The sequence below is a fragment of the Lolium perenne genome, chromosome 2 (assembly GCF_019359855.2).
Source record: "Lolium perenne isolate Kyuss_39 chromosome 2, Kyuss_2.0, whole genome shotgun sequence".
Lineage (NCBI taxonomy): Eukaryota > Viridiplantae > Streptophyta > Magnoliopsida > Poales > Poaceae > Lolium > Lolium perenne.
In genome coordinates, this window is record NC_067245.2 from 3,992,927 (window position 1) to 4,063,283 (window position 70,357).

General features: G+C 44.5%; 5 protein-coding genes, 1 long non-coding RNA gene and 1 pseudogene across 10 annotated transcripts; 3 read left to right on the plus strand and 4 right to left on the minus strand.

Annotated features, from left to right (window-relative positions):
• The first annotated feature begins 22,619 nt into the window (after window positions 1-22,619).
• On the plus strand, window positions 22,620-27,505 carry LOC127330949 (transcription factor E2FC). The gene is made up of 13 exons (XM_051357030.2): window positions 22,620-23,148; window positions 24,554-24,713; window positions 24,862-24,918; window positions 24,994-25,079; window positions 25,191-25,279; window positions 25,356-25,410; window positions 25,855-25,907; window positions 26,023-26,073; window positions 26,159-26,207; window positions 26,289-26,354; window positions 26,465-26,559; window positions 26,629-26,848; window positions 26,924-27,505. Exons 1-13 carry the CDS (start codon window positions 22,780-22,782, stop codon window positions 26,987-26,989), a joined length of 1,416 nt encoding a protein of 471 aa, XP_051212990.1. The 5' UTR covers window positions 22,620-22,779; the 3' UTR covers window positions 26,990-27,505.
• A 365-nt stretch (window positions 27,506-27,870) lies between these two features.
• On the minus strand, window positions 27,871-28,807 carry LOC139835108 (putative serpin-Z12; annotated as a pseudogene).
• A 2,707-nt stretch (window positions 28,808-31,514) lies between these two features.
• LOC139835109 (uncharacterized) lies at window positions 31,515-36,776 on the minus strand. The gene is made up of 4 exons (XM_071825086.1): window positions 35,291-36,776; window positions 33,227-34,023; window positions 31,985-32,956; window positions 31,515-31,556 (listed from the first exon to the last, which is right to left on the minus strand). The coding sequence occupies exons 1-4, from the start codon at window positions 36,774-36,776 to the stop codon at window positions 31,515-31,517; spliced, it is 3,297 nt and encodes a 1,098-aa protein (XP_071681187.1).
• Window positions 36,777-37,359: 583 nt separating this feature from the next.
• Window positions 37,360-39,391, minus strand: LOC127330950 (zealexin A1 synthase). The gene is made up of 2 exons (XM_051357032.1): window positions 38,450-39,391; window positions 37,360-38,181 (listed from the first exon to the last, which is right to left on the minus strand). The coding sequence occupies exons 1-2, from the start codon at window positions 39,332-39,334 to the stop codon at window positions 37,549-37,551; spliced, it is 1,518 nt and encodes a 505-aa protein (XP_051212992.1). The 5' UTR covers window positions 39,335-39,391; the 3' UTR covers window positions 37,360-37,548.
• A 7,578-nt stretch (window positions 39,392-46,969) lies between these two features.
• Window positions 46,970-50,181, minus strand: LOC127330951 (uncharacterized). 4 transcript variants are annotated; one of them, XR_007869474.2, is made up of 9 exons: window positions 49,788-50,179; window positions 49,617-49,710; window positions 49,485-49,542; window positions 48,996-49,084; window positions 48,102-48,181; window positions 47,873-47,942; window positions 47,672-47,753; window positions 47,358-47,421; window positions 46,972-47,260 (listed from the first exon to the last, which is right to left on the minus strand). It is a non-coding gene; the product is annotated as an uncharacterized lncRNA (long non-coding RNA). The 4 variants fall into 4 exon arrangements; XR_007869472.2 differs by having other exon boundaries at window positions 46,970-47,260; window positions 47,873-48,181; window positions 49,788-50,181; XR_007869473.2 differs by having other exon boundaries at window positions 46,970-47,260; window positions 47,873-48,181; window positions 49,638-49,710; window positions 49,788-50,180.
• A 6,753-nt stretch (window positions 50,182-56,934) lies between these two features.
• Window positions 56,935-61,126, plus strand: LOC127330952 (ATP sulfurylase 2). Its single transcript, XM_051357033.2, has 5 exons — window positions 56,935-57,514; window positions 59,514-59,919; window positions 59,995-60,255; window positions 60,488-60,574; window positions 60,678-61,126. Exons 1-5 carry the CDS (start codon window positions 56,973-56,975, stop codon window positions 60,816-60,818), a joined length of 1,437 nt encoding a protein of 478 aa, XP_051212993.1. The 5' UTR covers window positions 56,935-56,972; the 3' UTR covers window positions 60,819-61,126.
• Window positions 61,127-64,798: 3,672 nt separating this feature from the next.
• Window positions 64,799-69,520, plus strand: LOC127330953 (uncharacterized). 2 transcript variants are annotated; one of them, XM_051357034.2, is made up of 7 exons: window positions 64,799-65,150; window positions 66,036-66,406; window positions 66,837-66,915; window positions 67,436-67,527; window positions 67,611-67,720; window positions 68,453-68,530; window positions 69,149-69,520. In XM_051357034.2, the coding sequence occupies exons 1-7, from the start codon at window positions 64,946-64,948 to the stop codon at window positions 69,192-69,194; spliced, it is 981 nt and encodes a 326-aa protein (XP_051212994.1). In that variant the 5' UTR covers window positions 64,799-64,945; the 3' UTR covers window positions 69,195-69,520. The 2 variants fall into 2 exon arrangements, with proteins under 2 accessions (XP_051212994.1, XP_051212995.1); XM_051357035.2 differs by having other exon boundaries at window positions 65,017-65,150; window positions 66,064-66,406.
• The last annotated feature ends 837 nt before the right edge of the window (window positions 69,521-70,357 follow it).

Below are 70,357 nucleotides of genomic sequence, written 5' to 3' on the forward strand. Positions count from 1 at the left end.
CGCCACCGCGAATCCTATCTCGGGGGATGATGCGTGTGGTTGACACGTCCGTTGGGAACCTGATAACCCACAAGTATAGGGGATCGCGATAGTCTTCGAGGGTAGTATAACCCAATTTATTGATTCGACACAAGGGGAGGTAAAGAATACTTATAAGCCTTAACAACTGAGTTGTCAATTCAGCTGCACCTGGAAAAGCACTAGCAACAGGGGTGATGTGAAAGTAGCTTGATAATATGAGAGCAGTAGTAACAAAGAACACAAAGACGAAGAATAGCAATATGAGAGCAATGGCACGAGAAGATAGTTGATACTACTTCCAATGACATGTAGAACAAGTATATGATGATGAGAGATGGACCGGGGTTCCCAGCGATCTACACTAGTGGTAACTCTCCAATAAGTGACAAGTGTTGGGTGAACAAATTACAGTTGGGCAATTGACAGGAATCAAAGCATTAAGATAGAACATCAGGCTTATTAATTATGTAGGCATGTTTTCCGTATATAGTCGTACGTGCTCGCAATGAGAAACTTGCACAACATCTTTTGTCCTACCAGCCGGTGGCAGCCGGGCCTCAAGGGAAACTACTGGATATTAAGGTACTCCTTTTAATAGAGCACCGGAGCAAAGCATTAACACACCGTGAAAACATGTGATCCTCACATCACTACCATCCCCTCCGGTTGTCCCGATTTCTGTCACTTCGGGGCCATTGGTTCCGGACAGTGACATGTGCATACAACTTGTAGATACAATCTAAGCAACAATATAGAGCTCAAATCTAAGATCATGCCACTCGGGCCCTAGTGACAAGCATTAAGCATAACAAGATTGCAGCAACAATAACTTCACAAACTTTATAGATAGACTAATCATAATGTATCATCCATCGGATCCCAACAAACACAACACCGATTACATCAGATGAATCTCAATCATGTAAGGCAGCTCATGAGACCATTGTATTGAAGTACATGGGGGAGAGTATACCGACATAGCTACTGCTAGAACCCGTAGTCCATGGGGGAACTACTCACGGAGCATGGCGGAGGTGGTGGCGTTGATGGAGATGGCTTCCGGGGGCACTTCCCCGTTCCGGCAGGGTGCCGGAATGCAGTTCTGTCCCCGAATTGGAGTTTCGCGATGGCGGCGGCGCCCTGGAGTCTTTCGGAGTTTCGTCAATTGGTGATGCGTTTTTAGGTCGAAAGGGATTTTATAGGCGAAGAGGCGGCGCAGGGGGCACTGGGGGCGCCACACCTAGGCCGGCGCGGCCTAGGCCTGGCCCGCGCCGCCATGTGGTGTGGTGGCCCCCTGGCCCCTCTCCGACTCTTCTTCGGTGTTCTGGAGCCTTCCGGAGAAAATAGGAGGTTTGGCGTTGATTTCGTCCAATTCCGAGAATATTGCCCGAACAGCCTTTCTGGAACCAAAAACAGCAGAAAACAGGAACTGGCACTGTGGCATCTCGTTAATAGGTTAGTTCCGGAAAACGCATGAAATCATCATAAAGTGCAAGCAAAACATGTAAGTATTGTCATAAAACAAGCATGGAACGACAGAAATTATGGATACGTCGGGGACGTATCAGCATCCCCAAGCTTAGTTCCTGCTCGTCCCGAGCAGGTAAACGATAAAAATAATAATTTCTGTAGTGACATGCTACTTACATAACCTTGATCATACTATTACAAAGCATATGAAATGAATGAAGTGACTCAAGGCAATGATCTATAGTTGCTAACAAATAGATAACATATAGCAAAACTTTTCATGAACAGTACTTTCAAGACAAGCATCAAAATTCTTGCACAAGAGTTAACTCATAAAGCAATAAGTTCATAGTAAAGGCATCGAAGCAACACAAAGGAGGATATAAGCTTCAGCGGTTGCTTTCAACTTTCAACATGTATATCTCATGGATATTGTCAACACAAAGTAATATGATGAATGCAAATATGCAAGTATGTAAGAATCAATGCACAGTTAACACAAGTGTTTGCTTCTAAGGTGGGAGGAAGTAGGTAACTGACTCAACATAAAAGTAAAAGAATGGTCCTTCAAAGAGGAAAGCATCGATTGCTATATTTGTGCTAGAGCTTTGGTTTTGAAAACATATAGAGAGCATAAAAGTAAAGTTTTGAGAGGTGTTTGTTGTTGTCAACGAATGGTAATGGGTACACTAACTACCTCGCCAACCGGACTTTCAAGAGCGGCTCCCATGAATTTTTATTTTTGGGTGGCACTCCTTCCAACCTTTCTTTCACAAACCATGGCTAACCGAATCCTCGGGTGCCTGCCAACAATCTCATACCATGAAGGAGTGCCTTTTTATTTTAGTTTTATTATGATGATGACACTCCCCCCAACCTTTGCTTACACAAGCCATGGCTAACCGAATCCTTCGGGTGCCGTCCAACAATCACAAACCATGGAGGAGTGTCTATTTTTGTTAATTAATTTGGGACTGGGAATCCCATTGCCAGCTCTTTTTGCAAAATTATTGGATAAGCGGATGTGCCACTAGTCCATATGAGAGTCCGTCAAAAGTAAATGACAAGGTTGAAAGCTAAACACCACATACTTCCTCATGAGCTATAAAACATTAACACAAATTGAGAAGCATTTTGAATTATTTAAAGGTAGCACTCAAGCAATTTACTTTGGAATGGCAGGAAATACCACATAGTAGGTAGGTATGGTGGACACAATTGGCATAGTGGTTGGCTCAAGGATTTGGATGCATGAGAAGTATTCCCTCTCGATACAAGGCTTAGGCTAGCAATGTTGTTTGAAGCAAACACAAGTATGAACCGGTACAGCAAAACTTACATAAAAACATATCGCAAGCATTATAATACTCTACACTGTCTTCCTTGTTGCTCAAACACTTTTACCAGAAAATATCTAGACCTTAAGAGAGATCAATTATGCAAACCAATTTTAACAAGCTTTACGGTAGTTCTCCACTAATAGGTTTAAACTACATGCAAAAACTTATGATCTACTTGAGAGCTCAAAACAATTGCCAAGTGTCAAATTATCCACAACATATGAGGCATTTTCTTTTCCCAACCAAATAAAGATAAGTATTGTAGCTTCCAACTTTTATCTTTGAACATTAAAGGTAAAACGAAGAACAAGTGTTCATATGAAAAAGCGGAGCGTGTCTCTCTCCCAAACAAGGATTGCTAGGATCCGATCTTATTCAAACAAAAACAAAACGAAAATAAACACACAGACGCTCCAAGTAAAGCACATATGATGTGACTGAATAAAAATATAGTTTCAGGGGAGGAACCTGATAAGTTGATGAAGAAGGGGATGCCTTGGGCATCCCCAAGCTTAGACGCTTGAGTCTTCTTGAAATATGCAGGGATGAACCACGGGGGCATCCCCAAGCTTAGACTTTTCACTCTTCTTGATCATATATCATCCTCCTCTCTTGACCCTTGAAAACTTCCTTCACAACAAACTTCTCATAAACTTCATTAGAGGGGTTAGTACTCAAAAAAATTTTGAATCCACCTTGGTCCTGTAGTGGCACATTGCAAGAACTCAATAAAACATTAGCTACAGCTCTCTACGTCTAGAAAACCTCGCTTAAAGTCCACAAGAGACAATGCAAAAAACAGAGACAGAATCTGCCAAAACAGAACAGCCAGTAAAGACGAATTTTAATAAAATACTTCCGTTGCTCAAATCAGAAAACTCAAAACTAATGAAAGTTGCGTACATATCTGAGGAACACGCACGTAAATTGGCATATTTTTCTGATTTTTCTACAGGGAAAACAGCCCAGATTCGTGACAGATAGAAATCTGTTTCTGCGCAGAAATCCAAATCTAGTATCAACCTTCGATTAGAGGCTTCACTTGGCACAACCAAACACAAAACTAAGATAAGGAGAGGTTTCTACAGTAGTAAACAATTTCCAAGACACAAATATAAAACCAAGTACTGTAGCAAAATAACACATGGGTTATCTCCCAAGAAGTTGCTTTCTTTATAGCCATTAAGATGGGCTCAGCAGTTTTAATGATGCACTCGCAAGAAATAGTATTTGAAGCAAAAGAGAGCATCAAAAGGCAAATCCAAAACACATTTAAGTCTCACATGCTTCCTATGCAAAGGAATCTTATACACAAATAAATTCATGAAAAACAAAGTGACAAGCATAAGAACATAGAACAAGTGTAACTTCAACAATTTCAGCATATAGAGAGGTGTATTAGTACCATGAAAATTTCTACTACCATATTTTCCTCTCTCATAATAATTTTCAGTAGCTTCATGAACAAACTCAACAATATAACTATCACATGCAGCATACTTTTCATGATTTCCAAACACATAATTTTCATCAAGTTCAAGAATAGTGGAATCAAAACTTTCAAACTCACTTTTATTAATAATATAACAAGGTAGTTGATCATTCTCGAGAGATATGGGACTCATAGAATAAGTCAAGAACTCTCCAATCCCATTTTCATTTGTAGCACAATTAATATTATCAAGTAACATAGGACCATCATCTAGAGCTTTATCATAGACATTTGCTAAGCAAAATTCTTTAGTACCATGCATTTCGACATCAGGCACAAACAAAGCATTATCATAAGATTTATCAAAGTAGCATGGATTATCATATATAACAGTAGCGTAATTATTCTCACAAGTTTTACTCATAGGGAAAATTTCAAGAGAATCCACAGGAACATAACATTCAACCTCTTTCGGTAAGCATGGAGGACAATGAAATAATGTAAGAGATAAAGAGTTACTCTCATTAGAAGGTTGGCATGGGTAGCTAATCCATTCTTCCTCCTTTTGTTCGTCGCTCTCCTCTTCTTTTTCATCCAATGAGCTTTTTGGTTCATCAATTTCCTCCTCTTTTTCATCCAATGCGCTTTCAGGTTCATCAGTTTCTTCTTCCACCGGTTCCTGCAAATTGTGAGTGCATTCTTGTGCATTAATGTGTCTCTCTTTATAATCAATGATATAAGGATTATTACCGAAGCATTCTATGCAACAATTAAGGATAGAAGAGACATAATCTTTAAGGTCCTTACAAACAACACAAGTTTCATAATTCTCAACCATGAAGGATTCGATCTCAGAGGCTCCCATAAACACGACAAATTGTTCTACCTCTTCGAACCCATAATGAATATAGCAATTCCGATTATAGTTCTTAATTAAAAATTCCTCACTAAAGCCACATTGAAATTTAAGATGTTTAGTATCCTGTTGAGAGCAACAGTTTATATCATGGCGTTTAAGCAAGATTTTAGCAATTGTATCCACTTTTTCTATCATAGCACTCATTATTTCACCAGCTCTTGATTTCCTATAATTATTATAACATTCTATGAGCTCCAAGTAGGTTGTTGGTTCTCCCATAACAGTAGTTTTTAATTTTTTGGTTTTTCAAATTTTTATGGATTTTTGGGTATATGAGACAAATAAAACAAGACAAAAATAAACTAAGCAAAAGTAAACTACGCAAACTAATACTAGACAGAAATAAACTAAGCAAAAATAAACTAGACAAAAGTAAACTAAGCAAAACAATATAAAATAAAATAGAGAGAGAGGTAGAGTGTACTCCCCAGGTGAACTTATGAGTAGAGCTATGCCTCCCCGGCAACGGCGCCAGAAAACAGTATTGATAAACCACAAGTATAGGGGATCGCGATAGTCTTCGAGGGTAGTATAACCCAATTTATTGATTCGACACAAGGGGAGGTAAAGAATACTTATAAGCCTTAACAATCGAGTTGTCAATTCATTGCACTGGAAAAGCACTAGCAACAGGGGTGATGTGAAAGTAGCGATAATATGAGAGCAGTAGTAACAAGAATACACAGCAGCAGTAATAGCAATATGAGAGCAATGGCACGAGAAGATAGTTGATACTACTTCCAATGACATGTAGAACAAGTATATGATGATGAGAGATGGACCGGGGTTCCCAGCGATCTACACTAGTGGTAACTCTCCAATAAGTGACAAGTGTTGGGTGAACAAATTACAGTTGGGCAATTGACAGGAATCAAAGCATTAAGATAGAACATCAGGCTTATTAATTATGTAGGCATGTTTTCCGTATATAGTCGTACGTGCTCACAATGAGAAACTTGCACAACATCTTTTGTCCTACCAGCCGGTGGCAGCCGGGCCTCAAGGGAAACTACTGGATATTAAGGTACTCCTTTTAATAGAGCACCGGAGCAAAGCATTAACACACCGTGAAAACATGTGATCCTCACATCACTACCATCCCCTCCGGTTGTCCCGATTTCTGTCACTTCGGGGCCATTGGTTCCGGACAGTGACATGTGCATACAACTTGTAGATACAATCTAAGCAACAATATAGAGCTCAAATCTAAGATCATGCCACTCGGGCCCTAGTGACAAGCATTAAGCATAACAAGATTGCAGCAACAATAACTTCACAAACTTTATAGATAGACTAATCATAATGTATCATCCATCGTATCCCAACAAACACAACACCGATTACATCAGATGAATCTCAATCATGTAAGGCAGCTCATGAGACCATTGTATTGAAGTACATGGGGGAGAGTATACCGACATAGCTACTGCTAGAACCCGTAGTCCATGGGGGAACTACTCACGGAGCATGGCGGAGGTGGTGGCGTTGATGGAGATGGCTTCCGGGGGCACTTCCCCGTTCGGCAGGGTGCCGGAACAGAGTTCTGTCCCCCGAATTGGAGTTTCGCGATGGCGGCGGCGCCCCTGGAGTCTTTCTGGAGTTTCGTCAATTGGTGATGCGTTTTTAGGTCGAAAGGGATTTTATAGGCGAAGAGGCGGCGCAGGGGGGCACCTGGGGGCGCCACACCCTAGGCCGGCGCGGCCTAGGCCTGGCCCGCGCCGCCATGTGGTGTGGTGGCCCCCTAGCCCCTCTCCGACTCTTCTTCGGTGTTCTGGAGCCTTCCGGAGAAAATAGGAGGTTTGGCGTTGATTTCGTCCAATTCCGAGAATATTGCCCGAACAGCCTTTCTGGAACCAAAAACAGCAGAAAACAGGAACTGGCACTGTGGCATCTCGTTAATAGGTTAGTTCCAGAAAACGCATGAAATCATCATAAAGTGCAAGCAAAACATGTAAGTATTGTCATAAAACAAGCATGGAACGACAGAAATTATGGATACGTCGGGGACGTATCAGAACCCCAAGAGGAAAGTGTGATGCGCACAGCGGCAAGTTTCCCTCAGTAAGAAACCAAGGTTTAATCGAACCAGTAGGAGTCAAGAAGCACGTTGAAGGTTGATGACGGCGGGTTGTAGTGCGGCGCAACACCAGAGATTCCGGCGCCAACGTGGAACCTGCACAACACAACCAAAGTACTTTGCCCCAACGAAACAGTGAGGTTGTCAATCTCACCGGCTTGCTGTAACAAAGGATTAACCGTATTGTGTGGAAGATGATTGTTTGCAGAAAACAGTAGAACAAGTATTGCAGTAGATTGTATTTCAGTATAGAGAATTGGACCGGGGTCCACAGTTCACTAGAGGTGTCTCTCCCATAAAACAAGCAGCATGTTGGGTGAACAAATTACAGTTGGGCAATTGACAAATAAAGAGGGCATGACCATGCACATACATATCATGATGAGTATAGTGAGATTTAATTGGGCATTACGACAAAGTACATAGACCGCCATCCAACTGCATCTATGCCTAAAAAGTCCACCTTCAGGTTATCATCCGAACCCCCTCCAGTATTAAGTTGCAAAGCAACAGACAATTGCATTAAGTATGGTGCGTAATGTAATCAACAACTACATCCTTAGACATAGCATCAATGTTTTATCCCTAGTGGCAACAGCACAACACAACCTTAGAACTTTCACACTGTCCTGTGTGTCAATGCAGGCATGAACCCACTATCGAGCATAAATACTCCCTCTTGGAGTTACAAGCATCTACTTGGCCAGAGCATCTACTAGTAATGGAGAGCATGCAAGATCATAAACAACACATAGATATAACTTTGATAATCAACATAACAAGTATTCTCTATTCATCGGATCCCAACAAACGCAACATATAGAATTACAGATAGATGACCTTGATCATGTTAGGCAGCTCACAAGATCCGACAATGATAGCACAATGGGGAGAAGACAACCATCTAGCTACTGCTATGGACCCATAGTCCAGGGGTAGACTACTCACACATCACACCGGAGGCGACCATGGCGGCGTAGAGTCCTCCGGGAGATGATTCCCCTCTCCGGCAGGGTGCCGGAGGCGATCTCCTAGATCCCCCGAGATGGGATCGGCGGCGGTGGCGTCTCTGGAAGGTTTTCCGTATCGTGGCTCTCGATGCGGGGTTTCGCAACGGAGGCTTTAAGTAGGCGGAAGGGCAGGTCAGGAGGCGGCACGAGGGCCCCACACCACAGGGCCGCGCGGCCAAGGGGGGGCCGCGCCGCCCTATGGTTTGGGCGCCTCGTGGCCCAACTTCGTCTCCTCTTCGGACTTCTGGAAGCTTCGTGGCAAAATAGGCCCCTGGGCGTTGATTTCGTCCAATTCCGAGAATATTTCGTTACTAGGATTTCTGAAACCAAAAATAGCAGAAAACAAAGAATCGGCACTTCGGCATCTTGTTAATAGGTTAGTTCCAGAAAATGCACGAATATGACATAAAGTGTGCATAAAACATGTAGATAACATCAATAATGTGGCATGGAACATAAGAAATTATCAATACGTCGGAGACGTATCAGCATCCCCAAGCTTAGTTCTGCTCGTCCCGAGCAGTAAAACGATAACACGTATAATTTCTGGAGTGACATGCCATCGTAACCTTGATCATACTATTTGTAAAGCATATGTAGTGAATGCAGCGATCAAAACAATGTATATGACATGAGTAAACAAGTGAATCATAAAGCAAAGACTTTTCATGAATAGCACTTCAAGACAAGCACCAATAAGTCTTGCATAAGAGTTAACTCATAAAGCAATAATTCATAGTAAAAGCATTGAAGCAACACAAAGGAAGATTAAGTTTCAGCGGTTGCTTTCAACTTGTAACATGTATATCTCATGGATATTGTCAACATAGAGTAATATAATAAGTGCAATAAGCAAATATGTAGGAATCAATGCACAGTTCACACAAGTGTTTGCTTCTTGAGGTGGAGAGAAATAGGTGAACTGACTCAACAATAAAAGTAAAAGAATGGTCCTCCATAGAGGAAAAGCATCGATTGCTATATTTGTGCTAGAGCTTTGATTTTGAAAACATGAAACAATTTTGTCAACGGTAGTAATAAAGCATATGTATCATGTAAATTATATCTTACAAGTTGCAAGCCTCGTGCATAGTGTACTAATAGTGCCCGCACCTTGTCCTAATTAGCTTGGACTACCGGATCATCACAATGCACATGTTCTAACCAAGTGTCACAAAGGGGTACCTCTATGCCGCCTGTACAAAGGTCTAAGGAGAAAGCTCGCATTGTATTTCTCGCTATTGATTATTCTCAACTTAGACATCCATACCGGGACAACATAGACAACAGATAATGGACTCCTCTTTTATGCATAAGCATGTAACAACAATTAATAATTTTCTCATTTGAGATTGAGGATATATGTCCAAAACTGAAACTTCCACCATGGATCATGGCTTTAGTTAGCGGCCCAATGCTCTTCTCTAACAATATGCATGCTTAACCATAAGGTGGTAGATCTCTCTTACTTCAGACAAGACGGACATGCATAGCAACTCACATGAAATTCAACAAAGAGTAGTTGATGGCGTCCCCAGTAAACATGGTTATCGCACAACAAGCAACTTAATAAGAGATAAAGTGCATAATTACATATTCAATACCACAATAGTTTTTAAGCTATTTGTCCCATGAGCTATATATTGCAAAGGTGAATGATGGAATTTTAAAGGTAGCACTCAAGCAATTTACTTTGGAATGGCGGAAAATACCATGTAGTAGGTAGGTATGGTGGACACAAATGGCATAGTGGTTGGCTCAAGTATTTTGGATGCATGAGAAGTATTCCCTCTTGATACAAGGTTAGGCTAGCAAGGCTTATTTGAAACAAACACAAGGATGAACCGGTGCAGCAAAACTCACATAAAAGACATATTGAAAACATTATAAGACTCTACACCGTCTTCCTTGTTGTTCAAACTCAATACTAGAAATTATCTAGACCTTAGAGAAACCAAATATGCAAACCAAATTTTAGCATGCTCTATGTATTTCTTCATTAATGGGTGCAAAGCATATGATGCAAGAGCTTAATCATGAGCACAACAATTGCCAAGTATCACATTACCCAAGACATTAATAGCAATTACTACATGTATCATTTTCCAATTCCAACCATATAATAATTTAACGAAGGAGAAACTTCGCCATGAATACTATGAGTAGAAACTAAGGACATACTTGTCCATATGCTACAGCGGAGCGTGTCTCTCTCCCATAAAGTGAATGCTAGGATCCATTTTATTCAAACAAAACAAAAAACAAAAACAAACCGACGCTCCAAGCAAAGCACATAAGATGTGATGGAATAAAAATATAGTTTCAGGGGAGGAACCTGATAATGTTGTCGATGAAGAAGGGGATGCCTTGGGCATCCCCAAGCTTAGACGCTTGAGTCTTCTTAATATATGCAGGGGTGAACCACCGGGGCATCCCCAAGCTTAGAGCTTTCACTCTCCTTGATCATGTTGCATCATACTCCTCTCTTGATCCTTGAAAACTTCCTCCACACCAAACTTAGAACAACTCATTAGAGGGTTAGTGACAATAAAAATTAACATATTCAGAGGTGACACAATCATTCTTAACACTTCTGGACATTGCATAAAGCTACTGGATATTAATGGATCAAAGAAATTCATCCAACATAGCAAAAGAGGCAATGCGAAATAAAAGGCAGAATCTGTCAAAACAGAACAGTTCGTATTGACGAATTTTATCGAGGCACCAGACTTGCTCAAATAAAAATGCTCAAATTGAATGAAAGTTGCGTACATATCTGTGGATCACTCACGTAAATTGGCATAATTTTCTGAGTTACCTACAGGGGAAAACAGCCCAGATTCGTGACAGCAAAGAAATCTGTTTCTGCGCAGTAATCCAAATCTAGTATGAACTTTTCTATCAACGGCTTTACTTGGCACAACAAAACACTAAACTAAGATAAGGAGAGGTTGCTACAGTAGTAAACAACTTCCAAGACACAAAATAAAAACAAAGTACTGTAGGTAAAAACATGGGTTGTCTCCCATAAGCGCTTTTCTTTAACGCCTTTCAGCTAGGCGTAGAAAGTGTGTATCAAGTATTATCAAGAGACGAAGTGTCAACATCATAATTTGTTCTCATAATAGAACCAAAAGGTAACTTCATTCTCTTTCTAGGGAAGTGTTTCATACCTTTCTTGAGAGGAAATTGATATTTTATATTACCTTCCTTCATATCAATGATAGCACCAACAGTTCGAAGAAAAGGTCTTCCCAATATAATGGGACAAGATGCATTGCATTCAATATCCAAGACAACAAAATCAACGGGGACAAGGTTATTGTTAACGGTAATGCGAACATTATCAACTTTCCCCAAAGGTTTCTTTGTAGAATGATCAGCAAGATTAACATCCAAATAACAATTTTTCAGCGGTGGCAAGTCAAGCATATCATAAATTTTCTTAGGGATAACAGAAATACTTGCACCAAGATCACATAAAGCATTACAATCAAAATCTTTAACCTTCATCTTAATGATGGGCTCCCAACCATCCTCTAGCTTTCTAGGAATAGAGGCTTCGCGCTCTAGTTTCTCTTCTCTAGCTTTTATGAGAGCATTTGTAATATGTTGCGTGAAAGCCAAATTTATAGCACTAGCATTAGGACTTTTAGCAAGTTTTTGCAAGAACTTTATAACTTCAGAGATGTGGCAATCATCAAAATTCAAACCATTATAATCAAAAGCAATGGGATCATCATCCCCAATGTTGGAAAAAATTTCAGCAGTTTTATCACGTGCTTTCAAATAGCTTTAGCAATTTCAGGCAGTTTCTCGCGCTTTGCATCAGAAGTGGAAACATTGCTAACACCAATTCTTTTATTATTAATAGTAGGAGGTGCAGCAACATGTGTAGCATTAGCATTACAAGCGGTGGTAATGGTCCAAACTTTAGCTACATTCTTCTCTTTAGCTAGTTTTTCATTTTCTTCTCTATCCCACCTAGCACGCAGTTCAGCCATTAATCTTATATTCTCATTAATTCTAACTTGGATGGCATTTGCTGTAGTAACAATTTTGTTATGATGATTTTCATTAGGCGAAACTTTCGATTTCAAAAGATCAACATCAGCAGCAAGACTATCGACTTTAGAAGCAAGTATATCAATTTTCCCAAGCTTTTCCTCAACAGATTTGTTAAAAGCAGTTTGTGTACTAATAAATTCTTTAAGCATGGCTTCAAGTCCAGGGGGTGAACTCCTATTATTGTTGTAAGAATTCCCATAAGAATTACCATAGCCGTTGCCATTATTATAAGGATATGGCCTATAGTTATTACTAGAATTGTTCCGATAAGCACTGTTGTTGAAATTATTATTTTTAATGAAGTTTACATCAACATGTTCTTCTTGTGCAACCAATGAAGCTAACGGAACATTATTAGGATCAATATTAGTCCTATCATTCACAAGCATAGACATAATAGCATCAATCTTATCACTCAAGGAAGAGGTTTCTTCGACAGAATTTACCTTCTTACCTTGTGGAGCTCTTTCCGTGTGCCATTCAGAGTAGTTGATCATCATATTATCAAGAAGCTTTGTTGCTTCACCAAGAGTGATGGACATAAAGGTACCTCCAGCAGCTGAATCCAATAAATTCTGCGAAGAAAAATTTAGTCCTGCATAGAAGGTTTGGATGATCATCCAAGTAGTCAGTCCATGGGTTGGGCAATTTTTAACCAGAGATTTCATTCTTTCCCAAGCTTGAGCAACATGTTCAGTATCTAATTGTTTAAAATTCATTATGCTACTCCTCAAAGATATAATTTTAGCAGGGGGATAATATCTACCAATAAAAGCATCCTTGCATTTAGTCCATGAATCAATACTATTCTTAGGCAGAGATAGCAACCAATCTTTAGCTCTTCCTCTTAATGAGAAAGGGAACAATTTTAATTTTATAATGTCACCATCTACATCTTTATATTTTTGCATTTCACATAGTTCAATAAAATTATTGAGATGGGCAGCAGCATCATCAGAACTAACACCAGAAAATTGCTCTCGCATAACAAGATTCAAAGAAAGCGTGTTTAATTTCAAAGAATTCTGCTGTAGTAGCAGGTGGAGCAATAGGTGTGCATAAGAAATCATTATTATTTGTGGTTGTGAAGTCACACACCTTAGTATTTTCAGGGTTGGCCATTTTAGCAACAGTAAATAAAGCAAACTAGATAAAGTAAATGCAAGTAACTAATTTTTTTGTGTTTTTGATATAGCAAACAAGATAGCAAATAAAGTAAAACTAGCAACTAATTTTTTTGTATTTTGATTTAGTGCAGCAAACAAAGTAGTAAATAAAACTAAGCAAGACAAAAACAAAGTAAAGAGATTGAGAAGTGGAGACTCCCCTTGCAGCGTGTCTTGATCTCCCGCAACGGCGCCAGAAATTTGCTTGATGCGTGTGGTTGACACGTCCGTTGGGAACCCCAAGAGGAAGGTGTGATGCGCACAGCGGCAAGTTTCCCTCAGTAAGAAACCAAGGTTTAATCGAACCAGTAGGAGTCAAGAAGCACGTTGAAGGTTGATGGCGGCGGGTTGTAGTGCGGCGCAACACCAGAGATTCCGGCGCCAACGTGGAACCTGCACAACACAACCAAAGTACTTTGCCCCAATGAAACAGTGAGGTTGTCAATCTCACCGGCTTGCTGTAACAAAGGATTAACCGTATTGTGTGGAAGATGATTGTTTGCAGAAAACAGTAGAACAAGTATTGCAGTAGATTGTATTTCAAAGATAGAGAATTGGACCGGGGTCCACAGTTCACTAGAGGTGTCTCTCCCATAAAACAAGCAGCATGTTGGGTGAACAAATTACAGTTGGGCAATTGACAAATAAAGAGGGCATGACCATGCACATACATATCATGATGAGTATAGTGAGATTTAATTGGGCATTACGACAAAGTACATAGACCGCCATCCAACTGCATCTATGCCTAAAAAGTCCACCTTCAGGTTATCATCCGAACCCCCTCCAGTATTAAGTTGCAAAGCAACAGACAATTGCATTAAGTATGGTGCGTAATGTAATCAACAACTACATCCTTAGACATAGCATCAATGTTTTATCCCTAGTGGCAACAGCACAACACAACCTTAGAACTTTCACATCTGTCCTGTGTCAATGCAGGCATGAACCCACTATCGAGCATAAATACTCCCTCTTGGAGTTACAAGCATCTACTTGGCCAGAGCATCTACTAGTAACGGAGAGCATGCAAGATCATAAACAACACATAGATATAACTTTGATAATCAACATAACAAGTATTCTCTATTCATCGGATCCCAACAAACGCAACATATAGAATTACAGATAGATGATCTTGATCATGTTAGGCAGCTCACAAGATCCGACAATGATAGCACAATGGGGAGAAGACAACCATCTAGCTACTGCTATGGACCCATAGTCCAGGGGTAGACTACTCACACATCACACCGGAGGTGACCATGGCGGCGTAGAGTCCTCCGGAGATGATTCCCCTCTCCGGCAGGGTGCCGAAGGCGATCTCCCGGATCCCCGAGATGGGATCGGCGGCGGCGGCGTCTCTGGAAGGTTTTCCGTATCGTGGCTCTCGGTACTGGGGGTTTCGCAACGGAGGCTTTAAGTAGGCGGAAGGGCAGGTCAGGAGGCGGCACGAGGGCCCCACACCACAGGGCCGCGCGGCCAAGGGGGGGGGGCCGCGCCGCCCTATGGTTTGGGCGCCTCGTGGCCCAACTTCGTCTCCTCTTCGGACTTCTGGAAGCTTCGTGGCAAAATAGGCCCCTGGGCGTTGATTTCGTCCAATTCCGAGAATATTTCGTTACTAGGATTTCTGAAACCAAAAACAGCAGAAACAAAGAATCGACACTTCGGCATCTTGTTAATAGGTTAGTTCCAGAAAATGCACGAATATGACATAAAGTGTGCATAAAACATGTAGATAACATCAATAATGTGGCATGGAACATAAGAAATTATCGATACGTCGGAGACGTATCAGGGGATTCAGGAGATCGCCTCCGGCACCCTGCCGGAGAGGGGAATCACCTCCCGGAGGACTCTTCATCGCCATGATCGCCTCTGGATCGATGTGTGAGTAGTTCACCCCTGGACTATGGGTCCATAGCAGTAGCTAGATGGTTGTCTTCTCCTCATTGTGCTATCATTGTAGATCTTGTGAGCTGCCTATCATGATCAAGATCATCTATTTGTAATGCTACATGTTGTGTTTGTTGGGATCCGATGAATATGGAATACTATGTCAAGTTGATTATCAATCTATCATATATGTGTTGTTTATGATCTTGCATGCTCTCCGTTGCTAGTAGAGGCTCTGGCCAAGTTGATACTTGTAACTCCAAGAGGGAGTATTTATGCTCGATAGTGGGTTCATGCCTCCATTAAATCTGGGACAGTGACAGAAAGTTCTAAGGTTGTGGATGTGCTGTTGCCACTAGGGATAAAACATCGATTCTTTGTATAAGGATATTTGTGTTGATTACATTACGCACCATACTTAATGCAATTGTCTGTTGTTTGCAACTTAATACTGGAAGGGGTGCGGATGCTAACCCGAAGGTGGACTTTTTAGGCATAGATGCATGCTGGATAGCGGTCTATGTACTTTGTCGTAATGCCAGATTGAATCTCACTTTACTCATCATGATATGTATGTGCATTGTTATACCCTCTTTATTTGTCAATTGTCCAACTGTAATTTATTCACCCAACATGCTATTTCTTATTGGAGAGACACGACTAGTGAACTGTGGACCCCGGTCCAATTCTTTACATCGGAATACAATCTACTGCAAACATTGTTCTTTACTGTTCTTCGCATACAAACATCATTTTCCACACCATACGTTTAATCCTTTGTTTACAGCAAGCCGGTGAGATTGACAACCTCACTGTTAAGTTGGGGCAAAGTATTTGGATTGTGTTGTGCAGGTTCCACGTTGGCGCCGGAATCCCTGGTGTTGCGCCGCACTACACTCCGTCACCAACAACCTTCACGTGCTCCTTGACTCCTACTGGTTCGATAACCTTGGTTTCTTACTGAGGGAAAACATGCTGCTGTACGCATCACACCTTCCTCTTGGGGTTCCCAACGGGCGTGTGCTTTACGCATCATCAGGACTCTTTTGAGTTTACAAAACACACAAGTATTATTGTTTCCGGTTAATACTATTATAGCATGGGATGTAAACATTTATCATAAACACAAAGATATAAATAATAACTATTTTATTATTGCCTCTTGGGCATATCTCCAACAACTTTGTCATCGATGAGAATACCAACATCATATATAGTCTCTTTTTGACCTCCAAACCTCACCAGCTTGAGAACACCATAGCCTGATATGGCAGCTGTCGCAAGGACCGACGAAACGATAAAGGCGGCCTTGCCCATTTGCCAAGTTACCTCGGTTTTGTTGGCCTTCGTACTTGCCGACAAAGTCAGGACCAACTTCTTGACGACAAGAATGGTCCCTTGAAGTTTCTTGTGCCTCTTCAGACCATATGTGTCAATTCTATCCAGCTCACACAGAACCTAGGGTGGAATTCTCTTAGAACTGTCATGGGTGCATCGCCGCTGAATATTGAACTGGTAAGGAATGACCCTGGTGAGGGTCTTGGTCTTGGTCACGACATTTTGTCATTGTTCTTTCCTAGCGACACTTCGTCTCTGTTTTTTCGGTCATATTTCTATTGAATGACCACTTGTATTTCACGATGTCAATTTATATTGAACTTTTTTATTTGGCCATGACTAATATTGCAATAATATGATTTTCCTATTGATATACATTCATTATATTGTGTATTAAGACACATACTTTCATGTAGTTCTACTATATCATTTTTATCACATAAGTATTCTAAACGAACAATTAGTTTATCACATAAATGTTTTGCACTGAAAATTTATTGCAATGTTTAATATTCTTTTCTTGCAAGAAATTTCACAACATATTTGATCAATAAATATTGTACTACTGACAAACAATTAAATTCATAGTCCTTAATGCATTAGGTATTTATCTGAGCTTGCTCATTGTATCATTACTATTTATTTGTCTAGATAATTTGGCAGATTAAGTTACGGGGTATAATCTAGCAAAGAACTTTCTGCAACCTCATACAGAATGAGATTATTAAGTTTAGGTATATTCATAGAGAATTCTAGAGTTTGTGACTTATCTCAAGTTGTCGTTCTTGTCAAAGTAGATGAATTCCTAATTTATGTTGGTGTAGAGGTTCATGGACGTAGGACATAGACTTGGAGTAGTACAAGATGGTCTCAAATCTTAGTCTACCTCTAGCACCTACATGTACATGCATTCGAATATTTTCCCTCCATCGGACCCGGAGTTAAGCAGACGAATGCGACTGCATTTAAAGACTCGTGTTTCCGTTATCTTCTCCATTTTGTAATCATAAACTTCTCCTTATGTTCTTACTAGTATTGATTGTTCCTTTTAAGCCCCCCATGGCACACCGAAGGTCTTTTCTGTGTGTTATATGGCCGAACGTTGACTCCTCAAAAAAAGCAATCGTTTGCCTAGCCTCCGCCAGTTCAGGCCAAGCCGGAAGGGTAACCTTGCTAGCATAGATCTGAAGAAATCCACCAAGATTTGAGAGGGATTTGGGTGGGGGGGGAGGTGGGGCGTCTGGTCGGGGAGAGGAGAAGGAAGAAACAGAGAAGAAGAAATATGGCTGGTCGGGTTGGGGTGGCTCTGTCGACACACATAAGTGGGTGTGTGGCGCTTATGGGATGTGCCACACATTGATGTGTGGCGCCCGCTCCCACAAGCGCCACACAAAAGGGTTAGGCATGTGAAATATTTTGGCGGGAGAGTTGTTCCATGCATAGTTTCGTCAAAAGGTTATTTTTGTAAAAATCGCCAATGCGGCTACTCATACCCGCTCCGCCCTGTGCTCCTGACAAATCACGCCTGGGCCGGGTACACGTGAACCATGGCCTTGTGAAGAACATGGCCCGCACTCCAGCGAGCCACAATGCTCTAGCCGTCGGTTGGGGTGTACCGTGAACCGCCGCCACAAACCGTGTGAGGGAAGTCCAATACCAAGGATCCGATGCTTACACAAAGTGGCATCTTCTCTCGCGGTTTCGCCAATGTCTCTGAGCGATTCGATCGAAACATGTGTGATAGATTATTAAGTTTCAATTTTTACCCCCCATGTACAAAGTACTCAACTACATTTACTATATTTTACTCGGTCACGTGCTATTAGCTAGCGACGCAATACATCATTGCATTAGACTGCTTCGATCACCTTTTTACGCTGGCTCGGCAATTCAACCCTTCTAACCCTACATTACTAGAAACTCTTTTGTGTACATACATTTAAATTCTAACAAATAGACTGCGTGCAAGGGTTCTCCAAAGCAACACCTCCAAGAAAGTAACAATGCATAAGCGCTGTCATCACCAGGTCTAACCACAAAAGTCAGAGCATGAGTTCTCACCCATGGAGAGGTCTGATCCAGGGGCGGGCCCACTTCAATTCAAGGGTATTCAAGCCAATAAGCATCGGAAAGTTTAATCTCTACTAATTTTTAAGCTCTCTAGTATATTCTATGAAGCTGTGATACTATGCTCAGGCTGGGCTATAACTTTTACATTTCTTTATAATAATCATTGATGCTCATATAACAAAAAATGCACTAAAAACTAGATTTTGGACTGTCGTTTTTTTTGTAAACTTCAAAATTTTGAATACACACTCTTCAAATCTTGGGCGTCCGATCTCCATACAATGCCTCTATCAAGAAACTGACTAGAAAACCTGCATCGTCAGGTAAAGTCAATGAAGGCGAGACCTAGGGTTTTCACATTGAAAACCGAGGCGCGAAGCTCAAAGGGCACCACCAAAATCTAAGCACACACGCATGCCCCTAGATTACGTACTCTGAATAGGTTCACATCTCGTTCTCTGTCGCGATGATGCACGTGGAGGGTTCACCTCACCGAGATCGGCACGCCTACATCCAGCTCTTGCCATCTCATGGCACGTCACACATTGCTCAATGTGTGTGACTACATCTGTCGTCGTCTCGAAGATTATTAGACCAGTCTGTCAAAGCGGCTATTTGGATCGCCTTAATATGCTGCACTCAATGCTTTCCTTACTCGGAGGGAACCCTTAGTCGTCCTCATCGGTATTCCGGCAAGTGAATCCTTAGGATTTCCAACGGTAAAATCATGTGAACGTACACGCGCGAGAAAACACATATCTCCCATTTTCTAGTTTTCGGACATGAGCGATAGTGGAACAAACCTTGGTTCATCTCCGACGCCGTGGTAACCTTTCGTCGACGACGGGACTTCCGCCGCTCCATACCTTCCGCTCGCCGGCGTCCTGGCAGCTGGATGGTCTGATGTATTCGGGCCTCGTTTTGTGTGTTGCAGAGACAACGGAAGTGTGGGCTGGGCCACATAGATGATTGCTTATTGGGCCTCGGTGTCAAATAATTGAGTGGTTGTATTAGATGGGTCGTGGGCTGCATCATGATCAATGTACGGTCCAGTGGCTCCTCACCTGGCGCGGCCTCGCGCGCATGCCGCTGCTCCCGCTCCGCCCTGTGGGGGCTGCTTTACACCGAGCTGGTCGGTGGAAAGCGAGGTGCCGCACACCCCGTTGGCGTTTTGGGCCTGGCCCATAATCTTGGTCCCGCCTGGGCTGTTTCTGCTCCCTCTAACTGTTTCTGAACAATTTTGTTTAAAATTTTCTGTCTATAGATTTTAAAAATCGTTCGAAATTTATTTGTTCAAAATTCAAAATTATTTCGAAATTTGGAAATTCGTTCAAGATTAAAACTTGTTCAAATTTCGAAATTCTTTCAAATTTCAAAATTCGTTCGGGATTTATTTGTTCAAAATTCAAAATTCTTCCGAAATTTGGAAATTCGTTCAAGATTAAAATTTTGTTCAAATTTCAAAATTCGTTCAAATTTGAAAAATCGCTCAAAACTTAAAATTTGTTCACATTTCAAAATTCGTTCAAGATTAAAAATTTGTTCAAATTTTGAAATTCGTTCAAATTTTGTCAAAACTTAAACATTTTTCAAATTTGAAAACTTTCGAAAAATATTTTTAAACATAAATAAAACGTGAGAAAAAAGAAAAAATGAAAAAGAAAACAGAAAAGAAAAAGAAAACAGAAAACAGAAAAGAGAAAAGAAAAAAAACAGAAAACAGAAAAGAAAAAGAAAAGGAGAAAAAACAGGAAAAATCACCTAACCGGGCCGGCCCACACCGCGCGCGGGGGCGTGCGGCGCGGTGCAGGTGCCGACCTGGTCGGCGTATAGGAATTCCCCGCCCTGTGCTCCTGGCACATCTCGCCTGGACCGGGTCCAAGTGAACCAGGGCTGCGTGGATACCATGGCCCGCACGCCAGCGAGCCACAGAGCGCTGACCGTCCATTCGGGTCTACCGTACACCGCTACCACAAACCGCGTGACGAAAGTCCCATAACCGTAAGGCAAACTTAGCTGCTCATGTAACAGCAAAGCAGGCCTCGCCCTCTCAGCCTTTGTGCTCCTGGTTTGTTCAGGCACCGGCTTTTGTAAACCCCTGTATCCAGCATGACTCTGCTGTAATCTGTGAAATATAAGCTCTGGCTTCGCAAAAAAAAAAAAGGATCCGATGCTATGCTATGCAGCACGCAGCGAGACAATCGAAACCGTGTACGTGATGGATGCAGTTTTGGTTCCGTGCAGAAATACTCCTTACCCTGTGTATTTTATTCAGTCTCACGTGCCAGTGCTCATAATACATGATGTACTATGCTTCTTCCCCGTTCTATTCTATTTTACGTATCTTGACGCATTTACATGCAAACTCACACAAATCTACGGCACATAATATGAAATACAAGTAATACATCGTTACACCAAAAACTGCTTCCATCATCTTTTAGGGTGTGGCTTGACTAATCAACCCTTCATCGTAAGAATTGCTCTACTCAACTGCTCAAGTATGAACCGGGGCACTTCAAAAGAGAAAGAGAAAGAGAAAAAGAAATAGACCCCACCAGAGTGACGAGGGGCTCACGATAAAATGAACAAACCACCACCATTGACGACACATAGATTGCATGTGGATTCTCCAAAGTGACGCTTCCAAGAAGGTAATAGTGCACAAGCGCTGTCATCGTCATGTCTAACCACAAAATTCAAAGCATGAGTTTTCACCCACGGGGAGGTCCGATCCAGGGGAGGGTCCACTTTAATTCAGGGGTATTCAAGCCAATAAGCATCGGAAAGTTTTGTAAACTCTCCGGTCTCCTATCATTTTGTTATTTTGTGTCCTCTAAATATTCTAGATGTTGCCCTATGATATGTTGAACAATTGACACTTATATATGTTGAAACATTTTGATATGTTCTATGAGGATGTGATATTATGCTCAAGCTAGGTTATAACTTCTACATTTCTTTGTAGTGATCACTGATGCTCCTATAACAAAAAAATGCAGTCAAAAATAGATTTCCAGCTGCCATTTTTTTTTGTAAACTTCAAAATTTTGAATAGACACTCTCCAAATCCTGGGCCCACCCTTGGTCTAGTCTCCATACAATGCCTTCAAGAAAGAATCGACTAGAAAATCGTCATTGGCAGGCCAAACCAAAGAAGATTAGTCCTAGGGTTTTCACCTTGAAAACTGAGACGTGGAGCTTAGAAGGCTTCACCAAAATCTAAGAACACATACCCCTAGATTATGTATCCTGCTCGTTCTTTGTCGCAATGACGTGGAGGGATCACCTCGCCGAGATTGGCACGCCTGCAGACAGCTCTTGCCATCTCATGGCTTGTCACACATCGCTCGATGTGTGTGACTACATATGTCGTCGTGGCTGTCTATATCTCGAAGATTATTCGATCAGTCTGTCAGAACGGCTATTTGGATCGCCTTAATGCGCTATACTCAATGCTTTCCTTACTCGGAGAGATCTATTAGCCGTCCTCAGTTAACCTCGTCGCTATTCCGGCAAGTGAATCCTTAAGATTTCCAACGGTAATATCGCGGGCGGCTCTCAACGGTAAAATCATCTGAACACGCGCGAGAAAACACGTATCTCCAGCTCACTTGCCATCTTTGCCAATGTACCACAGAGGCACGCCGCCAACGGTCTTAATTTCAGATTATATCGACTCGCAAATATATATATATATGTATAATTGTGTTTATTTCTAAAACAAAGAAATAACCCTAGATATAATCCAAAAGTCCCTATATAAAGCCCCCCAAAAAGAAAACACGCAAGGGAGAGAGAGGGGGAAAGGAAGGTGGTAGCGGGCGGCACGAGTTGTTTGTTGAGTTGGTTTTCCCTCTCTTCTTCTTTCTCTCCCCAAACCCAAAGGCCAAAGCTTTCCCTCCTCCCGCCCAATCCCGGCCGGCCGCCGGCCAAGAAACCCTACTCCCGCGCCGCCTCGCCGCCGCCATGGACAGCTCCCCCAGCCTGCCCCTCCCGCGCCCTCCCGCCACCCACCCGCCACCGCCCCCGCCGCAGGTCTTCCTCCGCTGCCCCTCGCCGCTCCCGCGGCCGCCGGGCGCCGTCCCCGCGCCAGCTCGCGTCCACTACTTCCGCGCGCCGTCGCCCATCCCCGTCTACTCCCCGCGGATCCCCGGGCCCCGCTACGTCGCCGCCAGGCCCCCGACGCCGCCCCCACCTGCTGCCGCCGTCGCCGCCCCGCCCCTTCCAGCTCACCCCGCGCAGCTGCCCCCTCGGCCGCCGCAGCCTCCATGCGAGGCTGCGACGGGGCCGCCGAGGAGGGGCAGGCCGCCCAAGTCCAAGCCGCCGCCGCCGCCGGTAAGTCAGTGCAAATTTCCCATTGCTCATTGATGCCTGACTCAATCTGTAGCTAATCGACGCGATTGCGTGATGTGCGGTTCGGAACTGTGGCCGATTCTACTGGTCATCTACCACGCCACATTCGATCACCCTGTTCGGGACGTACGCCCTGAATTGGTAGGCCGGCGAGCTGGGTTGGGATGTTCAGACGTTAGCTTTGCTGAGGAAGAGCTTGCGGCAAACAGTAGCTGAATCGATCGAGCTCATCGGCTCAAGTGGGCTCGAGCAGTCGTAGTTGTGATGTATTTCGTCAGCTCTTCCATGACTAAGGGCAACAGTATCGTGTTCCAAGTTCCAACCGATAGCTATATGATCAGTACTCCCTCCAATCCATAATAAGTGTCAGAAATTTAGTACCAAGTTAGTACAACTTTTGTACTAAGTTTCTGACACTTACTATGGATCGGAGGGAGTATTTGTTTTGGTCTCGGGAATCTTTGGTAGATTAAGTTCACACCAAGATTAAAATAAACCTGCAATGTCAACAACAGTTAGCATCGAATTGCTATGCAATTGAGTTGTTGTATTTTGGAGTGGGCATATTGATCTTGGGTAAAAGGAAATTTAGTAAAGTAACCGTTTGTAGGTTAACTTTTGTTTCCGTATGCATCCTCATTTACTACTCTTTTCAGCCTATCTATCTCTTCAGCTTCGAATTTGTCTTGATAAAGTTCAATATAAGTATTTGTATGTGTAACAAATGGACTGTTTGGAGGGGTTGCTCAGGTTGCCTAAGTGTAGTTATAATGATAGGTTCAGTCTAACCTGGAATGTCTGATGTGAGTTGTAGTAGCGTATAATGTCTGCCGAGTCCACACCACACATAGCGTTCCTGGTTTAACTCCCGCACACGAAGCAAGGGGGAAAAATGTAACTGGGATGCTATGCATTTTTTAGCACGCTCAGTGTGTTGGGTATTGAGTGAACTTTGGGCCCTGGGGTGGCACACGTATGGTTAAACAAAAAAAATTATACTGTGATAGATTTTGGATCACCTCTAGTACTTAGCCCTTATGAGGCACAAATTTTCCTGTTATTAGGAACTTACAGTGCAATGCTATGCACACCTAGTTTTTCAAAAGTTTGTCAAATCTTGTTTGCAACATTTATTTTGTCCTAATTCTATGGCCATCTCCTGGAATGAGGGGTCTATACTTGTTGTAGAATGATTATTCCCTCATTCTAATTTTTTTATTATTTAAGTGGCCAGTAAGCATATCATTTCAAGGCTCATGGATTCAAAGTTGATCTTTAGACATGACATAGTATTCTGATATGGTTACGTATTTAGTTGATCGACGTTAGCTACTTAGTGTACTATTATGGTATGAGTGTTGCCAACAGCTTCTTGTAACTGTTTTAGGAGAATGATCAGAAAAATCGAAGGGAAAATGCCCATTTCGAAGTCATCAAGGGAGAGACTGAACAAAAACCTCATAAGGAGAGTACCACTGGACCAACAAAAGGTATCAAGCGACTAAAAACATTAAAGGGTTCATCACATAGTCATGGAGCAACTAAAGGTGTGCCTCTTGCTTACCTTTAATTTTAATTTACATAAGGTTTGATGTGCATCACTGTGATCATTTGGATGATAAAATTCCCAGCTTATTGTTTAAACCAATTGGGCTAATATAATGTTCATGTACTGATGGCTTCACTTTCTTCCAGGATATGCCGGGACTTCTTTGCATTCGGCAAGCACCTGCCGCTATGACAATTCGCTAGGTAAAGTATGCAATGATTCTCTCAAAGTAGGAACAATTAACGTTTGTTTCTTACCTATTATTTTCTTGCTGCTAGGTCTGTTGACGAAGAAATTCATCCACCTGCTTAGAATAGCAGAAGATGGAAACCTTGATTTAAATAAAGCAGCCGAGATATTGGAGGTCTGGTTTAGTATACAGCAAAAGAAAATGCTTTGTACTGTCTTAGTTGTCCAGTATTTTGACCTGTCTGTAGTTTGGTGCCTTAATGTCTTGTAGTTTTATTCTTTTTAGGTGCAAAAGAGGAGGATATATGATATAACAAATGTCCTAGAAGGCATAGATTTAATTGAAAAGGGCCCGAGGAATATGATTCGTTGGAAGTAAGTGTCACATGTTTCTGCTTTTACTGCATTCGTTGGTTATAGCTTTTCACTGATGAAATAAACACATCAAAAGGGGATTTGACATGTTACTGCCTAAGGAGATGGAGCGCCGAACTTCAGCATTGAAGGTACACTATCTTTGGTGCTATTTCCATGCTATCTAAACAAACGCATTAAAATATAGTATGACACAGACCAAACCATGAGCGTAACAGCAAGGTGTTTCTGTACTAGATGGTGTGTGTCAACGATTTAGTGGATGCAGCATGCTCAGCTTCTGTGAATATATTAGCCTTAAGAAATGTCAAGTCAATGTGAACATATCATACATCTAAGTTTACCAGAAGGCATAAAGCCCAATATCAAATTTTCAGTAATCTTATCCCGAGCACAGTTTCTGACTGGGGGCTATCCAGTTCATTTTTTCCGCGTGTAAACAAAATGCAATTAAGCATGGCCATCTTCTCACAGCCTATCAGTCGACCAGAACATAGCATTATTATCCTGCACTTCTCAAAGTTTCATGTGATTATATATTTTATAACTTCTTGCTGGATTGTGATAATCTACAGAAAGAAATTGAGTCATCATACGAGGAAGATTGCAGGTTGGATGAGGAAATACTGTAAGTTCTTTCCACATAAACAATAAAAATACCTAATCTTTCCTCTCTCTCTCTCTCCCTCTCTCTCTCTCTCTCTCTCTCTCTCTCCTTTGATGAATAGTTACTGGTTCTGCAGGGAAGTGCAAGAGAAAATGCATGCCCTCAAAGTAGATAAGGACAAAAAAAAGTAAGATCCTCGCCTCTTATGTTCAGAAATAATGTTTTGTGTTTCTATAATAATCATTTCAACTGAGTCTCTGAATTCTATTTAGGTTGTTGCATCTTTCGAAGAAAGATATTTGTAATATCCCTCACTTTCAGGTAAGAAAGTTTCTGGCTTCACGTTTATTCCTTCTTCCTGTAATTGTTAAGGCCTGTCAACAACTTCCCTACTATTTACAGGGATCCACTCTTATTGCAATAAATGCTCCTCATGGAACATGTGTTGAAGTTCCAGATCCTAATGCGGTACGCAGTCTGTAGTTACTTTTTTTTTGCGAATAAGTCTGTAGTTACCTTTCAACTATGTGGTTGTAGTGATGGAGCTGTGTGGTTGTTGACACTACTTGATGTACCAGGATATGGACATCTGCAAGGACCTGGAATCTCAAGAAAAGCATTACCAGGTTCTCTTGAGAAGTTTGATGGGTCCCATCGACTGCTATTTAATAAGGTAAACTGTCATCTGTAGCTTACTGTAGAATTCACTCAATCATTAACTAAACTGCTATATTCGTACCAGTGACCATCTGGAGGTATCCAACCCAGAGCAGATGGCACCGGATGGTTCAGATTCCACGTTCGCTACTGGAAGTTCTCAAGCTCTGCAGCAGGTGGATTCTCATCCAAGTCAAGCTCCTGAAAAGGGAGAGAGCAACATTGACCGCGAACATTCATCGGAACCATCCAGAACACATGAATTAATGTCCGGCATTCTAAAAATCGTACCACCAGAGACTGATGTAAGGAATGCTACTAGAACCTCAACACAGGCGAACCAACCAGATTGATGCTGATTAATGTTCTTCCTTTTGCAGATTGATGCAGACTACTGGCTCGCTTCTGATGCCGATGCTACTATAACTGATACATGGTGCGGTTAGTTGACAGACCATCGACACTTGGTCCGCCTCTTACATAGAGAAGTAGCAATGACTCTGCAATGCACATTGGCATTGATGGAGGAACTGGAGCTTGGATCAGCAGGCCACCTTGGACGGTGCAAGCTCTGTTCCAGACTCCCGGTTGATTGGTGAAAGCAAAGAGAATACAGTGTAGGAAGTAGGTCTTGTACATTAGCAGGATTATTTCATTTTAGCTGGTACCTCTCCTGGTACCTCCATACCTTTCTCTTTAGGCTCAGAAACCCCGCAGTAGGTAGGTTCGAGCCTTTCTTTATACTGGCCTTCGTTTAGAGGGGCTGTGTCTGTATACCAAGTTAGAAAATGCAGCACAGTCCAGAAGAAGGCCTACTACACCGGTCAGTGTATGTTACTATCTTAGCTGGTCATCTCCCCTAGACCCCCACCGAGCATCGACATTGATGTATATCCTGTGACCAGCAACCTTGATTACTGATGGCAGCATATCAATAAACGCTGATCAATATTATGGTTTTATCACCAGGTAACTAGCATGAGTAATGTTTTATTTCTGTTAGAATCTTCTTTTATGCGGCGTTTGCTCAATCTCAGCCTACTTGACATTTTGTGAATCTCGGTCCAATTTATTGTGTGTAGGCATCTTTTGGTACGTAATAAACTTTGGGGTTTGTTTGTGTTATTATTTTGAACAGAGGCTGGATTGGAAGAATTTCAGTCTTTGAAAAATACACTAGCTTGCTTGGGGTTTGTGTGTCAAACTTCACGGTGCTAAGTTCCCTACGACAACTCTGGAATTCTAGTTATCTACAGAGGGTCAGTGGCTGTGATCACCTTGAGCTTGGCATCATATTTTTTCTGAAAAGTATGGGTTAGAGGCGCAGTGGTGTATGCTGAAATTGTTAGTTTCATACCAGTATAGCATATTCCCATATTGCCTCTTGATCTGACTTGTGAGTCCTGACATCGAGATATATATTTTTTTTTCAAATACTTAGTCAAGATCCACTTTTCAGGAGAAGTGCTCATTCAGCGAGAGGCCACATGGCCGAGGAACAGCACTGCACTAGTTTTCTCCTCGACAATGGCGAAGAAGAAGGGCCGATCCGCCAATCCACCGGAGGCCGCGCGCTTCCACTCTGAAGCATGACCACGGCCGTTGCTGCGCCGCGCGGCGACGGTGCCCATCTCGTCCACCTCGATGGTGGCCTTGTGGTACACGTACCCCGGAGATGAAGAGCCCATCCCCGCCGCGCGCGCTCACCGTGGCCGCGCGAGAAGTCGCGCGCCGCCTCCGAAAGCCCTGGCAACTCCAAGCTTCTGCATGTCGTCCGACGCCTCGAACTCGAAGGTGAACTTGAACTTCGGGACCACGAACCGCGCGCCCGGCAGGGACCTCATCTGCGGGCGCGCGTGTGGCTCCTGACAAACTCCGGCGTCGCGACCGCGCGCCTGGTCGTACGTACAGTACAGATCGGCGAGGCTCCCGGGAGTGGCGCTGTTCCTGTCCGGGAGAAGGATGAGCATGTAGAATGCATCTTGCGGGGGCGCCCGGTGGTCGTCGCCGTCGTTCTTGTAGGGCAGCTTGAGGGCCCGGAAGCCCGGGTAGACGCCAAGGTGCCGCTTGAAGTCGAACCGTCCCGTGGTCATGAACGGCACGCGCGCGCACGACGGCGCGCGCGGTGAAGGTCGCCGACTGGTCGAGCGGCTGAGCGAGCCCACGTCCGCCACGAGGCCGTTCACGCGCCGCCTCGCGTTCTCGGCTTCCGAAGAAAAATCAACGGACTCCGCAGGCGGTGGCGGCGCGCGGTGGCCATGCATGAACCCCGGCTGCAGCTAACTCGTGCCCCCGGTCGACCGGCCCGCACGCGCGCCGCAGGCGAAGGACGTCCGCGTCAGGCCGCTGAGCTTGCCCACGAGCGAGCCCCGACCACGCCGCGCCGTGCAGCCCGTCGAGGGACGCTGACCCGAGGAAGCCCAGTAGCTCCTGGCGCGTTTCGCCGCGCGGATGGACAGGCCGACCTCCCTGGCGAGACGCAGCTGGCTCGACGCCTTGCCGTCGCCACCTACCACTGACACTGAGTCACCACCTGGAGGCACCTCGGCAAAGCGCCTCGCCGTGGCAAGCATGGCCTTTGGTGCTTGCGCGTGGCTGTAAGTGTAAGGGTGGTGGTGGTCGACGTAGCTCTCGCCGCTGCAAGGGCAACGTTGGGCGCAGTCAAGCGGGCGCCGCGCGCGTGGTCATGGACCTGAACTCGACCTGCGACCGCCATGCCGCAAACAGCGCCAAGCATAGGACGGTCTCCCACAAGGGCGATATCCAGATCGCTCCTATAAACTGCGTTGCTGCACGTCGCGGACAGGAACGTGATGAGTTCTGTACGTGTGTGCTCACCGAGATCTACCACTATCAAACGAGAGCTAAGTTGACATTGGAGTCGAGTATGGAGTAGTAGATGTAGAAGAAGCACTTAGTTTTGGTGAATGACATGGTGATCTCAACTCTCAAGTCAACGGAGGCAGCTGAGTCTAGTAAATCAAGTGAACCAATAAAACCACTAAGCTAAGCTCGTTCGAACTCAGAACTGTTGCTTGCTGGTTAGCATGCCTGCATGAGTTGTCGGAATCTCTTCCCATATCCTCTCTGACTTTGATTGGTTGCCTGCAGAATTCTCCAACCGCACCAACCGACCTCTCACCTAAGGGCATGTATATTGGTTTAGACGAATGGTGTCTGTAATGCTATTCCATGTCATCTACAGATAATGGTATAGATAATGATATAGATAATGTATATCTTTACTACTACCTGTGTCCATAAATAGATGCTAAAAGTTTATCTAAATTTGAATGTATCTAGACATGATTTAGTGTATAGATACATCAGAATTTGAATAAATTTTTTGCATCTAGTTATGGACGGAGGGAGTATTAAAGTCGAATCAGCCGTACGTCGTACGTCGCTGCCTGTTTTGCACTTTAGCCCCTTGGTAACTGAAAAATCAACCCACGCTGCAGACTTTTCCCTTCCCTAGCGACTTTTCCTCGATCCTAATCCAATCCCTCGAGACCATCGGAACGCCGCCGCCCCGGGCCTCCTCTACCGAGAAGATTAGCTGCCGCTGGCCTCCTCCACCGTGAGCGGGCCCCTTAATCCACCTCGCGCACGTCACATCCGCCGGGGCTGTCGCCGCCTCGAGCTGAGCGAGGCTAGGCCGCGTGCTCGCTCTATCTGAGCTCGGTAGCCACTAGCCACCATGGAGCTGCACCCATGCGACGGAAACTCCGGGGGCACGGAGCTGCAGCCATGCCAAGGATGCTCGCCGGCAACACGACAGTGGCTCGGCGGTGGAGGGCGACGAGCGGCATCTGGTCTGGCACTACGATTGGTTGATCGGCTGATGGGCGCTGGACTGTTCGTCCGTTCGTGTAGGTCCAGACGGCGGGGCCGTGGTGTCACGGGAGCTACTACCGACGGCGGCGCGGGAGCTCCTTCCAGGGGCAGGCGAGGTGCTATTTCCAGGGGCAGGCGAGGTGCGCGGGAGCTCCTTCCAGGGGCAGGCGAGGTGCTATTTCCAGGGGCAGGCGAGGTGCGCGGGAGCTAGCGGCCTCAGAACTCAGAAGCGCATCTCAGTCCTCTTTCTCCAATGATTCTTTCGGTGTAGCAGTGGCAACGCATTCATCTCCTATATATGAGCTTTGATGCAATCCTTCCTTCACAAGAGCAGCCATGTATCCCCGATTCCCCGTAATGAGAACAGGTTGATGGATCATCAGATTACTCTGCTACCCTTGCCCTTTTCGTGGAAGAGCGGTGATAATCTGAACTCTGAAGTGCCTCTCCCATGCACTTCTGAAGCAGAACAAATCATATTCTGCAAGGTAATGATGTGCTGAAAATTTATAAGAATACTAGCTACTGAAAAGACGGACGTGTCACTACGCTCTAACATTATTCTAATCTATTATGCAAATAATAAATTTATCTAGATTAAATCAATCAATACATTTACATCATTAAGTTGATATCCTGTCATTTTCAATATTAATCGATGATATGATTTCCACTGTTACCCGTCTATAACTATACATGCAAATCGACGATAAGTATTTTCAAACGGAGGGAGTACTAAAAAAAATCAATCAATACATTACATCATTAATTTGATGTCGTGTGATTTTCAGTATTAATCGATGATATCATACCCGTCTATAACTAATGTTCTATTAATTTCGCAACTGATGGTACAAAAAACACTTTAATTAAAGATTGCATATTATTTCAGATCGATTGATCATAGAGGTTTAGATATATTGAAGATTTTATATAATTTTATGCGGCACTGTAGTAACGCACGGGCTCTGTGCTAGTAATAGTATGTCTGTAAATTATCTATTTTTTATTATAGCTATATGTGAGTATAAGTTATAGACATCCTTCACACAACAACAAAAATGGTGTCTGCAAGCTGTCTGTAAAAAGCCTATAGACTGTCTGTAACTTTACAGATAACCTACTTCTCTCTTCTCATTCTCTTTCCTCCACATCACTAAAATCACCTATAACTACCTGTTACAGACAGCTGAGTAATCACCATTGTACATGCCCTAAAACCATGCATGCACGTGCAATGGTGGTAGAAGAACACCATTCTCTTAGAGTATGTTTACTTGACAAAAAAAATGGAACTGTAACACACATCTTCTGTATCGTCAGCCAAATTTTTGAATAATACATTTTTTTTCATTATTACCACGAATAATACTTGATTTTGAACTTTGTTAGAAATAATAATGTATCGGGCTGGGCTAGCCCCTGTAAAACAATGTTTATGGGGAACTTGCTCAACCCTCTAGGGGTGGCATATCTCATATATATATAGGGGTACAACGTACATATACACGTATAATACAAGTGCAGCTATACAAAGTCTAACACCCCCCTCAATCTCAACTCACTCCCGATGTAGCATGAAGGTTGAGATTGCGCCTACAGACCTCAAACATGGGCAAAGGTAGAGGCTTGGTGAAGATGTCCGCAAGTTGATCTTTTGAAGAGATGAACTTGATTTGTAGTAGCTTCTTCGAAACACGTTCCCTCACAAAATGAAAATCAATTTCTATGTGCTTGGTCCGTGCATGAAACACCGGATTAGATGAAAGAAACATGGCACCGATGTTGTCACACCAAAGGACCGGTGGACGGGGTTGAGAGACGCCCAATTCCTGAATAAGGGACTCAACCCATATGAGCTCAGCAGTTGCATCGGCAACAACCTTATATTCGGCTTCGGTACTGCTGCGAGAAACGGTGGCTTGCTTGCGTGCTCTCCAGGCGATCAAATTAGGACCTAGGAACACAACATAACCCCCCGTGGATCGCCCGTCGTCTGGACACCCAGCCCAATCAGCATCAGAGAACGCAGACAGAACACCTGATGAACTGGCCCGGAGATGAAGACCAAACGAAGACGTGTGACTGACATAACGCAAGATGCGTTTAACAGCAGACCAATGGACATCAGTAGGAGCATGCAAATACTGACACACCCTGTTGACAGCATAGGACAAGTCCGGACGTGTGATCGTCAGGTACTGCAAGCCACCAACAATACTGCGATACTCTGTTGCATCCTCAGAAGATAAGAGAACACCATCAGTTGTTGAGAGCGTGTCAGTAGAGGACATGGGTGTGGGCGACATCTTGCACTTGAGCATACCAGCACGGCGCAAGAGATCCAGAGAATACTTCTTCTGAGTGAGAGCCAGTCCAGTAGACTGATGAGCAACCTCAATACCCAAGAAGAAGTGCAACTGACCCAAATCTTTGACAACAAAATCAGCACCAAGAGCAGAAATGAGAGCAGTAGCAGCTGTCGGTGAAGAACTGACCAAGATAATATCATCGACATAGACCAGTAGGTACATAGTCACACAGGGTCGCTGAAACAGAAACAACGATGTGTCGGCCTTCGAAGGGATGAAGCCATGAGTATGAAGAGCAGAAGCCAGGCGAGCATGCCAAGCACGCAATGCTTGCTTCAATCCATACAGAGCCTTAGTCAGTCGACACAGATGATGTGGCTGATCAGGACTAACAAATCCTGGGGGCTGCCGCATGTAGACCTCTTCCTCTAGAAGACCATGAAGGAATGCATTCTGTACATCCAGCTGTCGAAGACAACAACCTCGTGAGACCGCCAAAGACAGAAGGAGTCGAATGGTGGTAGGCTTGATAACAGGACTGAAGGTGTCCTCATAGTCAAGACCATGACGCTGTTTGAACCCCTTGGTGACAAGACGAGCTTTGTAGCGCTCGATAGAACCGTCAGCATGTTTCTTCACCTTGAATACCCACTTCGAATCAATGATGTTGACACGTGGGGGAGGAGGAACAAGCGTCCAGGTCTCATTCTGTAGAAGAGCCTGATACTCCTGCTCCATAGCAGCCCGCCAATGTGGGATGGTCATGGCGGCTTGATAACTGCGGGGTTCAGCAGTGGGATCATCCACAACATGGGCCATGCAAGCTGCCAACCAAGCAACGGTGCCGTCGGTGCGCTCCTTAGGGCAGACAATGCCCCTGCGAATGCGTGTATGAGGACGCGAAGCAGCAGGTACGGGCGGAGGCGGAGCAGCCGGTGGTGAAGGCGCCGACGGAGCAGACGGTGAGCCAGGCGCAGTGGGAGGCGGCGAGGTGGACTGCCCAGGCGTCGCAGACCTTGGCGATGCAGGCGGTGTGGACGCCGGAGGCGACGTCGAAGGCGACGAGCGCCCAGACCCAGGCGAGCGTAACTCGGGCGACGAAGAGGCCGGGGACGACCCAGGCGGTGGAGAGGCGACGCGGGCCGGAGGCGATACGGACCGGGCCATGCGTGCCGAGGCCGTAGGCGTGACCGGCGGGGAGTCGCCAGGGGGCGAGCGCGCCACGTCAGGCACAGAACCCGGGGCATGCACATGCATGGCCGGATCGACGTGAGACACCGGCGTGGGGGCGCTGTCCGGGAGAAGCTCAAGGCGGGCACCACGACCAATACCTGCACCATGATTAGGCAACAACACAGGCGCATATGCAACATCTTCAAATTGGCCAGGCAGAATGGAAGATGAATGCATTGGTGGATCACTGGTAGATGGTTGTGGCATGGTAGAGAATGGGAAGACGTTCTCATCAAAAACAACATCACGCGATATGTAGACACGATTTGTTGGTACATGAAGGCACTTATAACCTTTGTGAAGAGAACTATACCCAAGGAATACATATTTTTTAGACCCAAACTCAAGTTTGCGACTATTGTAGGGACGAAGATGAGGCCAACAAGCACACCCAAACACTTTGAGAAAAGTGTAGTCAGGGATTTCATGCAAGAGAAGCTCAATAGGAGTTTTCATATGAAGCACTCTTGTAGGTAGACGGTTAATAAGAAAGCATGCAGTAGCAAATGCATCACTCCAAAACCGAAAAGGTACAGAGGCATGAGCAAGAAGAGTGAGTCCAGTCTCAACTATGTGCCGGTGTTTACGCTCAACGGCACCGTTCTGCTGATGTGTATGTGGGCAGGACAAACGATGAGATACTCCAAGCTTATTAAAGAAGGTATTGAGGTTGCGGTATTCGCCCCCCCCCCCAATCGGACTGAACATGAATGATCTTATGCTGGAGAAGGCGTTCGACATGTTTTTGAAACTGAACAAATATATCAAACACATCAGACTTACGCTTAATGAGATAAAGCCAAGTAAATCGACTATATGCATCAATGAAACCCACATAATAGTTGTGACCACTAACAGAGGTTTGGGCAGGGCCCCATACATCTGAAAAAACAATCTCAAGAGGACGCTTTACTTCTCTAGTAGAGGAAACAAATGGGAGCTGATGACTCTTGCCTTGCTGACAGGCATCACAAACACTTAACTCTTTATTGTTAGAATCTAGTGGCAGCTCATGACGGTGGAGAAGATGGCGGACTATGGGAGTGGCAGGGTGACCAAGGCGAGAGTGCCACTGTGAAGACGACACCCGAATCCCGCTGAAGACACGAGAGAGTGTAGGATCCTCTAGGCGGTACAGACCTTGGCTGAGGCGACCACTAAGCAGAACGTCCCGGGTGGCTCGGTCCTTAATAAGAAGATCAAACGGGTGAAATTCACATAGGACATTATTATCAAGTGTAAGTTTTGGAACAGATAACAAATTACGAGTGACCGAGGGAACACGTAAAATATTGCGAAGATGAAGCTGCCTACTAGGATGACTAGTCAAGAGAGATACTTGGCCAATATGAGAGATGGGCATACCTGCGCCATTGGCGGTGTGAACCTTATCGTGCCCATAGTAGGGCTGGTGGGTGGTAAGCTTGTGAAGCTCACTTGTCAGATGATCCGTGGCGCCAGTATCCATGTACCATGCAGGATCGATGGGGTAAGACGGAGTAGACCCCTGAACAGTCTCCTTGCCCTTGGCCGCAGCGAAGGCAGCGGGGGCGGCTGGAGGCGGACCAAAGTCGGCGAGCTGGGCTTGGCGTTCATTGCCCTGCCTGTTGTTGCCGATGCCCAAGAAGCTGCGCTGAAAGCGGCGGTGACACTTCGAGGCGAGGTGCCCCGGGCGGCCGCACAGCTGGCAGACACGGGTGTCGCCAGCACGCCCGCCACCCGTGGTCGGTGTAGAGGGTGAGGCGGGTTTGGCCGCCGGTGGCGCCGAGCCAGCGCCTGGAGGTGCGGGCGGACGCTGGCCACGGTTGGCCCAATGCGCCGTAGCCTGGTCGGTGATGACACCGGTGGCGCGGCGGGCCTCGACACGCTGCTCCGTGAACTGGAGGCGCGAGTAAAGCTTGTGGGGAGGCATTGGCGTCTTGGCGCCATTGACAGCCTCAGCCAGGTTGTCGTAGTCGGAGTCCAGCCCCTGGAGGACGAAGCCGGCGAACTCCTCATCGCGAAGCGGCTGACCAAGGGAGGCCAGCGTGTCCGCCACCACCTTTATCTTGTTGAAGTAGGTGGAGGCGGAGGAGTCGAGCTTCTTGATCTCGCCAAGTTGCCGACGGAGGGCCATGGTGCGAGAGGTGGAGACGGTGGCAAATGCATGCTCCAGGGTTGTCCACGCGTCCATGGAGGTGGCGGCGAAGAGGACGAGGCCAGCGACACCCTCACCTAGGGAGCCCTGGATGGCCGAGAGGATCGCCTGATCCTGCTGCACCCACACGCGGTGTTCCGGATTGATGGCCGGTCCTTGCATTGTCATGATCACCTGAGGAGGACATGGAAGAGAACCATCAACATACCCAAGAAGCTCATGGCTACGTAGCAACGGCAACACCTTAGCGCGCCAGAATAGATAGTTGTCCGGGGTGAGGTGGATCGTGATCTGATTGGCGAAGTGGAACGGTGCCGCCGCCACCACCGCATCGGATGAAGGGACCGCGGGCAGGGCAGGGGCCGTTGCAGCCGGCGCCAAGGCCACGGGCGTGGGCGGGGGAGGCTGCACCACGGGCGTGACCGAGGCAGCGGTGTCCCCCGAGACCGTCGGCACGACGGAGAGAGCAGGGGCGGGTGAACCCGCCGCGGTGACGTCGAGGGACGCCGTGGTAGCCGCAGGTAGCGCGGCGAGGAGAGTGGCCGTGGCAGTGCTCGGCGGTGGAGGCGGAGCTGAGTACATGGAACCGACGGCGGTGGTGCCGAAAAACTGCGGCATCTGGGGAGCAAGCGGGGATGGTGGTGCGTTGAGGAGGGCAGCAAGCGACGCGGGAAGGAGCCCGGAGCTGGTGGTGCCCGAGGCGGAAGCAGTCATGGTGGGAGAGGCGGCGGCGCGGCGCTAGGGTTAGGGCTGGCGGCGCGGCGCGGCTAGGGTTAGGGTAGGCGGATCGAGGGTTAGGCTGATACCATGTAAAACAATGTTTATGGGGAACTTGCTCAACCCTCTAGGGGTGGCATATCTCATATATATATAGGGGTACAACATACATATACACGTATAATACAAGTGCAGCTATACAAAGTCTAACAGCCCCAAAGGGCTTTGCGGATGCCCGTCAACAAGGTTTACATCCAAATATCTATAGTTTGCCGTTGGGTAAGAATCAGAGATGGAGGTTCACGTGAACATGGTGATGAGTCCATTTCCGTGACTGCTCGGGTATACTTAAAACTTGCAAAGTTGATGATATCTGTTCTAAGCTATGAAGCATTACTGAGAAGGATGCATCATATTCTGGTGCGGATCATAAGTGAAAATTGAAATTATCCATCAAGAGATTATGCCAGTATTAAGGCAAAAAAATTCCATCATGTGTTTAGCATCTACCAGTGAGAAAGTAACCTTTTTGTAAACAGACATAGAACTTGTGAAGACAATCTTCATACATATTATGATGTACTAGTAGCTATGCAATGTTTGTTGTCTTGAGAAGTATCGTGAGCAACAGTACAATATCATAACTTTCAAAGTAAGCATCTCTTATTCTAATACATAGAAGTGATAAAAAAAGCAAGATAGACATAAAGCTGATCGAGGTGCACATATGTCTTCATACATTGCCACGCATGACGATGGATCTTTTGTATCACTTGGATGGAATACCGTTTGACCACACATGTGGGATTGCTTTCAGTTCCAGGTCATACTTTCTGCTTACCGTCAACCGAAATTTCTCAGACTTGTCAAGAGTAGCGATGGTAACTCCATCGGGGAGCATCCAGTCATAGTGATACAGAAGGTTTGCCAGTACGATGTCCACGGTCGACGTTGCGAACACCATACCAGGGCACTGCCGCCGTCCAGCTCCAAAGGGAATGTATTGAGCATATGACCCATGGTAATCAATGCTATTGTTCTCAAATCGCTCAGGTTTGAACTCTTCGGGATTTTCCCAGTATCTCTCTTCTCTGGAAATAGCAAAGAGACTAACAAAGACGTCGGTCCCTTTAAGAATGTCATAGCCCATAATGTTGCAATCCTCTCTAGCCGAACGGGCAAAGAGGGGAACCGGTGGGTGCAACCTGAGAACCTCCTTGATGACATTTTGCATGTAGTGGAGTTCAGGAAGGTCGCTGTTAGTTATGACAGTGCGGTGCTCGCCAAGAACCTGGCGGATTTCTTGTTGTGCCTTAGCCATGACTCGAGGGTTGGTGACAAGCTCCGTCATAGTCCACTCCAAAGCGCTCGCTGATGTGTCGGTGCCGCCTGCAAATATGTCCTGAAAACCACCACGAGATGATGCATTATATGTAGGAAATGAGGAAGAATATAACATTCCGAATGATATGCTTTCATTTATAATCTAAAGAAGCACAATATTTGTTCCAGGTGAGTAAAAAAGGAAATGAGATGTCATATATGGTGTGATGAAACCATGCATTATTGAGAGGATCAAGTTGAGTAACGTAACTTAGGTGCATTACTTATGTAGAAGAAGTTTTTAATTATGTAGAAGAAGTAAGCAATAAATTAAGGAAATCACTCACAAATAAGACGGCGCCCATAACATCCGTGGTAAGAGGGAATTGTAGGGTGTCTTCCCGCTGCAGCCTGAGCAGAGCACCAAGCAGGTCCTCCTCGTCGGTGCTGGAGACTCCATGGCTAGTAGCCTTGCGCTCGTCGACAATCTCGGCGATGATGCGCTGGATGCCATCGTAGACTTTCCTGACCTCGCGCTCGCCGTTGCTGAACCAGCGCACGAGCTGCGAGGAGGGGAAGAGGTCGACGAGGCTAGAGCCGGACACAAGCGTGAAGGCCTTGTCCAACTCACAAATGTATTCATCCTGCTGTCTGAACTTGCCGCCGAAAACAGCCCGGGACACCACGTCGTTGCTGAGGGCCGACACCTTCTTGCTGAAGTTGACCATGGCGCCATCCAGGGCGCCGGCAGTGATGGAACGGAGGAGGTTGCCTACCTCATCAGCCCTGATGTCCTCCATGCGCCTCACCTGCTTGGCGCTGAGGAGCTCCACCACGCACACCTTGCGCATCTGACGCCAGTGGTCGCCGTAAGGGGCAAAGGCGATGTCCTTGCCGTCACAGCCGAATATGTCGAATGTCACGCTGCGTGTCCGGTCTGAGAAGGCCAGGTCGTTGGTCTTTAGCATCAGCGACGCCGCCTCGGCGCTGGAGACGACCACCGTGGGGGTCTCGCCTAGCTTCAGGAACATCACCGGACCATAACGGCGAGACAGCTCAAACATCTTGCGGTACGGCATCTTGCTGATCACGTGGTGGAGACTGCCGATCATCGGGAGGGTCCATGGCCCAGGAGGCAGCTTCGCCTTGCTCCTGCCCCCGGAAAACTTGACAAAACAAAGGGCCACTAACGTGGATAGGGCTGTGAGACACAGGATGTACACCCCTTCCATTGCACCCGCCCCTAGCTAGCTTCTCAAGTGCAGTGATCGATCGATAACCTATTTGGTTTCTTGGCTGCCACCTTCAACAGATCATCAGTACGTATATATACATGCACACTTGTGTATGTTTGCAGAGTCCAAAGTCTCGGCACGTTTCGTTGGAATTCAAGGTACCTACATCACGCTGACGGCACGTGTGGTTGAAGTCATGTATTCTACCAACAACCTACGCATGGGCAAAAAAAAAAGATTACTTAGGGCAAGATGAATTTCGTTGGAGCTTACAATCCAATGAAAAATTCTATGTAAGTTCATTATACAATGCTATTATCCAACCGGAAATACCAGTTGCTATAAACAAGAAGATTTGGAAGATGAAGATACACCTCAAAATTAAGATTTTCTTCTGCTATTTGCGTCGAGGAGTAATCCGAACCAAAGATAATCTTGTGAAACGTAATTGGCATGGGAATACGCAGTGTGTTTTTGTCAACACAGTGAGACGATTAAACACTTATTCTTCCAATGCCGCTTTGCCAGATCTATATAGTCATGCATCCAAATGGCTTCTGATCTGTATCCCCCGACTAGTGTGGCCAACATCTTTGGTAATTGGCTTCATGAAATCGATCACAGATTTAGAACGTTTATTAGGGTGGGAGCGCTTGCCATTATATTTTCGAGGATACACCATGGAAAGGTGTATCAATCGCATAGAAGAAAGCTAAAGAAGGCAAAGTCGATGCTGCCCACAAGGGGGGGCAGCTCCATACACACGCCTATTCTCCTAGCTGCCACGGGAGAAGGCTAGGATCAAAAAAATGAAAAGGGGGCCACGGAAGAGTTTGGCGAGCCGCCACCTATCAAACTCCACACTAATCCTATCTCTAATGGTGAGGTGCGAAGCCGCCACGCCGTTGAAGACCACATCGTTGCGGTGCCTCCAAATACACCAGAACACTAGGATGACCGCGGTCCACATGTCCCGCTTATGGGCCGCCGGGCAGGTACGTGAAGACCACCAATCCAGAAGGTCAGTGTCCGCCGCTGGAAGCCAGTCCTCCTTGCCCCAACAGCGAAGGGCCCAAAACCAGACCTCCCGCGACACCACACAACCAAGGAGAAGATGCTGCAGGGACTCCGGCTCCTGGTCGCACAGTGGACAGGCCGGTGGGCGGGGCTGGCCACGTCTCTGAAGTCTATCAGCCGTCCAACACCGGTTCTTCGCGGCGAGCCACACAAAGAACTTGCAACTGTAGGGGGCCTGGGAAAGCCAAATCTCATCGGAGATAGGCTCCCTCACCTGTCCCGCAAAGAAGGCTTCATAGGCCGACTTGGCGGTGTAGCAACCGTCAGGCGACCACCTCCACCGGGGCAGATCCTCTCGCTCGGGGTCCAAATGGAAGTTGGCCAGCCTTTGCCAGAGTAAGAAAAACTCTGGGAGAGCCTCGACGCTCATATCGGGGCCACAGTCGCGAAGCCACTGGCCCGAGAGGCCCTCCCTCGCCGAGCATGCCACTGCTCTCCTCCTCAAGACCATACTAGCCACGTTCGGAGCGATCTCCGCCACTTTGGCGCCGTCAAGACAGCGATCCGTCCAGAATCTAGCCCGGACACCATTGCCCACGGTGTAACAGATAGCAGCGTCCGAGATTGCCATGCAGAGGCTGGGGAGTTGAATGTTGAACTCCGCCCAAGCCTTAGACGGGTCCACCTTTTGCAGCCACGCCCAACGACATCAAAGAGCAAGGTTGAGGAGGCGGAGGTTTGGAATACCTAGGCCCCCAAGCTGCTTCGGGGAAGCCACCCTGTCCCACGCGACCAAGCAGTGACCACCCGAGATCTCCCGACGCCCTTTCCAAAGGAAGGCGCGACACATCTTCAACAACGCCTCAACGACCTTCGGAGGGATGTCCAGCGACATCATGGCGTGAACCGGGATCGCCGAGAGAGTAGTCTGGACCACAATGGTCCTCCCTCCCCGGGTGTGAAGGTTGGCGCACCACGGTTGCAGCCTATTGGCCGCACTATCCACCACGGGCTGCAGCTGTGCCGCTGTCACCTTTCTGAGTCCAAGGGGGAGTCCCAAGTACTTGAAAGGGAACGAGGCCAGCTCGCAGCCAAGGATAGATGTGGTCAGGTCCACTTGCTCCTGAGAGCAGCGAATGGGGTGAAGCGAGCACTTGGCCAGGTTCGTGCGTAGGCCCGATGCCACCCCAAAGTCCTCCACGATCTGAGCGCGGGCTTGGATATCCAACCTTGTGGGTCTGACGAAGGTGACCACATCATCGGCATACATCGAGGTGCGATGCCGGAAACCACTAGAGGAAAGCTCCGTGAGCAAGCCCACGTCCGCCGCCCTCTCAAACATGAGATGGAGAACATCCATCACCGTGTCAAAGAGCAAAGGGGAGAGAGGGTCACCCTGGCGGAGTCCACGGCGGTTGAAGATGAGCGCCCCGGCCTGACCGTTGACCAACACGAGAGGTAGAAGCCGAGCTAAGCAGCCCGCCCACCATGGAGGTCCACTTACGGCCAAAGCCTAACCGGGACATCACCTCGAAGAGGAATGCCCAATCCACAGTGTCGAAAGCTTTGGTGATGTCGAGCTTCAAAAGGATGGCATCGCGCTTAAGCGCATGCAGCTTCCGGGCAGTATGATGCACCAACAGGAAGTTGTCATGAAGACATCTCCCACGTTATCTTGCCATTATATGGTCGTTATGGCTGTGTAGAAATGACAAAGTTTTTAATGACAAGAATTGTTCTCTCTTGCAGGTTATCTACAGATGTACCGCTACTCTCCGTTCGTGATCTGCGCTACAGAAGGTGGAAAACTGCGATTTATTTACACAGGTATGTACAGTGTTGGAAAACACGGCGAGGGATACTTTTTTCCTACATGGACGGCAGCATAATCTACGGATTGGGTCTCCGCCTTCACCTTAGACGTTTTACATTTACTCTGTTTGTTATGTAATTCGTCTTTTTTACCCCCAGACTTTTGAGATTTTTTGAACGGATATGTGCATCTTAGCTATGCAGAGATCAGATATAATTGCTTCTTATGAGTAATAAAGTGCTCATTATCTAAAAAATCAAGATTAATTAGGGCTAAAATCACTGCGAATTGTTATCAATTCGACTGGCTAAAGACCAAGCATAAAAATTGTATGTTCTCCATCTCCAATTGTTTAACTTATCTGCGAAGTCGTGTTTTTGGGTCTAATTTTTCCTGACTAGTGAATCTCCACTGCTACTCTTCTATATCTTTAAGCGGTGCTAAATAACTAAACATACACCGTTCTGTTTTCGGGTCAAACTTTTCATGACGTGCGCAGTCAAACATGTGTTTGAGGACTAATAAAATTCAGGACAACCATGCATGTTTTGACTACAAGCTGTGATAGAGACGAAGTCCATGGAGTTGCTTGTCCACTAGAGACAGAACTATCATGTACTGCTGCATGGCCACATTTTTTCGTAGAGAGTCACTCTCGCGAAGACCTAAACCGCATGTGTGCTAATGTTTTCAACTTACAGGACCACACGATTTTGCTATTCGGAATACTAGCACCTTTGGCAGCCAATATTTTGGCTCGTCGGATGGAGTAAATTATATAAAGCTATCACAATTGGGATTCAAATATCCATTTTTCTAATTTTTGCCAAAAACTACATATTCTCGTGCTTGGTAAACAAAATGTACTAATACCCGTCTAACAACATTTTGACAACATTTCTGGTCAGTGGGGTCACTTGTCAATGCTGACATAACTGCACATGTGGAAATCGAGCCGAGGTGGACCATGGGGTCCACATGTCATCTCCCCCTCCTGAAAAAGATATGCAGGGCAGGTACAACATGTCCAGGATGTGCCGCTCACCACCCCACACGTGGTGCCCGTGCGGCACGGTCGCACCATCGTTGTCCAAGCGTGGTCGATGCTGCTCGACATGTTACACGAGGGTGGAAGACAACACTTGCCGAGGAGCAGAGCTTGACGCGTTGTGGCCCTCGTGCCGATGCAAGGCGGCGCGGCTAGCGCGGGAGGCAAGAGTAGCTAGGTCTCCACAGAGAGAGGGAGGTGTGGAAGGAGCGCACAATCTTGGCGGCAGTGTGGCTTGCGCTAGGGTGGAGCAAGGGCGCATGCGAGAATATGGGAGCGGGAGGATCGGAAGAGAAATGGGAGGAGGGAGAAGAAGATAGGGGAAAGAAGTTGGGGATGGCATGTGGCAGTTCCACCTGAGCTCATCCTTCACATGTGCAGCCATGTCAGCCATTAAAGGTGTTGCATATGGATCAGAATTATTATTAGAAGGATATCGGTGCGATTTGTAACTCCGCAAACTAGAACTGGTAATTTTTTTAATAAAATTATGTGAAATAATTAGCCTAGCTCTAATTATGATAGTTTTATGTAATTAACCTTGTCGAAAAAAGACTTCATCAATCTGCAGGGTAGGGTATGCTAGAAACAAGAATGATTTGTAGACTTCTGACTGGAAAGTGTTTTTTTGACTCTCGAGCTCCGGTGCTCTCGTTATTTAAAAAAATACTTTTACAAGTTATCAAAAATCTAAATATAATTCTAGAGATTGTGAGTGATACCTCTCACACTCATGGAAAACCTCAAGCCGAAGTTCTTTTCACTTTGTGCTATATAAAAATGACAATATCTGATATGTCTTGAAGATTTGAAAATGTACTACCCAGATCTACCCTTTTTGTGTAGTTTAGAATATAAAGTATTTGAAATTAATATTTTACACGGTTTTGCGATACACCGTTGACTATATGCGGATTTTTTGAGATTTTATTGAAACTCAAAAATATGATTTTTGATTTTTTCTAAAATAGGAGATCACTGGTGTTTATGTGCACTAAATCTCTGTGCATTTCACACGGTCGACTTTCTGCCACAAGATGTCTGACATGGAAATTAAACGGAGACCCGTGGAGAGGCTTGGCCCCAGCAAGGCACCCTCTGGTGGTCTGGTTAGACATTTAGATTTCGCGACATTTTAGACATGCTGTTTTGGCTCGTAGTTCAAATACACCTATAAAAAGCGCATTCCAGATATATTTTAAAATGGTTTTTTAAATGTTAATGTCACGCCCGAGACCGGCCCTGGACGAGACAGCCGCCGCGCGCCTATAAACCGAGAGGCTTATACTCGCGCAAGGCTAAAAATACAGGCGAAAACCAGCACAGTGGATCTCGAGAAACTCATCTATTCGTATTTTCTTTATAATTACACCAGAATTATAACTAGATTCTCTAATCGCTTCCCGCCCGCTGGTCCAGCCTAAACATCAAACGGAGATATTCTAAAAACATTGGGGAGCTGGGGTGAGTACGACAAGTCATACTCAGCAAACCGATTATACACATTCATGTAAATTGTAAAACAGAAATGCTTTTCAAAAACAACGACATGTGGCTAATGTATTAAGCATATTAAAAAGCATGGTGCCACACATGAAAGTAAGTTTCCCTACCCGGGAATTACAGGGGTGAAATTCACACTTTTACACTCTGCAGAGGGGTACTCCGACATCGACAGTCTTGACTAGGTTGCGCTAGTCAAGCAGTGTTCTTATACCCACTAAGACCCGGACACTCTGACCTACTGATGCCGGTCGCTCCTATGGATCCATCACCGACACGTTCCCGAACAGAGGCCGTCCCCAGCGGAGAACACAGACAGTCCCATACTTGAACTGTGACCGGTACAATATGTTTACCTTCGTAGCACCAAGTTTGCTCTTATAAAAACATGTATCTCTCATGTTGATCACTTTCTATCGATATTCGCGCTAATGCCCGATTCGTACCGGTGGCTCCAGCGGATCCATCACCGCGTAACGACACCGGCGAATTAGCCCACGAATATCTCCGATACCATCTACCAACTACTATATCATGTATTTAACAACAATATGTATTCTACAAAAATACATGAAGGGTATAAAGCAGCTTGCCTCGGTTAAAGAAAATCCATAGCTCGACCAACTCGACTCTCCTAAAAATATGATAAGATGCCCATAAGTATATGCCAGGTGAATCGCCACTCTCGTACGACGCTTCATCTCGTCGGAACCATGTACGCATGCAAGGCCCCGGCTACGATCTCTCACCACGTCCTCATCGCACTCTCTTTCTCTATCTCTCTCGCTCCAGTTTTCTCACACTCTGACTCTGATGGATGTTGTGTGTGAAGTGCCGCAGGCCTGCAGTGCCGGCCAGAGCGAGATCCACTACGCTATCTATTTATAGTGCTGGACGTCGGTTCTAAGGTCAGCTAAAATATCAAGCTGCCGCTTTGCCGCTCGACGCTGTTTAGAATATCAGCTGGCCGACATCATGCTACTAAGCAAAACTAACTCGCCCATCAACCTGGCATACATGCAACGCTAGCACTTGCTGACTCATCCGTTTCAGCTTGCCAACAAGGAAGGTATGCCCACTATATGATGCCACGTTTCCTTTGTCCTAATTTTTTTTTTTTTGAGCAACCGGCAGGAGCTCTGCCTTTTCATTAAGAAGAGGGAAATTTGGCCAGTTTATAAGGGAAACTGGCCGAAAACCGATACAAACACAACACCGTGTTCGGTTTAAAAGAAAACCAGACAAAGAGAAAAGCAAAAGACGGCACAGTTTTCTGGGAGAACTGGCGAAAACCCGCACACCTGGCCACACGACCTGGATAAACCAGGTCTGGAGCGCCGCCGAATGGCACCAGCACGACGGCAACAGCGAGCGCCACGACTGCCCGGTCCACGTCCCTGGAAAGGAAGTCAGAGCCGAAAGAGACGGCTAGGCCTTTCAAGCTTCGAGGGGTGAGGCAGGCCGCAAGGCAAGCCAGCGGGACTCGCGCACCGACGAAACACGAAAACGTCGACCCAAGCAGTAGCCAAGGCATTGCCGGGGGTGGCTCCCAAACATTCCGAAAAATGACGCCTCCAAGGAGGTGACGACGTCCAAAGACGCCGCCGTCATTCAATCCAGCGCAGCAGGATTTGGGTTTTCACCCCGGAATGATGGGCGGAGGTGTGTGAGGACTCCACGGCAACGCCTCCAAGGAGGAAAACGACGCCCTCGAGCGTCGCCGTTGCCGGCACCGACCGAGTCGGGCAAGACTTTCGTCCGGAGACCTACAACCCCGCCAATGTCAAAGACAGTCCAAACCCCGGACGAGCACAAACCACCACAACAGGGGCGCCGCCCACGCCACAGAGACATACCCTGCCGCCCACACAGCCAGAGGCATATCATCAACACACACTACAACAAGACCCCGCCTACAGCAACGCATTCATCTGTATCTAAATGCCAATATAGGCGTTGCTAGCGCTCCTACCAACGGATAATGATGCGTTGCGTTTTTGGGTGTTGCAAGGGTATAATGCAACGCATATAGGTCCGTTGGTAACTATTAGATAGAGCGTTGCAAAGTGGCAACAGATGTCAAGCAACCGTAGTATCCGTTGGTACATAAAATTTGCGGATTAAATAATTTATTTGAAAACAAATATTGATTTTTTATATTGATTTTTTTGGACCGGGTGGCTTTGTAGCTTCAAATATTGCAGTATTTGTTTCCTCTTACATACATAGGGCAACACAGATATTGCAGAATATTAATGCAGTGCATGAAGAAATACTTCCACATATATAATTAAAATCACCATCCATTCACGAAAATTATCTTACGAGTACACATCTTACAATCTTGCATCATAATATGATATCTAACTAATCCTATATATATATATTCCTTCTCGTGCTCTGCCTTTTAATGTAGCATTTGAATGTGGCAATTCTTGCAAAATGAATGTTCCCATTTTAGAACCGATGTGGCTAAAAACAGTAGAACAGGTGCTGCTCGTTTGGCGTCAGAATCATGTAGTTCGCATCAGCTTTCTGGCAACTACAATTTCATCAAGATTTAAAGCATTCTCAGTAGCCGACATTGCCCGAAGGCTTGAATAGAAACATGATCCAGCTGAGACAATTACATGGCCTACCTACGATCCTCGAAGAAGATTACAATGCCATACGACGTCGTGCCCTTCATATCATCATTCACATCTGCAAACAGTAATGGAGCAACAGGTGTCAGCTCCAAGTTCTATCAACTCCACTGTCCGTAATTTGCATAAAACTAATAACTACTTCATGTTCAGTTTCTCTACTTCATCATAATACATGGACGGACAAATATAAAAATGAGATGCTTATTGTAGATTTGGTTCTTCAAAGTGCGAGTCTTTTGCTTTAGAAAAGATGAGTTATTTGCTCTTGTTTGTATGCAGAGGTATATTAAGATAGGCTCGCAAACCTGTGACGCTAAGTGTAAAGGATGGTCTCCACCATGACTTGAATGCCAAAGCCACAGACGACTTGGAAGGACCTGTATGTCCCTATTGAGAAGAATAGAGCAATCGGCATCAGAAGAAAAAAACTGAAGCTGTATAATACTTGTTTGAAGGCCTAACTGATGAATGGGTCTACATGACCTTCAACATGAAGTTCTTATTACCTTGCCAGCTTGCGGCTAACTTAAACAAGTTGTTGTTAGCGCTCTCTGTTGGTTTTATCCTTTATCGATCCTAACAACAAGTACAAAAATAAACTAGTCAGCTGATTTCATGAAAAATCAAAGTTATCCTTCTTCCTCTAAGGCGGTAAGGCTTACCCTCTAGCCAACTCAGATATAGTAATTTCTACTACATATTTGATCAAAAACATGTCAATAGGGTATACTCAACTTGATTAGATGTTAAAAGACATGCAATTCTGCAACACAGATATCTTCACGCTGCTAAGCACCTGTCTGCATGCTTGTTTCCTACAAAATTGAATAGATACATCAATTTAAATAATACTAAGAATTTGGTAGTATGCATGTACATGTAGAGAAAAGTCTAAATACTTAATCTGACAGGGACAAGTACAAATCGACATATCACTCGCATAACATAGGAGAAGCAGTGTGCGGAGAACATTTCAGAAACCACGAAAAAAAATGCTTGACCATAGTTTGCATCAAAAGAAATAGAGGCATATAGTATGATTGTTGAAAAAATAGAGTACTCAACCAATTGATTAAAAGGCCCTTCAGTCCTAGTTTAATGGACCTTGAATGCAGTGAACTTTATCATGAGCAGTATTTGAATTTTTAGTCAAGAAACATACTCAATTCTACATTTTTGATAGTACATAATTAGTGTTTCCTCGGGATTTTTTCCAGATCACCTGACCTCCACTTCCGCCCATTCATAGTGTCACCATGAATATATCCATGCAGCTCTACACTAACACTCTAAATGAAGTAGATGAGGGAAAATCATCAATATGCTAGCTGTGCACAATGTTACACCAGCTTTGGTAGGCACGATATGAATTGATATATTATCACAGTAAGAGGTACTTCACCAGAATTTCAAATTCTATGTCACATGTGTTGTTTGCTTGGTAGTCAGGGCGTTTACCTACAAGTTATTGGATTTTTTTAGTTTTATGCAGTTACAGCCTAGATAGTTCACACGCTAAAAGGGAAGGAGTTAAGGACTATAGCAGGAGCATCGTTTCAGTACACATAAATGATTAGAGTAACTACAAAGACAAAGATAAGATATTTTGTTCTGCACATTCAGCTTTACCGAGGTATCCTTCAGCAAGCAGTTGAGTTCATCTACAACTTTGGTGTTCTTCCCAAGCGCCTCCTCAAGAGCCTTTCTATCTTCCTCAGCTGCCATTGAATTGTTTTGACAGTTAGGACTGAACAGTGTGCAAGAAAAAAATGCCAGCACAAACACTATACTCAAACTTCCTGACTTACAACAATTAAACTAGGACCATTATAAGGTTAAACTAGCTTGCTACGATACACAGGAGTATGTTTCTGCCTAACTTACAACAGATGTTCAACTGGTAATGAAATTTACCATAGCTATGTCATTATGAGTTAAGTAGAACCAGATGCAGTAAGCAAAACAAAAGTCCCTTAATATAACTTTCGTAAAGGACATCTTTGTTTTAATTAAATTCTCAGATGGTCAAATTGCTAACACTAATATATGAGTTTTGAATTAATAGTGATATTCATACGAGGGAATATTGCAATAAGAGTAAGGTGACATGTTTCCTACCAAACAATGTTTGATTCTTCTTTCATCTGGATGTTTATTCATGGTAGAAGCAGAGCATCTGTCACACAAATATCCACAGTCAAGACAAACTCCAAACTGCATGCACTTCCTACTCACAACCAATCTACAAACCTCTCATCTCTGAAAGATTACCAGAAGTGCAATTACAGCAGGATCCACCACATCTTTTTATTTCTTCAGTCAGCAGTCCAACCACACACGTCATCTTCATAGAAGATCATATAGATGAATACAAAGCTCGGATAGGAGGAGCGATGATGTATTTCTATGCAACAAACGAACCTAGAGGACCCACGAGTCGCAGCTTCAATCCCCGTCCTGGCACAGGGCCCTGCAGGCGGCGGCGGAGGCCTAGCGCTGTCCGGAACCCCAGTTGACCTCCGGGCCTCAGAGCTCCACGGCGGTTCCGTGTCCCTGCGTGACCTTGAGGAAGAAGATGCAGGAAAGGTCAAGTGATGTGGCTAGGAGGAGGAGGGTAAAGGGGATGCTGATGAGGCAGCCGCGCCGCCGGTCGTCGGATGGCCTGAGGCGGAAGCACATAATAAGGGAGGATGGATTGATCTGTGGCGGCTGCTGCTAGGGTAAGCATGCATTCGAGGAGAATTCGGAATTGGGGATCGGGAGTTTTTTTTTACTGTGGAGTGGTGGGACGGGTTCAAGAAAAAGCATAGGCATGGGGACGTGGGAAGGTGAAATCTAGATACACATATCTGTATCGTAGCAAGCTATGTGTTGGTGTAGGCCTAGTTGTGTAGTAGTGACACCAAGATCCCGGAGCCGCCGCTCCGGCCTCCACGCACGGTAGGCCAACTCCTCACGCCAACCTCCCGCCGTCCCCAAGACGTTGCGAAAACGCCCGGTCCACCAAGAGCCGCGCCGCCGCGCCGCCGTCCATGCACCATGGCACACCTCTGCCATGGGGTGCCAACAATGGCAGCCTACCACACGCAGTGGTCCACCACGGCCACCGGGACACCGACGGAGCTGGGAGCAGCCTCCACGCGACCACCGCGCCGAGACACCCCGAGATTCGCCGTCCTCCGCACAACCTCCGTGCCGAGGCGAAGCCGGCCACCCCAAACCCACCACCACCGTGTCCCCGGGGCCGCCACCCCAGCATGCCTGCGCCGGCGAGCCCGAAAGACCGAGCAGGACCAGATCAGCCCCCTTCGGGCCTAGATCGGCCCTGGCCGCACCAGCCCGCCGACGCGTCTGTGGCGCCGCCGCGCCACCATCCTCTCCGTGGCCACCTCAACCACGGAACTGCAGACAACAGCCGGAACCGCCGCTCCTCGGCCGGCCTGCGGCACGCGATGACCCCGCCGGGACCACCCGCTCCAACAGATCTTGGGCGCGGCCTCGATCTCGTGGCTTCGCGCGACTCCGCGCCGAGCAGCCGGCGGCCCGGCACCTCGGCCTCCACCGCGTCCCCGGGGCCGCCGCCCGTGCCACTTGCGCCGGCGAGCCGTCATCCTCACCCTAGCTGAGTCCGACGGCGGCCGACGCCACGAGAGAGAGAGAGAGAGAGAGAGAGAGAGAGAGAGAGAGAGAGAGAGAGAGAGAGAGAGAGAGAGAAGGAAGGAGGACCTCCCCGACACCATTTGGCGGGGGCCGCCGCCACCACCGCGCAGCAGCCGGCAGCAGCGGCGGCAGGGGAGCGCCGGGTAGAGGGTGGGTGTGGCGGCGGCGATGTGCGCCCCCGGTGCCGCCTGGGGAGCGACACGGGAGGTGGGTTGGAGAGACTAAGGGCCTGTTTGGTTCCCAGCCACAGTTTGCCAAGCCTAACTTTGGCAAGTGTGGCAGCCACAAAAGTGTGGCTAGGATTTTGGAAGCCACAAAGTGTGGCAAAAGTTGGCAAAAAATTCACTCTATAACAAGTGGGCCATATTATTAGTAAAGTGGGTCATATTATTAGTGAAGTGTGGCAGCTCTAAAGTGTGGCAAGAACCAAACACATGCCAAATTGCTAAACTTTGGCTTGGCAAAGTGTGGCTAGGCCCTAATTTTCAGATGTTCCTTTTGTCCTAAATATCTTGTACTACTACTAGCTAGGTATTTCGTACTAGCTCAAGGCGCTAATACATACATATGCTTAGCCGATGGCTAGCAGCACCAATACATACACGTACACAAAAACTATCTTAGCTACTTCTAACTAAACCAAGGATCATGGATAAGCAAAATACTTTCTGCTCCTGCCTAATCTTCTATGCATGTGAATATAACCATTCAACATAAACACAAGAATTTAGCTAAACAAGAAAATCTATAGCAAATTATCATTTAACACAAATTAATTATTTACAAAGAAATTTGGGTTATCACATCCTCCCCACCTTATAAAAATTTCGTCCTCGAAATTCAAAACTAAAACACATTACTCTACCATCTTATTGACTTTACTTGTATCTTCGGGTCATGCATACTAAAAACATAGTACAGAGTGCCCTATAAATTAACAAGAAAAGCAAATGGGATATGCAATTCCAATCCTCACAAAGGAAAACCAATTAAGATCACAAAACTAAGTAGTGCAAAGTATTTTATTTTACTGAAAACATTGGATCATGGTGAACTAGCAGTCAAACAAATATAATCTTCACTTTTCATAACTAGCACACAACATGATCCAGGGTATGCGTACGACATAGCAAGAAAGGGCAGCTATATAAAAAAAATATCAGTTACTAATCACCAAGTGATAACTAAATACTGCAAAGCATTTTTTTTTTCTGCTAAAAAACAGTTGACTTCAAAACAGACTAGGAGTCTACAATTTATTTAGAGGTTGCTAACACTCTCAAACAGGAACTAGAACGTATGGCAGAAAATAGAGGCAATCATTTTAAGAACATGCAACGAAAACAATCTACGTTCAGCCAGTGACCAAAGGGTGCATATATATACTTCCTACTCCATATCACCAAATCTATAATAAAACTAGGTTCAACAAGGCAATATAGAAATCAAATAACAACAAGTATCTAATTTTTTGTTTACTTACACCAAAATAAGAAAATACTACCAACAGATACTAGTCGCAAAATCAACGATCTACCCTTTCCCCGCGTATTCTAAACCTAGAGCTCTGATACCACTTTAACTGTCACGCCCGAGACCGGGCCTGGACGAGACAGCCGCCGCGCGCCTATAAACCGAGAGGCTTATACTCGCGCAAGGCTAAAAATGCAGGCGAAAACCAGCACAGTGGATCTCGAGAAACTCATCTATTCATATTTTCTTTATAATTACACCAGAATTACAACTAGATTCTCTAATCGCTTCCCACCCGCTGGTCCAGCCTAAACTTCAAACGGAGATCTTCTAAAAACATTGGGGAGCTGGGGTGAGTACGACAAGTCATACTCAGCAAACCGATTATACACAATCATATAAATTGTAAAACAGAAATGCTTTTCAAAAACAACGACATGTGGCTAATGTATTAAGCATATTAAAAAGCATGGTGCCACACATGAAAGTAAGTTTCCCTACCCGGGAATCACAGGGGTGAAATTCACACTTTTACACTCTGCAGAGGGGTGCTCCGACATCGACAGTCTTGACTAGGTTGCGCTAGTCAAGCAGTGTTCTTATACCCGCTATTAACAGCCCTTCCATTGCAGACAGCTTCTCAAGTGTTCGCATGCACATTGAATCGAGGTGATGTATATATAAATGTGTATGCAGTGACGTTCTGGCGACGCTTTCACAGAGTCAAACTATGTTAAGTTTGACTAAGTTTTTATTAAAAATTATTAACATTAAAAGTATAAAATCAATATCATTTGATAGATAATGAAATATATTTTCATATGGTACCTACAAAATATTATATTTGTTCATACATTCTTCTAAAAGTTTAATCAAACTTTACTTCTTTTGACTTTCTGAAAAAATATAGGACTTAAGTCTTGGATAGAGGTACTAAGAGTCAGACCACTAATTTGGCAAATAGTGGCAAAAATCTACGAAAATAGAATATCACGTAAAGATCGATTTTTAGAAAATCCTCTGTTGCTCAAATCGAAAAGTGCAAAACTAACGAAAGTTAGATAATAACCAGGGGCATATTCTCAAACATTATCAGATCAATACGACGTTCTGGCTGGGAATACGGATTTTTTGGTGATAACATAGAATCTGTTTCACGACAACAACTTCCCCAAATCTTACCTTCTTCCTATTAGAGGTTACTCTTGGCACAAAAACGAAATAAACATGATAACAAGAGGCTATTACAGAGGTAACAACTTCCAAGACTCAACCAAAGAAAAAAAAATACAGAAATAAAACATGGGTTATCTCCCAAGAGTGCTTTTCTTTAACGCATTTCAGCTAGGCACGGTAGTTTGAGAAGATGCTCACATAAGAAATATGAATTGAAGTAAAAAAGAGCATCAATAAGAAAATATATAACAAATTTAAGTCTAACCTACTTCTTATGAAAAATAATCTTGTAAAGAAACAAGTCATGGAAGCACAAAGCAACAAGCATAGGAAAGCAAAACAAAGTGCAACTTAAAAAAATTGAACATGAAGAGGTGAAACTTAATATTGTTGAGATACATACAACCATGTTTCCCTCTCTCATAATAACTTTCAGTAGCATCATGAATAAAATTAATAATATAACTATCAAATAAAACATACTTATCATGAGCCACATGTACAAAATAATTATTACTATCCACATAAGCATAGTCATTTTTATTAAAGCAAATACAACAAAATAGCTATCATTATTATCCTCATCACCATAATCGTCAAATATAGGAGGCATATTGTAATCATAATTAATTTTCTCCTCAATAGTAGGTGGACTGAAAATATCATATTCATCATTGTAATCATCATATATTGGAGGTATAGTATCACCAAAGTAAATTTCCTCCTCCGTGCTTGGGGTACTAAAAATATCATACTCATCAAAACCAGCTTCCCCAAACTTAGACTTTTCCATAGCATTAGTAATAATGGTGTTCAAAGAATTCATACTATTAACATTGCTATTAGCATGCAAATAAAGTCTCGTGTATTTTTTAATTTTCTCTTCAAACACCTCATATCCTAACTCAAGATAAATATTATAAAGCTCTCAATTTTTGTTATTGTTTTTCATTAAGCCTAACTAGTGAAAATAAAAATAACAAATAAAAAGATATAATTGCAGAATCTAAAGGAAATAACTTCGAGCACTCACACACCAGCAACAGTATTAGAAGATAGCTTAGTAACCATAGGATGTGAGTACCTTTTACTTTACATCCCCGGCAACGGCACCAGAAAAGAGCTTGATGTCTACGCACGCTTCTATTCTTGTAGACAGTGTTGGGCCTCAAAGTGCAGAAGTTTGTAGAACAACAACAAGTTTCCCTTGACTGGATCACCCAAGGTTTATCGAACTCAGGGAGGTAGAGGTCAAAGATATCCCTCTCAAGTAACCCTGCAATTACGATACGAGAAGTCTCTCGTGTTCCCAACACACCCAATACACTTGTCAGATGTATAGGTGCACTAGTTCAGCGAAGAGATGGTGAAATACAAGTAATATGGATGCTTATGAGTGGTAATTACAATCTGAAATAAAAATAGCAACAAGCAAACATGTAGCAGAACTGGTTGTAAACGGTGTTTCAATGCTTGAAAACAAGGCCTATGGATCATACTTTCACTAGTGGACACTCTCAACAATGATATCATAATTGAATACATAAATATCATCTCTTCACTATGCTACTCTGAACTACTCTCCGATTGGATAACGAACACTAATTCACTGCGTAGGGCTATAAAAGCATTCCTTAAAGCTCGCATTCTAGCAAACACCACACTTTCATAGAGACATCCAACTCAAATTATAACTCAAAATAAGTATTTCTGTAAAATTTAGCCTAAGAGAGACACACGATGCGCACACTGTCACCTTCACACCATGGGACAAGGTGTCTCCGGAGATTACATAATAAAACCACTTGAGTAGCATAATAGATGAAGAGTAACATCTACTTATTCAACTAGATTATAAAGTTCATGATCACATAACGATCATACCATGGGAGAGAGAGATAGACCACATAGCTACCAGTAAAACCCTCAGCCTCGAGGTAGAACTACTCCCTCCTCATCATGGGAGTCAGCAACAGCGATGAAGATGGCGGTGGAGTCGATGGAGATGGCTCCGAAGGAATTCCCCGTCCCGGCAGGGTGCCGGAACAGAGACTTCTGTCCTCCGAAACTAGTCTTCGATGACGCGGAGCTACGGAAATTTTCGTGGACAGAGGCTGATTTTTTTAGGGTTTTCGCGTTGAGAGACAATTTATAGGCGGAAGGGCGAGGTTGGTGGGCGCCCGGGGGCCCACACCATGCCTAGGCACGACCAGGGGTGGGCCCGCGCCTAGGGGTGGTGTGCCCACATCGGTGCCCTCCTCCGTCTCTGTTTTGGACTCCGTCTTCTTGTCGGAAAAATAGAGGTTTGGCTTTTGTTTCGTCCAATTCCGAGAATATTTCCTGTACAACTTTTCTAAAATACAAAAAAACAACAGAAAACATGAACTAGCACTGTGGCATCTTGTTAATATGTTAGTTCCAGAAAATGCATAAAAATGCCACGAAGTGTAAACAAAACATATAGCTATTGGTGTGAAACAAGCATGGAGCATCAAAAATTGTAGAAACACTTGCAAACGTATCAGCAATCTTTTAGGTCGTTGGCTTGATCTTCTCGCCGTTCTTCAGATATGGCGAGATCTATCTGTTTCTTGACGTGTCGCTGCCGTTTGTCGTTGTCCACGGAGGTGTTGGGGGCCGGGGCGAGGTGGCTGCTCTGGAGCAAGGATGCTTGTCCGGAGGTGGTGGATTTGTCATTCTTCCTCGACTTCGTCGATGGGATCCGACGGATCTTGGTTCAAGATAGCACGCGTGACGTGCCACGGCGACATGTGCCTCGCTGGTTGCACCATGCCAGTTCATCGACTCACAAAGCCTCGTTAACGATGGTGCTCTTTTGGATATGGTAATGGTGGAGGCTCGACATCTCTTCCACCGCGTATCTAGGCGGCGGCCGTTGGCTTTGGCGAGTGCAGGAAGCGCTATGGATAGTTCTGTACTTTTCTGTTTTTTAGGTTTTTTTTTGCAAAATTTTTAGGATAACCGTTTTTTTCTAATCTGTCTGGTAGCTTTCAACGTTTGTTTACTTATATAATTTGTTTTCCTATTAATGAAATACTATGTGTTTGCTCTAAAAAAAGCACACCTTTTTAATAGTCGCAGATCATCACTCGTAATTTCTTTCTTTAATCCCGCTATTATTGAACAATTTGCAGTGATCTGGGGTCAACATGCCGTGTCCACATATAAATAATCTTCCCCACGAATGTAGACCGGTGACAACAAAATAAAAACGACCAACACAACACACTGGTGCGTGCCGGCGTGGTCGAACACCTAGCAGCCAGCCAGCCAGCCATGGCGCTCCACCTCCTCACTCCTCCCCATCTCCACCACCACCCTCCCCTCCCGCGCCGCCGCGCCACCCCCTCCGCCGCCGCCTCCCTCGCCCACCCCCTCCACCTCCATCTCCAACCCCGCCTCCGCCTCACCACCTCCCGCCCCGTCCCCGCCCGCCGCGCCATGCCGCCCGCCATCCGCAGCTCCCTCATCGACCCGGACGGCGGCGCGCTCGTCGACCTCGTGGCCCCGCCCGCCCGCCGCGCGGCGCTGCGGGCCGAGGCGGAGGCGCTCCCGCGGCTGCGCCTCGCGCCCGTCGACGTCGAGTGGGCGCACGTGCTCGCCGAGGGCTGGGCGTCCCCGCTGCGCGGCTTCATGCGCGAGCACCAGTACCTCCAGTGCATCCACTTCAACTCCCTCCGCCTCCCCTCGGGGGCCGTCGTCAACATGTCCCTCCCCATCGTGCTCGCCGTCGACGACGCCGACAAGGACCGCATCGGGGCCGCGCCCGACGTCGCGCTCGCAGGGCCCGACGGCGACCTCATCGCCGTCCTCCGCAGGTTCGCCCTTCTCTTCCCCCTCCCTCCGTTTCTTCTGATATTGCGTCAGTTACGGTTTGCGCATTTCGTCCATTTGCCCTGTTTATCTGCGCTCCATTTTGATGGTTCTTGGTTCGACTGAACACAACTGTTTCAAGATATATTTAAACAAAAAAACTACGAGGGCACGGCAAATTCGACCATGTTTCAGGGCAATTTGGGTGCGAAAATTCTCTGCTTTGGTGATACATCAGCAACGGGGTGAATCTAACAATGAGTCTGCAATTTGCACGCATTATGGGTTCAGCAAACTATGTTTTATGGAGTATACTTAAGAAACCATCTCGCAAGCTCACAGCCAATGAAGGTGGCACCTGCTGTCTTTCTCATCGCCAGAGAGCTTTTGTCGTCCTTTCATTGTAGGAAAATGCAGCCAAGCATCTTATCATTGCCCTGAATATTAGTGAAGCATCTTAGCTTTGCTGTCTGTTCGTTCTAGTCCACACTTTGGGAGGTTTGGGGGGGACCATCGCACCTAGCGCGCGCCAGTAGCAGCTTAGCAAAAGCTCAATGGATGAGAACGTCTGGACAAAAAGTTGTTGCTGTCCTTGAGGGCGCTGTCGCTTTCCGGTCATGTCCCTCTCACTGTGATTGCATATGGATTACCTTGTGATGCATATTTGACCTCGTGACTAAATTGGCAACTTGATTTTACTAGCCCCGTAAATGCTTAAGCGGGTAGCTTTCCTTATCACTGTTTTGGATAATTGGATGTAACATGATGTGTCTGACCAATTCTCTTTATCAAGTGGAAAACAAACGAACTTTTCATTCAAAAGTTCTAAATACTTCCGCGCTTATACATTGTTAGGTGATCGCTGGATGAATGGTTCTTCTTGTGTGGGGACTACAAATTGACATGATTTCAACTCACATGACATGTGATGTTCTCCTCATGACAATATCTTGCACTTTTTCTGTCATATGAAACAGTAATATCAGCACCATTAGCTCACCCCATCAAACTGTAGTTGAACTACGTGTGTTCGAGACCATTTAAGTATATCTGAATCTTAGTAGACTTTCTTCCACATAGCTATGAATCACAGTTATTATAGTTATATCATTATATGTATGTATTGTAGAAATCAGGGTAATTTGCAGATATTTACTGTACTAGTTTCTGATGACAAATCAGTTACCGGGTTATTTTCCTGATTTGAATTTTCATTAACTTAGATTGGAATTTCCTACAAGGTTTAAATATTTTGTCATGTACTCCTAAAATTGTACTGAAACGATAAAAAAATGACAGTTCTAAATTTTGGTCAAAAGTCGGCCATGAGCCAGGACCTGGGCACCACTTCTCTTCAGGATATTTTGACAATTACTTCCTCCATGCTTTGGTTGAATTAACCTCGGTATAGCTTTCCTTCGGGATAGATTTTGAGAATTACTTCCTACATGCTTTGACGGTTCTGAAATGAGCTTATGAATTGTCGTAATGGAATGAGAAGGACAGAGCTGGGTTTATTTGAAACCCACCATCAAAACATCCCCTTTACTTGAACCACACCATCAAGCCTTCTTTGGTTTACTCCGAGACATAAATATTTTTGGTTTATCTAACCACAGAAACCTATAATAACCGGATTGTTCAAAAACCCATTTATGTGCTGATTCCTCACATCATATCTGTAAGCATTATTTGTTTGGGAATTTCTGGCCCATGAAGTAGCAATCATGATTAGATTTTTGTGATGTTAAGATTTGTTTTTACAAATCCATGTCATCATCGCCCTTTATTCTTTCCCTTTGTGAAATCACGGGTTGGAAAATTTCCCTTTTGAAGTGGCATTAACTAATAAAGTAGTAGCCGTCAATCATATGTACGATCATAGACCATACTGATGAAACTTAACTAACGTTATGACAGCACCTTCATGACTAATTAATTTGTTCATGTTTTGTCCAGTTCTAACTAGACTTTTTACTGATATAAATATTATCCTGTTATCAGCGTAGAGATATACCCTCACAATAAAGAAGAAAGAATTGCAAGAACATGGGGGACAACTGCGCCTGGTTTACCTTATGTTGATGAGGCGATAACATCAGCTGGTAACTGGCTGATTGGTGGTGATCTGGAAGTGCTGCAGCCCATCAAATACAACGATGGTCTCGATCATTACAGGCTTTCGCCCCAGCAACTCAGGGATGAATTCGACAAGCGCGGGGCTGATGCTGTGTTTGCATTCCAGTTGAGAAATCCAGTCCATAATGGGCATGCACTGTTGATGAATGACACTAGAAGACGTCTCTTAGAGATGGGTTTCAAGAATCCCATCCTACTGCTACACCCTTTGGGTGGTTTTACAAAGGCTGATGATGTCCCACTTCCTGTTAGAATGGAACAGCACAGCAAGGTATTAATTTTGTTTACATAGATTGTACACCTGGGATAATGCAAAATGCAAAATCTTATGGTGGGTGCATCACAGGTGTTAGAAGATGGAGTACTTGATCCTGAGACTACTGTAGTGTCCATATTTCCCTCTCCGATGCATTATGCTGGCCCAACAGAAGTGCAGTGGCACGCAAAGGCACGAATTAATGCCGGTGCTAATTTCTACATAGTGGGACGTGATCCAGCTGGAATGGGCCATCCAACAGAGAAGAGAGATCTGTACAACCCAGACCATGGGAAGAAGGTCCTAAGCATGGCTCCTGGTTTGGAGAAACTCAACATACTGCCCTTCAAGGTATTTGATGCATAGAGCCCTCCTTCCACATTTAATATTATCAAACCCATCATATTTTTCTTCTGTTGCATTCACCTCCCCCAGCTGTAAATCATTAACTAATTATTTCCACTTTGAATTGCTAATGCTCGGAATGCATGTTCAACGTTTCATTATCTCTTGCGCGTATTTTTTATATCGCTTCCGCAGTTCCACTTACTGTTAGGTTTACACACATTTTTATTTGCTCCAGGTAGCAGCGTACGATACAGTGGCCAAGAAGATGGCTTTCTTTGAACCTTCACGTAGTCAAGATTTTCTGTTCATCTCTGGAACCAAGGTATGTGTTTTAATCACATTTATTATTTGTCAGGAATCACTGCTTTCTGCTAGAAAACCGGAGATAACTACCTGCTTCTAACAACTAACCTACAATTAATCAGATGCGCACTTTCGCCAAAACTGGAGAGAACCCTCCTGATGGTTTCATGTGCCCTAGTGGGTGGAAAGTCCTTGTTGACTACTACAACAGCTTGCAAACTGAAGAAGCTGCTGCCACAGCTGCTGCTCCTGCTACTGTATGAGACAAGCTTCCGTTGCCATGTGGCTATGAGGTTATTATTCAGCGGCCAGCATTCATGAGTCCGTGGGAGTTCCGGATCGTTTTTTCCCCTTCGCTTCTCTGAGCTTTTTTCGTAGGTTTTTAGCTGATTGATGTTTTCAAATCTTCCAGTTGTTCGATTTTTTTCTTCCAATAGAAGAGAGATTTTGAAAGCTTGGCAGAATGGCAGTTGGTGCTGAAACTCTGAAGAGTTGATAGGTTGTAACCGCACAAATGTTATTGTCATGTAACTCTGACAGTTCACCTAGCCAATAAAAATGTTTATTACAATTGTGAAGGGCATTGCTGGTGGTCCTCATCCAAGATCAGAATGCAACTTGTTTTGCGTGATTATGACATCGCAGAATAGCAGACGGTATGTCTAATTACAATACAGAAGGATATTTGTTGTGTGGGTCCCACCTGTCAGTGTCAAGGTTGGCCTTGCTCAACTCAGCTCGTTAAAACCATGAGTTAGCTTGGCTTGGCTTGCCTGATTCAACGAGCTCAGATTTAAAACTCTAAACTTGGTAAGATGGTGAGTTAGCTAGTTAGCTATGAGAAAAACTAGAAATTCTCTTACTAAAATTGAAATAGAACAACGAAAGTTCTTCCACAATTTCATAAATCTACGGGGACAACTTGGGTAGGATCTGGCTTTAGATAGGATCTATAAGGTCGTTTTTTTAATAGAAGAAACATGTACATGCAACACCAAAATTTGCTGCTTCAAATTCGACCTACATTTAAAGATCTAAAGATAAGTTTGAAAGTGAATGGTGTGAAATACTATTCACCCAAGATGGACACTATTCACAGTAGAATTTGTCTTTCTTATTTCTCTAAATGTAGATAGAGTTTTGAGCTAAATATTTTTGGAGTTGTAAATACAGACTATAGGCATGTTGTTGATACAAGAGAGGCACTTCTATGTTCGTTCCCAAACAACATATATTGGCGGCTAGGAGTTCTCTTGGGTTAGGTTTGCTCTCCACCAGCCCCTTCCTTTTATAGGTCAGCTCTCATATGGACTTGGGCTAGATATCTATCAATCTCATCTTGTCACATGCGAAGTTACATTTTTGAGGCCCTAGTTCCTCTATCAAACAATCTGCAATCTGCTGCCCAGAGCTAACATAAGTAAGGTTGATGATCCCAACATCGAGTTTATCTTTGATGAAGAAACGATCAATTTCCACATGTTTTGTCCTATCATGTTGAAGTGGATTGTTTACAACATTTACGGCTGATTGATTGCCACACCACACCCTCAAGGGTCCCTTCCTCGGAAGTTTTAACTCACTCAGAATGTACTTTACGCGAAGCATCTCACTCACCCCTTGAGATAAAGCTCTATATTCAGCTTATGTTGTTGATCTAGACACAACTGTTTGTTTCTTGCTTCTCCATGACACCAGATTTCCTCCCACAAATACACATCAACCAGACTTTGATCTTCTATCATCTTGACAACCAGCCCAATTAGAATCACTATAGCCATCCATCTCAAGATGTCCACTCTTTGCAAACCACAACCCATTTCTCGGTGTCCCCTTCGCGTATCTTAAGATTTTGTGCATTATATCAAGACCCCCACTCCTCGGCTCATGCATGTATCTACTCGCAACACCCATGACATATGTAATGTCAGGCCTAGTATGACACGAGTATAATAGCCTTTCAACCAATTTTTGATAATCTTCCTTATTCACTAGCTCACCTGATGGTGCCGTCACTTGATGATTTTGTTCAATCGAGGTAGGACCTGCACAACATGCCATCATGCCCATGTCACTCAAAAGCTCCAAGGTGTATTTTCATTGACACAAAGATATTTTCTTCTCTGTCCAGGCCACTTCTATGAGAAAGAAGTATTTAAGGTTGCCCAAATCTTTGACCTCAAACTCATTACTCAAACACTCTTTCAATCTCTTTATTTCCTCTTGGTAATCTCTAGTGATGATAATATCATCCACATAGACTGCAAGAATGGTGATCTTCTGATCACAATGTATGTAGAATACCGTGTGGTCACCATTGCATTGACCATACCCCATACCACAAACACCACACTTGAACCTATCAAACCAAGCTTTTAGGGATTGCTTCAAACCATACAGGGATTTTCTTCAGCATGCATACCTTTTCTGTGGTTTGTGAGGTACCAAAATTTGCTGGTATCTCCATGTATACTTCTTCCTACAGGTCACCATGTAAGAAGACATTCTTGACATCTAATTGATGCAACCTCCACCCAAAGTTAGAAGCACGGGAAACCAATATCATTATTGTGTTCATCTTTGCTACTAGAGCAAACGTTCCATCATAGTCAATACCATATGTTTGACTAAACCATCTAGCGACTAATCTATCCTTGTACCATTCTACCTTCCCCTCAGGATTCTGCTTCACATTATAGATCCACTTACAACTAATTACTGCTTTCTTTTCTGCCGGAAGTGTGGTTATCACCCACGTCTTGTTTTTCTTCAGTGCTTCCAACACCTTTGTCATTGCTTCATGCCACTATGGATCTTGCTTTGCAGTTTTCCAATTCTTTGGAATTGACACCGTTTGTAAGGAGGCAACAAACGCTATATAGGAAGGAGACAACACATTGTAAGACATAAATTTTCCAATGTCATGGTCATCAGAAACTGTTTGCAGAGCATGCATTTCGCAGAGAGCCTTGGAAGCCACTTCACCCTTCCTGCCCGCTTCACGTGTCTCCTTTCGCAACACAATAGGCAAATTCACTATGTCAGATGAGCTGGTAGTGTTGCCTTGCTCCCCCTTGCATATGTGGTTGCTTCCCCACTATGTTAGATAAGCTCACATCACTACCTTGTTGCTCCCCCTGAACATGTGGTTGTCGTCGAGAGTACACTTGGAGATTCTTTGCCCACCGGTCCCGAATAGGAACAAGGAGAGGACCAATCTAATTTGTACCCACCACCGGTTGGACCTCAACCTGAACATTATCATCAGTTTTAGTGCCTACGGAATCACCCTGAGTCGGTGATCGCCAATGTAGATATACGCGCCACTTTCTAGTGATCGGGAGTCTTTCTCACGCTAACCAATCAGTCATTGCAATCATTGTTCCGTCCTCATGCCCATCTCTTCTTCCTTTTCCTTCCGCTTCGGATCTCCATTAGGATTCAGGGCCATCAAGGGGTAAACCTGGTTTTGCTACCAACTCTTGGTCCTGTGGGTGATCGTTCAGCTGGTTGGATTGATGGCAGAACGCAATTGCGATGGTGGAGGGACAAATCCGCAATTTCCACTGAAACACATTGCAGATCTTGATTACGGCAAAGACGGTGAATCTAGAAAAAGGCAAGGCTTGCATATGTGGAAAATGTTGCAGATCTGTTGTGCAAGTTGAATCTAAAGCAGAGAGGAGCTATGCCTTTTGTTGTAGATGATGACAGAATACACCGCATGGATTGTATGATCCAGTTTACTCCTTTCTTGTCTAAGAAATATTTAATTCCCTCTAATCTCCATTTGGGGACCAGGACAAGTTTTTGATTCTCAAAAGCTAGTTTTCAATTAAAAATTGTCAAGCCAATGGTGAAGTAAAACATTTTAACATAACAAAACATAATGTTTGTTTTGCAGCAGAAGGTAAAGGTAAAGAAGACACGATCAAGATTTGGTTTAGGATTCTCTTTTGTAATTTATTTCTTTCAAATCTTTGTAACTTGTAATATTTCAATAAATAATGTAAGACTACTCTATTGATTCCTATTTGCACTTTTTTATTCTTACCTCATGTATTTGAGATTCATTTGTAATGCTAAACTCTGTTTGAAATGCAATGTCCATTTCCGTAACTTGGAAATTCAAAGTCTAAGTTGGAATTTGATCACGATGTGATGTATTGTGTTTCAAATTGAGTCGACGAATCTTATACCTTGTTTAGCTCATATTTGAACCCTACAACACTGCACACATACTGCGTGACGTAGCCGGAGCCAGGGAGAAAGGAGAATATACCTTCTCCCATCTCCCAGGATCCCCACCTTGCTCTCTCCCCAAATCTTCACTCCCAATCAAATCCACCACCACCACCACTCCCACCGCCGCCGCAAGCGACGCGACGCGATGGCCGGCGCGGGCTCCTCCTCAGGCGGGTCGGGCTCGGGCGGCGGCGGCAGGGAGGGCGACTGGGACTGCGGCGGCTGCGGCAACCGCAACTACGCCTTCCGCTCCCTCTGCAACCGCTGCAAGCAGCCGCGCCTCCTCGTCGACCCGCACACCCCGCGCGACTCCAAGTGGCTCCCACGCGCCGGCGACTGGATCTGCAACGGTACACCCCAACCCCCAAACCCTCGCCTCAACTAACCGCGCGCTGTAGAAGCGCAAGCTTCCATTCGTCATCACTGCTCCTCCAATGGTAGGAGCCTGCGTATCATCAAACATGGCTTGGTCGGTGTAGGTAGTTTTACTTATTCGCCATCTAGGCTCATGTAGATATGAAATGAAGTGAGGATTGGGAGCAAGACGGTAGGCAGCAGAGCTGCAGATGCTGTAGGCCACCTCGTATCGTGCTGTAACATCAGTGGGCTAGGATATGCCCCACTCCCAGTTCAACTCAACTTTGTGAGATCTCGCTCCACACACCCACCCACCCGCATCAGAGGTTTACCAAGCATATTCATCCATGTCTTCTCTGCTTAAATCATCTCGTCAGGTTTACCTCCCCTTTTCATAAACGGGGAGTCTAGTGGTTGTGGCTTTAGCGTGATATGGTATATGGCCGTAATATTATTACATAGAAAAACATGGATGTAATGTAATCCTGGGGTGTGGAGGTCTGGGTACGGAGTTATTTCTGGAAGCATTTTACTTACAAAGTCTATGTATCCTGCTCAAGCATTAGAGCATGCATCCACCATCAAGTTGGCATCGAATGTTTGCGTAAACTGGGGCCATGTTTTGTTTCTAGTCGCATGCCTTACCTTATGTGTTGAAGCTTTTAGATTACTGTTTCTGTTTATTCTTAATGGTTTCTACTAGATGAGTTCAGAAAAAAAAAACTGCCACTATGTTTTCTGAGTATATGACTAGTGTGTGCGTGTGCTTATTCTCTTCTTTGGGTTTGTGCGGGATGGCTGGTGTGCGTGTACTTCGGTGCGTTGTCGTGGTGCCTGGTGTGGTGGTTGGTTTGTGCGTGCGGCAAATGGATGAGTAGGTTGCAGTAACAATAATTATGCATCCAGAAAGAACTGCAAAAAGTGCGGCCTGCCCAAGGAGGAAGCAGCCATGCCAGCGATGGGGGGGCTGCTGCCAGCTTACGCAGATTATATGGCCAGGGTGCAGCAGATTGAGAATGCTGGCTACAAGATGAACTTTGGGATGCCTGGCAATTCAGCTCTGCAGCAGCAGCTGCTTGCTCATGCAAACTGGCAGTATGGGATGGCTGGTAGATATGGTATGCAGTCTTCTGCCTGGCAATTTGGAGGCAACAACACAAATCAGTTTCAAGTTGGCCCTCCGAAAGACTGGCGTGAGGGGGACTGGCTCTGTAGCTGTGGATTTCACAACTATTCATCTCGTACTCAGGTAAACAAATATTAATATGCTTGTTATGAAAAATTTAGCTCTCAAACTAGTCATTATTGATGTAGTACTGTCTTGCCTTTTTCTGTAATACATATGGACTTCGTGTGGATAGCGAGTTGTTGCTAACTCGAGTTGTTGCTAACTCTAGTTTGGCCCTGATGCTACAACTTCTCAGGCCATCATTAGAATTTAATATGTCCGACCTAGTTGCTTTTCTTATCTTCTACTTTTCCTCACTTACTTCCATGTCCGCTCTTAAACATAACATACATTGACAGCAAGTTGTTTGCATCTCACACAAATATACTACCTTCCTTGCTGTTTGTTCTCTACTTACGTACTAATTCTAGTTTCAGTTTCTCTTTACTATGCCTATTGTTCATGGAGTGCACAATGTGCTTGACTATTTTCCTTATTCTATCTTTTCCAGTGCAAAGAGTGTAATGCACCTGTCCCATCAGGCATGGCCTCTACAACAATGAAAACCACAGGAACAGATACTTCTTCCAGTAAGACATCTCTGCTCTGCTTTCATATAATTTAAACCTCACGCTCTTAACTTAGAAAAATATACCTTGTGAGTCGAATGAGTAGAGAAATTTCCTATTTACTGGCCTTTCAAAAGGTTCTGTTCTGCTTTGCCATCACAAATAGGTTAATTACCCTGATATTACATGCAAATTCGGAAGTGCTGTTTTTCACAGCTGAAATATATGCCATCTTAAAAATAATTAATGGGTTAATGTTGGCAGATGTTTGTGCGTAACTTCTCCATGATCAACATAGTGTGTAAACCCCTAAAAAAACGTTGATAATAACCACGCACACTGTTTCTTCTTGTTTTCTGAAAGGCTGCTGTAGTGATTCATGTAGCATAGTGTTATCATACTCCGTATTCAGTTAACTGTGCCATTCTTTCTTTCTTTTGCTTCATCTAGTTCGCTGTGGCAAGTGGCACGTTACATTTTAACTGCTATCAAGTATCAATGTGTAGTTCAGTAACGATACTGAAAATTCTTGCTGTTTCAGCACTAGGTAATAAGCGTTTGGCATCAGAAGAGCTGGCTAATGACTGGGATAATAAAAGGCTTAATCCAGGAAATGCTGATTATCCACTTTCAGTATGTCATGTGGGCCTTTTACTTTTCATCGATGGTCTACCTAATAATTGCAGATCTTGATGTATTTTCCAATCTTATTGAAGATGGCAGGCTCAGACAGAGCTGGACAGACGGCTTATTCGGGGTATGACAATGGGCACACAACGGCATTACCCTCTGGACAACTTTCAGCGATGCCTGGTGTTGGACAAGGGTAATATTTCTCATAAATATAGATTCTCATGTGACAAATCCAACACATGTAGTACTGTTTTCATTAAATTGGTCCTAGGTTGCATGTTAAGGCCCAGCAGCAAACCTGGTAGTACAAAAATTGTGCATTTGGTTCAGTGCATTATATGCTCTGAAAATGTTAATATGCGCAAGATATTGATCAGGGTATAGCATCAAAAGGTCACTATACTTGTTTTGCAGTGTTATCTTAATTGACCACCAATATCATGTCACCATATTTGAGAATTGATTACCAAGATTATGTCAGGAAGCAAGATATGTTTTGTTTAATATGAAATTTGGGAGTGATTACCAAGATTACGTCACCATTTTTATTGTAGTGTTCATTTGCATGGACCTTTTCTGTTTGTCACACGGTAAAATTGAAATCGGCACTGAATACTGTCTAGTTATTTTGGACTAACTCTTGCAGAACTACATAACGCCTTGTTGCACAATCTTGGTGTTGTCATTCATTCATGAATGCATCCTGAAAAGTGCTGTTTATGCAAAGAGTAGTTATTTTGGACTGGACATGTCTAGTTATTTTGGACTAACTCTTGTAGACCTATATAACGTCTCGTGGCACAATATTGGTGTCGCCATTCATGAATGAATGCATCCTGAAAAGTGCTGCTTATGCAAGTTACTATTAATTTTGCACTGGACATGAAGTAGCTAACTGAGTACATATGTTCTTGTGCCTTACCAGAGCAAAATGGCGCGAAGGGGACTGGCTGTGCAGCAACTGCAACAATCATAATTATGCATCTCGTTCATTCTGCAACAGGTATGGTGTTCTGCCCCCACCCCCTTTTCTATTTGTGTCAATATGCATCAAATTCGGCTTTGTCGTCCATAGATTATCTTTCTTCCCTTTCATAGGATGCATTTGCCAAGTGGTGCGGGTTGATAGGGGCTATTTAGACCTGATTCGAGTTAATACTTTCACCAGATGCGTGTTGGCGCCTTGCTGGCAGCCACACCTCATGGGCAGGACCACAGGACTTGGATAAATTGGTTTATTCTTTTGCTTAATTGATAATGGGTGGCTGACCTAGCCCCTAAGCAGGTGTCACCCTTGTGTATGGGTCAACTCATATGAGGCCAAGTTAGATCCCATATCACCCAGTAATTACCTTGGCCAAACCAAATCCGATCGGTATCTAACTCATCCCAGATCTGTATCCAAGTCATTCACTATGACCTCAACCAAATCCGGATTTAAGTGTTCCACATATTTGGCATTTCAACATCAATCCACCATTGCATTGCTGTTACCATTTTAATGCTTGATTGTGCCTTGAATATGATGGTACATTCTCATTGCCTCCGGTTTTGAAGTGTATGTCCAGTCGTTGCAGCAAGTTGACTCGTGGTTTTAACTCGGGAATGAAATCTCTTGCAGGTGCAAATCTCAGAAAGAATCTTCAGTTCATCCTGGCGCGCTGTAGCTTACTTGTGCATTTTGCCACCGCGGTTATTCAAGTATTGGAGATTCCTTAGCTCTGCTGCAAGCTGATTAGTAGCTGGGCCACCAGGATTGTTGTTTGTTTGGGGTTTTGTCTGAAAGTCTAATATTGCTTATTGAAGTTTGCTTTTGTTTATGTCTAGAATAAAATGTTTTTTCATGTATGTTCAAGTGTACCATTCAGTTGTTGGAACAATTTGTTACTCTTAGTACCCAGACAGATATACTATCCAGACAGATACGACAGAATGTAATGTAATGCTTGATTTATTTCCAAGTGCTTATGCAGGATTCTATTATTTTTCTGAACCACCTTGTGTGAAGGTCATATCCTGTTTCATTGTTTTATTCAGTTGATAGCACCTTTGTTATTTTCGGAAATGCATACATTATATTTAGACCTGCTAAAGGTATTCGTTTAGTTAGTGGCCTAAATTGTGTTTGTGAAGCCTAACATGACATATCATAGAAAGAAATCACAGATTCAAACTACACAGGAAGACACAGTTGCTTACATTGTTGCAAGATGAGGAAATGTTTCAGACGTTCGAATTTTAAATGCGAAAACTGGTAATACCCACGAGTATCTTGCCAACAGGGTAACATAGTCAATTCTCGGATTTGCATGCAGAGTTTCATGAAAGAAAATAACAAAAACCAGTATATTCAAGCACCACACTTATTTTTAACAGCCTTGGGTGCATATGCTCCTACCACCGGAAAAATATTTTAAAATCTAAAAAAAAAAAATCCAAATTCGAATTAATTTTGGTGGTACATCGCTACATTCTATGTGCTCAAAGTTTTGCAGAAAAACAACATTTCTTGTGTCATGTATTAAAATGTCTTATGAAAACTTCTTATAGGACCAAATTTTGTCTTTTTAAGGATACAAAAAATATTGGCTTTTCGTGAAACAACTTTATAAGCACATAGAATGTCAAAATGTACACGCAAAATTTCTTGTCAGATTTTTGATATTTAAAACTTAATTCACAAACCTATAGTACATGCACACGGAGAACACAACCGTTTACATTATTTTTCCTCAATTTTTTCCACATTTAGAAAATTGATTTTCTCATTCAGGAGCATATGTATTCAGGTTCACGTTCGAATTTCCCAGTTTACCCTACTTATAAGCAC

Coding starts and splice junctions, on each gene's coding strand:
- LOC127330950 (XM_051357032.1), bottom strand. CDS start 39,334: ATGGAAGGGGTGTACATCCTGTGTCTCACAGCCCTATCCACGTTAGTG. Junction 38,182..38,449: donor TTATGGGCGCCGTCTTATTT/GTGAGTGATTTC, acceptor GGTGGTTTTCAG/GACATATTTGCAGGCGGCAC.
- LOC139835109 (XM_071825086.1), bottom strand. CDS start 36,776: ATGACTGCTTCCGCCTCGGGCACCACCAGCTCCGGGCTCCTTCCCGCG. Junction 34,024..35,290: donor TCACACCGCCAATGGCGCAG/GTATGCCCATCT, acceptor ATCATGGTGCAG/GTATTGGTCGTGGTGCCCGC. Junction 31,557..31,984: donor TACCTTTGCCCATGTTTGAG/GTCTGTAGGCGC, acceptor TGTCTGTAACAG/GTAGTTATAGGTGATTTTAG.
- LOC127330953 (XM_051357034.2), top strand. CDS start 64,946: ATGGCCGGCGCGGGCTCCTCCTCAGGCGGGTCGGGCTCGGGCGGCGGC. Junction 67,528..67,610: donor ATGCTGATTATCCACTTTCA/GTATGTCATGTG, acceptor ATCTTATTGAAG/ATGGCAGGCTCAGACAGAGC. Junction 67,721..68,452: donor ATGCCTGGTGTTGGACAAGG/GTAATATTTCTC, acceptor GTGCCTTACCAG/AGCAAAATGGCGCGAAGGGG.
- LOC127330949 (XM_051357030.2), top strand. CDS start 22,780: ATGGACAGCTCCCCCAGCCTGCCCCTCCCGCGCCCTCCCGCCACCCAC. Junction 25,280..25,355: donor AGGAATATGATTCGTTGGAA/GTAAGTGTCACA, acceptor ACACATCAAAAG/GGGATTTGACATGTTACTGC. Junction 26,849..26,923: donor TCGTACCACCAGAGACTGAT/GTAAGGAATGCT, acceptor TTCCTTTTGCAG/ATTGATGCAGACTACTGGCT.
- LOC127330952 (XM_051357033.2), top strand. CDS start 56,973: ATGGCGCTCCACCTCCTCACTCCTCCCCATCTCCACCACCACCCTCCC. Junction 59,920..59,994: donor GAATGGAACAGCACAGCAAG/GTATTAATTTTG, acceptor GGTGCATCACAG/GTGTTAGAAGATGGAGTACT. Junction 60,256..60,487: donor TCAACATACTGCCCTTCAAG/GTATTTGATGCA, acceptor TATTTGCTCCAG/GTAGCAGCGTACGATACAGT.